The sequence below is a fragment of the Mustela nivalis genome (genome assembly GCF_964662115.1).
Source record: "Mustela nivalis genome assembly, chromosome: 1".
Classification (NCBI taxonomy): domain Eukaryota; kingdom Metazoa; phylum Chordata; class Mammalia; order Carnivora; family Mustelidae; genus Mustela; species Mustela nivalis.
This window is the reverse complement of record NC_139020.1, coordinates 69,868,228-69,940,316: the sequence shown is the minus strand read 5'-3', so window position 1 is coordinate 69,940,316 and position 72,089 is coordinate 69,868,228.

The following is a 72,089-nucleotide window of genomic DNA, read 5'->3' as shown; positions in this document are numbered from 1 at the left end:
TTATCTATAGCTGCTGTAGTCCTTGTTTCTGTAACTGGTCACAAGGCCACCCTTTTTATTTATCACTTTCATCTTTTATTTCATGTTCTATGCTTTCTTCTCCCTCAACCAGCATTTCAGCTGATCAAGGTTTTTTTATTGTTGTTGTTTTTGTTTTGCTTTTAAGATTATTTCTTTATCTGAGAAAAGGAGAGAGAGAAAGAACAAGCAGGGGAGCTGCAGAGGAGGGGAAGGGGTAGAGGAATAGAGGGTAGGGGCAGAGGGCGAGGGAGAAGCATCCCCGCCAGAGCAGGGAGCCAGGGAGCTGGATAGAGCGCTCCATCTTCGGACCCCCGTGGTATCATGACCTAAGCAGAAGGCAGCTGCTCAACAAACTGAGCCACCCAGGGGCCCCCAGCTGGGCAAGATTCTTAATGAAATGAATCAAACTTTCCCTGCCTAAAGAGCTAAATCATTAGCAGAATGGGTTCTTGATCTGATTTTCCTTTCTCTGTTGTATATAAATTGGGATGAAACTAGCCAAGCCAATATCCTCTTTGTCTGAGTGCTTATTAAATGGCAAGTGGAATCTCTACTTTTAGTCCTAAGGAACCATATACATGTCCTCTAGGGAGAGTAAAACTTTGTTGGAATTAATACCTTGGAGACTCAACTTTTTGAGGAAGCAATAGCAAAATATTTGCAACTGGGTTGTGATGTGTAAAAGTGAAAGTAGCCATTTCTGTATTCAGGCTTTAATGACCAGAACTGATTGAGAATTCAGTCCCCCAGGAAGAAGTGGCATTTGGTAGGGACATTCTTCCAAATATACACAGAAGCCCAGGGATTTGGAAAGAGAAGGACTGGTAAGGCAACTGTCTGACATATTCCCACAAGTGTTACTTCTTTCTATAGTTCCTTCTCAGAATAGGGCTTCTTACTACTGAGGTTTTATTTATGAGAACTCCTAAGTTGCTACTAATTGTCCCAAGGCAACAAAGGTGGAAGAATCAAGGAAATATTTCAGTTTCTTTCCGATTTTATTATCTCACTCCTGCAACGGCCCTGCCCTGATCCCAGCAAAAGCAAATCCCTACCCCACTTCACGATGCTTCATACCTACTCATTTAGAACAACTTTAGCATCCCAGTGGATTCTTGGGGTTTTTCCCACTCTTGATGTTTTTCCTCATGTGTCCCTCTAGGGTTTATTTTGCTATAGCAGTCTGTGCCAGTAAAACATCTTGCTAGTAATTGGACATGACAACATGTAGGAATGTGTGATCAGTCTGTAGTGACCACTAAACCACTGGCTCATGATTTCTCCTCCTGCTAATATGATGAATGAGGTATTTAAATGAGGTATTTAAATTGCATTATTAAACATCCTTTAAGAAAATATTCCAGAAGGAAAGGCCTTGGGAATCTGCAGACACACATATCTTATGTTACCAAAACATTTAAAATGCCTTGTTGGAAACTGACAAGAGAGAGAGTTTTAATATCACAAATGAAATCAGTTCGTTTTCTAATTGTATCTTATTTTTAAAAGAATTATTACCCTAGGTTGAGTGCTGCTCCATTCACTTGACATGGGATTTTAATTATTTAATAGTATTTCTAAAAAACAAATTTTGCCTCAAAATATGAACACCTACAGTCACTGATGATAGACCATAAGAAGGAAAAAACAAAACATACTACCCAATAAATGCCAGCAATCAATAAAACCAGAAAATTTGTAAAAAAAAAAAAAAAAGAAAAAGAAAAAAAAGAAAGAAAGAAAAGAAAAGAAAATCAATAAAAGTATGATTCAAGGAAATTTACACTAAGATTGGAATTTCCAGTAAAGGTTTCCAAACATTTTATTACATAGTACATAGGATTTAGTACATAGGACTCTAAAGTCACTTTGAAATACTTTTCAGTGCTATTGTTTGTGACTTTAGGATTTTTAAATTATTTTATTTTGAAGTGACTATAGGTCCATGAGCAATTATAAGAAATAATACAGACTGGCTCTATATAATCTTTACTCCATTCACTGTAGTAGTAATAACTTTCAAAACAATAGTACAATGTAATAACCAGGATATTAATATTGGTACAGTCAAGATGCAGAACATTTCCATTACAACAAGGATCCATCATGTTGAGGGGTAGAGCCACACCCACTTCCCTCCTTCCATAACCCAAGATGGCAAGTAAACAGAATCATGCAGTATATAATCTTTTGTGACTGGGTATTGTTTTTTCCCAATTTTGACAGTTCCTGTTAGTTGAGGACAGTTCTTTGGGGAAAACTGATGTGAATGTTAGCAGCCCTCATTCCCAGCAGCTAGAAGAGAGATGTACTTGCTTTGTAAATAGGCACAACAGCATCTCCCCCTGTCACAACTAGAACAACTCAGGAAATGGAAGACATCAGGTTTAAGTCGCTTATCAAATTCCTACTACTGGTAAGTGGAGGACCTCCTCTTTGAAGGTAGCCTAACAGACTCTCATCTAGATCCAGAGTCCCGGGCCTTGATATCATAACCACCATGATACCTGACTCATTACCACTATACTGACATTGAGGTCCATCATCAACAGCAACAAAATAAGACCAATGATTTCCAAAGAAAGTAAAACACATTTTTATAAGCTCAGAATATTAGGTTTTTATCATTGCTTTAACAAATCACCAAAACCTTAATGTCTTGACAATATAAATTTATGGTCATGTAGTTCTGCAGGTCAGAAGGTTAATGTGGATCTCACTGCGCTGAGATTAAGGTGTCAACAAAGTTACATTCCTTGCCAGGGGAGGAAGTTACATAAATACAGCCTGATTTGATAAAAAGCACAATTTTGGTTAAAGAGTTGGATTTGGGCCTCACTCTTATGACTGTGAGATTGAATTGTTAATATTTCTAGTGCTATCTTCAAATAGAGGTCAGTAAGCAATCTCCACCAGGCTCACAAAAAACAAAACCAAACCACGCCTCACTGTTTGATAGAACATTATGTTTTATAAATGTAAACACTTGACACAGAAGTATGCTCTGTGATTAACCAGGGATATCAAAAGACTCTGTAAAGCAGAATCTAGGGGCTCTTCAGGCAGTAATTTAAGTTACAATTCTTCACATCTCATTTTGTCAGTATGATGTCAAGAGATTTTGACAGTTGTTTATACATAAGTATGGCATCCCTCTCTCTTCTGTTAGTCCAGAAAGTGTCAATAAAATAACATATAGATCCATGAAAGACCCATCAGCACATGAAATCCAACATTCAGTATATGATTTACTCAATTTTTCATTACAAACAACATAAATTAGAGAATTGAGAATATGAAATATTTCCACTGAAGTCATTTGCATCTAAAAGCCTCACAGATAAAGTCTGAATAATGATCCTATGTCTGTTTTCTCCTGTGAGCCATTATGAACACGGTGGAAGTGACACTAAGAGACATTTCATTGAATCTTTGCCTATTGAGAAAAAGCCTTAATGGTACTAGGATGTTTCTACCTTTTAACAACTGAGTATATTATTAAGTTACTGAAATGCACCCTATTAGCATCTCCTTCTCTAAATTTTGCACTATTTCCCTCTTCACAGTAAACTATTACTATTCATTCTTGGTATTCTTTTATACATGAGGCAGGGATTCATAGAGCTGTCACTTAAAAAACATAGTGAAAGACTATTCAATGAAACAAGTTTGAAGGACAAAGTGCAAAACAGCTTGCTTCCTACAAAATGTCATGGACAAATAAAAATAATGACATAACATAAATTATATAATTATGCCAAAATAGACATACGTTACAAATAGTAAATGATCAAGTATAAATTTTGCTATAATGTAACTAAATGACTAGGCAGAAAGAGTCGCAAGAGATGTGGTCTGGTTCTGAAAAGAGAAAGCTAGCGTCCTGAATCAATCCCCTGCTAGAATATGAATTTGGAAGGATCTTTATCCAGTCTTCTCTTAAGACGTTTAAACAATACTTAAAGGGTATTTCAGAATTGAAAAGAAGAAAGGAAATGACAATAGACATGAAGAATTGTCAAAGAAAAAGTAAAAAACAATTTCAAGCAACAATAACAAGAAAAAACAGCATTTCCATGAATATGATAGAAAATAAAACAAAAAACTAGTACACATTGTGGCATTTGTCATAAAAATAACTAATTATATGTAAAATAGTTTTAACACAATATCTACTCTATTGTAAGAGGCTAAAATTTTAGTAATTATTTAATGAAACCAACTGATTGGGTTTCTTAAAATTTCAACCCTAGATCTGTAAAGCTAATGTGTCATTTTCCTTCCTTTTATTAAACAAAATAAATAAAAAACTAATAACACCAGTGGTTGCGTCCTCTTCCCTGCCTTGAAAAGGCGTAGCTATTTTATTCCCTAGCCTTAACCCTAATCCATAGCTCGAACCCTAGCTCTAACCATCTTTTTCCTGCATAATCAATCACTCATGTCCTACTGGATTCTTTGCATCATGAGAGACATGCTCTCCTAATCCCCCATCTAAAAATATATACTATAAAACTCATACCTCTACAGAGCAACAGTTTGGAATGACTTGTCCAATTACTTTATTACCACTCGATCTTATAGTATATCAAAACCTGCTACTAGCATGGTTCTCAATCAATTAGGTATGTTCTTCATGCACAAGCCTTTCAACAGACTTCAGCCTTCTTATTATAGAGTTTGATGTCCTACTGATTCTGAAGTACATTTTTTATCATTAATTCTGAAGTCTCCAGCCTACCTCTTCAGAACTCCCAATAATGCTCTTACAGGAGAAGTCTAAATTCAGGACAGGGATATAGGTCCCCAAATAGAATTTATAGCCCCTTTGGCTAGACTGGTAAAATCAGGAACAAAGGAAATCCTGAGGACTCTTGGGAGCCTAGTACAGTCTAGAAGACCGTCATTCTCTATGTGTAAATAGGTAATAACCAAGGGTTTATGGTGTAGTAAGGTACCTGCTAAATTCTGGAACTCTCACCTATGTAGTTTCCTCAGGTACGGGGGGTGGAAACCAGTACATCACAAGGAAAACACATAAAGTTTTGTATTTTTAAAGTTAGTGACTCTGCTCGAACATGAGAAAATTAATCTTTGTTTTTATGAATCTCTCTTTAGAAAAGAAGCTGCTACCTTGGAGATTTATGATTTCTGCAAGATAATTGAGTGGGGAAAAAATGAAGCTCAGAGGACAAGAGCTTAGAAATTACTTTTTTTTACTTGGAATAATCACCCTGTAAGTATAAAAGGTAAAAATGCTAAAGTGAAATTTTCAGTGGTAAAAATATTAAAAGGAATATTTCATTTTGAAACTTCTTTTTAAAAAATTTATTAAAGTATAATTTACATAATATAAAATGCAACTATTGTAAATGCACACAGTACATTGATTTTCAGGAGATTCATAGCATGTGCAATGAGCACCATTGTTCAGCTTCATTTTCATCACACCCAAACACTTCCAATGCCTGAGGTTAGTGGTCAGGCAATGAATGGGCAAAGATTATGCTCAGTCACTTTAGCCCATAATGCTTGCCTCTGGAGACTGAGTTGTGTGTGTGTGTGTGTGTGTGTGTGTGTGTGTGTGTGTGTGTTGGGAAGCTCATTCAAAGTTTGGGAAATTTTAGTATCTGCCTCAGATTTTACTGTCCGGTTTCTCTGGCCCCTCACCCCACATTTACATAGTTCCCCAGCTAGCCTTGGACCTACAGAGGGTTTATCTAGTCCTGATAAGGATCGGTCAGCTCCAGGATCTCCTTATTAAATTTATGTCTGGTCCTCTAGTTGCTTCAAATGGTACAGCAATCTCAAATTAGTTGAGCTGTAGTTCTCCATTGTTTCCTACTGAATTCAGTACTTTAAATGAAATTTTCACTAGACACAGATGTTCCTTCATTCCAAACCATGTCAGCTCCCACAAAAAGCAAATCTACTAGTACTCAAGGTCAACCCTGCCTTGATGAGATTGCCTTATTCGCAGAGATGTGAAGTTGACCAGGCAAGAGGATGGCCGCTCCCATTGGTCTTACCTGGAATTTATGAATAAGCACTTCTCAGTTTGTTCTTAGCGTTTGGTCAACTTGCAAAACCCTGAAATGGTTGTTTGTAACAATCTGTCCAGCTTTTGCACTTGTTTTTGGAGAGAGGATTGTTTGCCAACTTCTTTTCTTTTAATTAATTAATTTATTTATTTGACAGACAGAGATCACAAGTAGGCAGAGGGATGGGGGGAAGCAGGCTCCCCACTGAGCAGAGAGCCCAAAGTGGGGCTCGATCCCAGGACCCTGAGACCATGACCTGATCCAGAGGCAGAGGCCTAACCCACTGAGCCACCCAGGCAGCCCTGTTTGCCAACTTCTTGAGTCCTTCATAAATCCCCCCAAATTTCTTCTTTTAAGAAGCTGAGATTATACATGTAATCTTATATAAAGAATGAATGTATAACCTAAAATATAAAAAGGCATAAATAATGAGTAACTCCAGGATAAATAATGGTGCTCAAGCATTCTATATTACTATAGCCATGTGAGTTTAAAAATATATTTATCAGTTTCTATACAGCAGATATGACTTTAAGGAAGAGACAGGACTGAAGACCACTGAAATAAAAGGAAAAATTCACCTTATTTTTCCAAATTTGAAAATTATCTGAAATAATGTATTTTCCTTATAGTGTTACTTTAGGAAATGGATGGCAGGACCTTACTGAATAGTGAGACTGAGCCCATGTCCCACAAGTCAGTTCTTAAATAACTGTAACCAATCTTCTATTCCCTAGGCAAAAGTCTGGAGAATTACTCTTCTCTAGAGCAATTGAGCAGTCTCAAATAAATGTCATACAAACTCTGACATTTTAGCCTCTCCGTAAAGTGGTCAGATCACCTATAGAATACAGTTATGTTGGGGAGTCGGGGGGGGTTCTCATCAGCATCTCAATACTTAGTTGAAAATATTCAGTTTCAAAGGCTATATTAAATTAACAAATGGAGAAAAAGAGTAACAGGTACTTAAAGTCTCTAAGCAAACAACTGAAAAAAAACAAAATAAGAAACTAATGGAAAAAGAAAAGCACAAACCAACCAGCCAAAAAAAATAAATAAATAACTGAAAATATGTGAGTATAATATTAGGAACAGAAGAGAATTATAAATTCAATAATCATAATTAATAACCATGCAGAACTAGAAGAATTCATTACACACATGCCAGTAGAACAGAAAGTTCCGATTATTCTATAAGAGCCTACACAGGCCCCTTGAAGAGGGAGCATTACCCAACGAAACTTATTCCTGCTAATCAGACTACTGTTAAAACAAGGTGTGCTGTTAGTCTTGATAGTGGCTGACTCATCATGTCCCCTCCATCTCCCTCAGTTCCAGCTATTAGGAGGCCCTTTTGATTTTTTCCTCATCATATACTTTATTCCATTTTCCCTCTTTTTTTTTCTCTCTTCCTGTTTTTTGTAGTTATTTTAGCCAAGAGGAAAATGCAAATTGATATTAATTGAATCAAAGGGACAGTCTTCTTTGCACTAATCTACTTCTCACTGAACTACATACCATCTGAGGTTTAGAGATCTTTTGGTCATTTTGTTGCAATCTTTACCACTCAGTACAAATCAAAATAGGTCAATATGATGTGCTGGTCTATTTGCTTGAGATGTCAGCATTAATTTTTTGAGGTATATTTTGCCTTAATAGAGTTGCCTATGCTTATTCGTACTATATCTTAGAAGTTTCACTATGGTAGTATAGAACATATTTCTTGAGTTCTCTGTACACCAAAACACACTGTCGCAGCTACAACATTGCCAATCACAGAATAGCTAATAAAATAGGAACGAGCAAGCATATTTCAGAGTTTATATCAACTAAAAGTAAAAGTAATTAAAAGTAAAAGTAATTTAATTCATAAATTAAAACAGAATGTAGTAACCAAAAAGATACTACTTTTAAGTTTAAAATTTATTTTCATACATATTAAGTGACAACACTAGTTAATGTCATCTCAGCAAATAAAAGACCCAATTACAAAGTTATTATTCTCATCTGAAAAATTAACAAAGTAGATACAAAAAGTTTGAGTGAAGCACAAGTGTGCAGAGAGGTGAAAATAGCAGATATGGGACAAGCAGGTTTTCTGAAGTCAATCCCATATTCTTTCTACCACATGTCACTACTTTCCCCATTTGGATACGAACTATAAAATTATAACGATGCATATTCATATAAACACACAGTGATGCATAAACAAAACACCAGCTATATTGAGGAACTAATTTTCATGTGTTCAGCGGTTTCATATATTCATTAGAGATTAATGTTAACTCTAAGCAATGGCAGAAAAGACTTTTCCTGGTCTCTTATCTGGAAAAGTTCATTAATACTGAGATTTTTAACACCTCACACTTCATTTACCAATGCAGTGATTTATCTGCTTTCTATACCCGATACATAAAGCATTCTGAACGCTACTGGGTTTAAAATTTACATAAGATTACATACATCAAAATGTTTTAAAATGTAATTTAATTGTTGCTACAATATAATTAATTAGTTCACTAATTAGTTTATACTTTCCTTCCTTTCTACAATTTCTTATTAAGTCCTTCCCTGAATTGACAATTTTAGCTTTCCTTCTAATTAACTTTGACATCCTTTCCTTACTCAAAACAATGCATTCCTCAAATATTTATACAGATATCTGTGTAGCAGGGAATAAGTAGGAAGGTAAAAAGATCTGAGCTTTTCAGTCTATCTCTGACAGTGGCATCCTTGAGATCATGCTAACTTCAGCCCAACTGTGCCCCTTAGGTTCCTCCACTTCTAAGTAACAGGAACAGCAAGGTCATGTGGTACCTACAATACTCTAGTCCCACCCACCACTGAACTCCCCATTCACAGGGAGCCCCACTGGTCTCAGCATGTACAACAAGGGGAACCTTTCTGATCCTTTTGTCATTTTTAATTTACGTATTTTTTTCTCTGTTGGGGTAAAGCTTCAGACCCATTTGAATATTACTCATTTTCACTTCTAAATGTCATATTGTGATCAAGGATTGGCATTTCTTAGCTGCTCCATCTTTGCCTTCTTTGGCTGACTTTCAAGAGCAGACCACATACAGTCTCGGGATAAATTTCTTCTGCTACTCCAAATAAACTGCCAGCAAATGGCTACTTTGGTCCTTAACTTTACCAATAACATCTTAGCAGAAAATTGCTTGCTGAAAGGAAAACACACTTGGACATTGCTTTTCAGTTGCATTAACATCATTTAAACTCTTAAAATTTTTTCTTGCCAGCATCTTCTTGCCAACAAACAACTATAACTCTAAATGCCTTTTTCCTCCAGTTTATCTCTTTTTTTTTTTCTTTTATGGCAGTCCCATACCTTTTTATGGGTTTTTCTTTCTTTTTCAAGACTTTTCCAAATTCTTCAGAAGACTATAGTTCAAATTGTCTGTTAGCATTGTTTTAGAAATCAAGATAAAAGAATCAGAAGGACCAAGACTCCAAACCCTTGTTAAGCAATCTTTTTCATTTACTTAAATTAGAAATCTCTTTGAACATTCATACAAATGTATTATTTATGTATAGAAAATACACTAGGGAGCATAGAAAATATGCAGTAATAAAACTGCCCATCACTTTAGAATCAAATAAATAACACAGAATTTCTGAAACTCAAATAATACTTTGATTTCTAGCTTCAACATATCTGTCACAAACAAAATCTGTTGAGAGTCAGAATACGAAATTCTAGATCTATATTTTAATGATAGATCTATATTGTATGACATACTATATTTGACTAGACAAGACTAATGCCTTCAGAATCAAACTCTTAAAAGAGAGCAAAGGGACTATAAATTCAGAATAAAAGCAAAGGTGGGTGACAATAAGTCAGATATTATAATGATCTATTATTGAATGAAAACATTTCACGGCTTCTTTCTAAATTCCTAAAAGTTTTAGACCTGAGAGAAATTTCAGGAAAAGGAATATTACTGTTTAGTTAAATCAGGAAGAGGCTTATATTTTCTTCTCTTTGCATATGAAGTTATTTTTCAACATATCTTTTTCTTTATTCAAAACATAAAGTTCATAAAAAGTGGCTATGAATCCATCCTCTTTTCTTGAGTTCAGAATCTTTTGTACCTAAAAACAACAAAGTTGGAGTACTGTTTTAACAAGGTTTTCTCCTGGCTTGGTACCTGTCTTTTGAGAGGAAGGGGGCAGGTACCTTCTGGAGTCAAAGCAAGGCCATGTTGCCACACAGTCCCTTGATTAAAGATGAAGAGTGAGTAAATAAGTCAAACTGGATACAAGCACTGGATAATTGGATTTGGGGTCAAATACCCAGCTTCAAATCCTAACATCCTTAGTTATTGGTACTGGAAATGTTATTTACTCTTCTGAACTGATTCAGATTAAAGAGAGATAGTATGGACAGAATGTTATGACAAATAAAATAATGATATAAAATATTTTTAACCTATATTTTTATTTTTTAATTTTGGATTTTTTAATTCAAGTGTAGCTTGTGAAGACCAGAAATCAGGTAGCAAATTCACCTACCATATTTCTTCTGGTATGTTAGTTTCTTTCGCTATACTGAATATGGAAAAGCAGATGATCAGAAGAAGACTTAAGGCAGTAGGCACTCTGTTGTGGCTAACGCCACTGTAATCTCCCATCTCAGCTTTACCACACACTGTCTAACTTTAGACTGATGATATATTATCAAAGCTTTAGTTTCCCCATTTGTAAGATAAGCATGATAATAGCCCCTGCATCCTGTTGGTTAACAGACGAAGGATGACCATTTTTTATCCAACACGCACTTGAGATTGCAAAGGCAGAGCATCCTGTTGGGCTCCAAAAGAAGATGATGATGCCTGGCATCAAGGAGCTTATATTTCCACATGGAAACAGCAGATCTACCCATAAATCAAGGTTTGTAAGAGGCAGTGGAGACGGCTAAGTGGAGGACGGGAAATGGAAGGTGCTAAATGGGTGCCCAAAGGGGGTTTCTAATAATAGAAGAACACAGAAATGGGTCACCTTGAGGAAAGAAGAGACTACTGGAATCATACTACTCCCCTTTCTTGTGTCTTTAACCTGAAGGTCTCAATCTGGAAGCTCTTGGGCCAATTCTAACTCCTAGATTTGGGTGCCCCCCCAATACTATTTTATAGTCATTTCACGTAAACATTCTGATTTGTGACTTCTATTGAAAAATAGGAAGATTTGGCATCTCAAGGCACCTGGGTGGCTCCGTCAGTCAGTGCCTGACTCTGGATTTCAGCTTAGTTCATGATCTCAGAGTCCTGAGATGGACTCTTGCAGTTGGGCTGCATGTTCAGCAGGGAGCCTGCTTCTCTCCTTTTCCCTCCACACCCCCCCCCCCCCCGCTTGGGATCTCTCTCTCTCTCTCTCTCTTTCTGTCACAGAAATAAATCTTAAAAAATAAAAAAATAAAAATAAATAAAAGATTTGGCATCTCTGTCTTTCGACATGGGGACATCATCTGATGTGGTATGATTATGACATTTTTAGACGTTCTTTTTGCACAGTGCTGTTTTACACACAGAAACTTTATTAAATGCTGCTCAGACCCCACTGAAGATCTTCATTATAAAACGTGTCCACACAACTGCAAGACATTAGGATGATACTCTGATAACAAAACATGTGAGAAATACCTGACCAAGGAAAAACATATATGAGACTGCTCCAGAATCAGCATTTTTTTTAAGAACTCCCTAGAGGAAACCTACTACATTTCCTTTCAATAAAGCCAGACAGTGACAGTGCTCTCCGTGCCACCACATTGTGGGACTCTCTGGGGTCAACGGGGATGGAATGCAGGTCAGGTTGGAAGGACTGGAAAGGCACTGCCCTCCACCTTTTGGGGCAAAGAAGAGGAATGAAGGGAGAGGCTGGTGGAGTGTTCCTTCACCTGTGCTGCGTCGCCCCATCCCTCTGGGGAGTGCCAGATGAAGGGGCCATATATGTGAGGAATAATTTGAAGAATTTTGTTAAATTTCTCAGCTTTATTTATATGTTGTGCTTTATGAGGCCTAGAGATTTCAGTGTTTACTCAAATTTCAGAGTATGGTAATTTCTCTAATGAAGAAAGGCTTAGCGCAGGTAATTTCTCCATCATATTTCTGGGAGAGAGAAAGGGAAGGGTAAGAACTACACCTTAGTTTTATTTTGGGAAATATTCTTTTTCTTAGGATGTAGGTAAGGCTTGTAGCAATGTGAAAAGCACATTATAAAAGGGGAAGATATACAGAGTGGACTACTGTATCCGTGCGTAACACAACCAAAAAAAAAAAAAAGAATTCAAATCATAATTCTTGTCACTTCCATAATTATCTCACTCCTATCAGAGATGATAAAGTTCATTCATTTCTGTGAAACTTCAGAAGCGATACAATAAAGCAATGATTAGACAAAGGTTACAATATACTGTGGTCTGCTTTTATAGCAGAAAGCTAAGTTCAGTCCATATATATATTTTTTTCATTTATAGCCCCAAAAATGGTCTTTTAAATATATTATACTATAGAGAGGTTCGTTTCATAATTTTTACATATTTCAAAAAAGCATACAAAGGGGCCTCTCCAACGTATATGGTAGGTTTTTTCTCATTTGTCACTTGTATTGGTAAGAATACTGCACATGTTCTGCTTTTCCAGAGATTTCTTTAGCTTTAGTTCCTCTGCTTTTATTAGAACTTGTTTATGTTCTGCTTTCAGTAGCAATGCAAAGCCACTGATAACACTTCCTATCATTTCAAGGAGTTTCACACCATAGAAATGTCCTGTATCATATATAAACCTGAGGAAAATAATGTTGGTTTTCCGATGAATGTTCTTTTTTTTTTTGTTTTTAAGATTTTATGTATTTATTTGCTAGAGATCACAAGTAGGCAGAGAGGCAGAGAGAGAGAGAGGGGGAAGCAGGCTCCCTGCTGAGGAAGAAGCCCGATGCAACGGGGCTGAATCCCAGGACCCCAGGATCATGACCTGAGCCAAAGGCAGAGGCTTTAACCCACTGATCTTAATCCAAGAAGTTTCCCATATATCTGATGCAGAACATCTTTTTGTGCTGTTTTCGACCACCATCCCCCACCTGCCCACCCTAACGCACAGAAGGAACCTGATGGAAGCTGGCGTCGCTGAGGAACAGGAAGGGAGTTGAATGGAGCAGGTGGAAGCTTGTGCTGCTCGCCTAATCTCAAGGATCACAATGTGTTGCTCCAGATACATCCAGGATCCTGCAGAAAAACTCTGAAAGCTCATTCAAAACCATCTAGGAAGGAAGGAGTAAATTTTACAAGGTTCACAATTTTCTAAGAGCTCGGGGTGGAGGGGCAACGCTTTTGTTTTAACGTAAGCTCATTTATGAGGACTTCATTAATTTTCACTCTGTAAAATTATCTGGAAAAAAGTATTTTCAGACTCTTGCAGGAGCTCGAGTAATTATCATAAAAGACAATCTGGCATCTCCGTTTTAATGCGTTTGCCAACTGCCATGCTCTAGATCTTCATTCTCACCTACTACCAAAACAGCCTCTTGCCTCTTTCCATGTTCTCCTCGCTCAATCTGTCCCATACACCAGTGCCAGAGCTCCATCTTCAAACAGATCAAAGAGAGACAGAAGCCAGGTGGGCCATTTCATTCCTCTGTATTTTGCCTGGTTTGGGAGACAGCAGGAGAGAGTTTAATGTGGACTTGCATAGATCTTTGTTTCTGAATCCTTTAAATCAAGATTTTATATGTAATTTCAGAATAGGAGTTTCAAAATAAAAGTTCAAATGTCACATTTTATATATTGTATTGTTTTTGTTGCCAATTTCCTTTCAATTCAGAGCAACAGGGTTTAAACCTGTCTGCATGATCATATCACTGGGGGAGCTCTACAAAAACACAGTGTGTGGGTCCTATCCTAGACAGATTAGGTCTTTTAGGGATTGAGGTCCTAAAATTATTATTTTCCTAAAATGATACCATGGCTATTCTAATGTGAAGAGAAGCTGAAAACCACTGGTTTAGTGTTCTATTATTATATTTGGGAGAAAATATTTTATTTACTTTAAAATGCGTTGTCACAACAAGATAGAGTCGGGGATATGCCTTAGAGGAGAAAGGGAGAGAGAGGCTTGGGATGGCCAATCAGCTCTGAAAGTTATAAAGTAACCATTGCTTTCTGTCTTCCCAAAACAATCTTTTTTCCTACTCTTGGCTACTTATCTCCTACTCTTAGCTACTTCCTAATTTTGACAGCAGGAAGAAGGATGACTTAGCTCATTGTGAAATTTAGAAATGGTTTGCTGTATCCATGTGGCCTCAGCTCTTTGGGGCTCTTTCTTTCAGAGATACTTGCCCTGAAACTGAGAGGCTTCTCTTCTCACTACGGAGTCAATACAGTAAGAATACCTGACTTGAGGTATCCAAGACAGGATTTGAGATTACCAAACAAGTCCCAGGGCCTCACAACGGTGATCAAGATAGGGCATGAAGTCTTCCTAAAAACTTCCCTGAAGCCAGGTGGAGACTATGCATAGTTAGCTCTCCCCTCTGCATCAGAGAATGTGACATGGGGGTGGAGGACACAATTAGAAAAGCCTTAGGTTATTCTCTATTTCAGTGCTAATGATTTTTAACTCTATCTGAGTCCTGTGTATGATGCATTATTAATAAATAAAGGGTTCTAATGCCTTTTGAAATCCCAATAGAAATATTCTCTCAGGGAAAAGAATTGGAAGGAGGAAAGGAAAGAAGGAAGAAAGGGAAGAAGGAAAGGAGAGAGAAAGAGAGGGAGTGAGGAAAGGAAGAAGGAAAGGAGCAAAATAAGCTCTTGGGCGTGGGGTCCCTGTCTTTATCATTCCACTCCTCCATATGATGCAATAATCTTTACAGAACTTTACACAACTGAGTTGTGAGTAAATCTGAAACATATGGTGCTTAAATTATCATCAAAACCTTCAACCATGGGGCGCCTGGGTGGCTTAGTGGGTTAAAGCCTCTGCCGTCGGCTCAGGTCATGATCCCAGGGTCGTGGGATCGAGCCCCTGGGATCGAGCCCCACATTGGGCTCTCTGCTCAGCAGGGAGCCTGCTTCCCCCTCTCTCTCTGTCTGCCTCTCTGCCTACTTGTGATCTCTGCCTGTCAAATAAATAAATAAAATCTTTAAAAAAAAACAAAAAACCTTCAACCACTTTAAAAATTAAGTTTTGAAGGATCTATTATAATGCCTTTATTAGTCTTTCCATAAAGTTTAAACATAATGCATTTTTTAAAAATCAGATGAGTTCCCTATCAATAAATGATTCTCTTTTCCAAAAGAAGTTCCTATGTAAAAACAAACAACATTACAAACTTTTATCAAAAAGTCTCCAAAGCTTTTAACCAGGACCTAGGTTAAAATTTGGAAAAATCAACTTTTCTTCTAAATCTATAGTCCAAGTGAAGTTGGTGCCGTGATAGCTTTTTTTCTTGATTTGTTAAGCAGTTATTCCTCAAAAATGTATATAATTAAAAATAAACCCTTGTAATAGTGAATATGGAGAATTTGTGTGTGTGCACACTTACACACATACACACCACGCGCACATGCGTGCGCACATCACTGTGGAGCTGAAATAGACAATACTTTAAATACTTTGCTAGGAACGTGTTTGGATCTGAAAATTAATAAAGGGAAATTGCACTAAAATGGAATAGGGAGGCTAGAAGGGGGGGCACAGTACTCCTCAACATGAATTATAGGAAGAACTGTCCATTACAGACCCCAATGGAAGAATCATCAGCAGGAAAGGATCAATTTCAGCCCCCAAAGGGGAAAGATAGACATTGCATTTCCTACAAGAGACTACTCCTGCAACTCACCCAGTGAGTAATCCTCATGGACATGTGCTTTTCTCCACCGGACTTTTATTCAAAGCAACTGCTCCCAACTTCCTCCTTCTTTCCCAGAAACTAACATTCCTCTTCTTCGTTTATTGGGCTGGACTATGGCTTTACCATAACTTGCTTGTCCCAAAATGCAATCTTCTGTTATTCCTACATAAATCCATTTTTGCTTGAAAAAGGACTTTCATTTTTAATGTTCACAAATTTAATGTTAGGAAATAAGTTTAATAGGAAATTAACTCAAATTAGAAAATTTAACTTAAAATAGGAAATTAACTTAAAAAATTAGGAAATAAATAGTTTAATAAGTATAAGCCACCATTCACTCTTCTCTGTAATTCTGCCTGCCACTGACTTCATAGATGACCCTGGAAGAAGCATTTAACTTCCTTTCATCTCAGTTTTCTTTATATTTAAAAATAAGACTTACAAACATTTCTGGCATCATAGAGGCATTTCTATTGCATTTAAGAGTAGTTTACTATCAATGAAAATGGCCTCTACGCTGAAATTTCATTTGTGGTAAAATAAAAACGTAGAGAGGACTTACTGTAATTCCCTATCAAAATTAATTTTAGGATAATAATCAGTGAAAAACGTTGAAAACACTCAGTATTACACAATTATACAATACCTTTATATGTATGCTTTACTTTTGATGGAGAATCAAGCCTTTTTTTTTCTTTGTGAAATATGTTTCTCTAGATCCTCCACATTACATTGGGGTATACTATACATTATGCTTGCTTGAAATTTTTACCAGTCAGCATTCTATTTTGACATAATGGACTAAAGCACAGATGAAATTTATTGTGCTCTTTGAAGCTGTCTGGTTGTGTACTGGTTCCTTAAAATCAGTCATATCCTTCAAAATTTCAAGTACAAACATTAATACAGAACCTGATTTATGATAATCATAATACGGTAAAGCCTATGGTCTCACAGGCTTACATTTAGAGATTAAAATTACAAGAGAATTATCCCTCAGTCAAGGTATTTGGACCTATTACTTGGTGAATTACTTATTGTTTCCTCAATTACACATGGCCATGTTATACATACACAATTGAAGCTAGTGGTTCTTAAATAGTACTGTGTAATAAAAAAAAAAATTAGAAAGCTCTAAAACTGCAGAGTTGTGAATACCAACTCTGCAATTTTACTTAACATGCATGGACTGGGCCCTAGTAATATGCGTTTTGGCAATCATCCTTAGGTTTTTATTTTTTTTATTATTTTTTGCTTTTTTTAAGATTTTATTTATTTATTTGACAGAGAGAGGGGGAACACAAGCAGGGGGAATGGGAGAGGGAGAAGCGGTCTCCCTGCAGAAGAGAGAGCCCGATGTGGGGCTTGATCCCAAGACCCCGGGATCATGACCTGAGTCAAAAGTAGACACTTAACGAATGAGCCACCCAGGTGCCCCCATCTTTAGATTTATTTTATTTTATTTTATTTTCAGTGTTCTGAGATTCATTGTTTATCCACCACACCCAGTGCTCCATGCAATACCTGCCTCCTCAATACCCACCACCAGGCTCACCCAACCCCCTACCCCCACCCCTCCAAAACCCTCAGTTTATTTCTTAGAGTCCATAGTCTCTAGTGCTTCGTCTCCTCCCCCCTCCAATTTCCCCCAACTCACTTCTCCTCTCCTTCTCCCAATGTCCTCCATGTTATTCCTTAGATTTTTAAAGCAGTTATATCATGTATCACAACCTGAGAAATATTGCTCTAAACTACACTCAAAATTACTAGTGAAAATTATTGGCCTGAGAAAAACATTTCTATTAAAATAACTTAAATGCCAATGATTAATTAGAAAATCAGTTATATTATCAAATAGTGATGTGCTTATGTAAAGTCCACTACCTTTCTCATACATCTTTAATTGTGACCATCTGATCTTTCAGTTCATCACGTATTCATACCTGAAACTGACCTCCATCTCCTAGTTGTATTTAGAATGTTCTTCTATAAATGACCTTTCATTAAGGTAAAATAAGTCTGGGGCTTCATACCGACTTATAAAATCCCTCAAACTTCTCAATGCTGCCACCTTCATTTACTCAGGTAAAGGATTCTATCCTGTGATTTTCTTATTGCTGGTTCCTGGAATAATTCTCATAGGTGTTCCTTTCATTTAAAATCAATAGGGTCTATGAGAAACAAAGTGAGGGTTTTGGAGGGGAGAGGCTGGGGGGTTGAAAGGGCCTGGTGGTGGGAATTAAGGAGGGCACGTATTGCATGGAGCACTAGGTGTGGGTGCATAAATGATGAATCTTGGAACACTGAAAAATTAAAATTAAATTAAAAAAAAAAAAGGATAATCTCCCAATTGACCTAATTAAAAAAAAAAAAAAAAAAAGTCAATAGGGTCATCAGTCTAGCATGAGCAGATTGGGATTCCCAAAATTTGCTATGATTCCTCCAGGTGTAAGGTTGTCTTCATTCAGCTAAATTCAGGGATTTTGTTAATAGTACTTTCTTTTTCATCTCAAAATGCTGGGAACATGGAAACTCTTTTTCTAGAAATCCAGCTCCCAGCTATTAAGTATCTACCTGGTCAGTCTGCTAAACCTTTTACCCTTTTGTTGCTTTTTCTGCAAATGAAGGCCTATATTTTTCTACTCTGATCATAAAGAAGTGATATGCATTCCCAAATCTTACTCACAGCATAGTTTCCCCCCTCAAAAGGAAGTTAGAGATTAATACTGCAGTAAACCTTAAAAGATCCAAACATGTTTTATAAATATTCCATTAAGCATATTTTTAGAATTTTTATAAAACTAGATTATGGCTGAATATACTTTTCTTCTGTGAAACACTCATTTTTAGATATTTAAAATTGTCTTATAGCATTAAGAATAATGGAGAACTTTGTCATTGAGACCTCTGAATGTTCTACACTATGCGGCTCTGGCTCTGGAAATACGAATGAAAAGAATAACTTAACTTCTTTACAATAAGGGAGATACACAGCACCTTTGTATGATTATAACTCTAATCTGGTTCAATTGTGAAAGTGAGGTCACAGCTTGCCCCTGGCTTCAATGGAAAATAAGACTGATGATTTCAAATCTAGGCTTCATTTTCAACAAGAAGTATGAATTTGTTCAAGATTTTTAAGTCTAGACTCACGGTCAGATTATTCATTATTAATCAAGGTTATAATAGCCTCTTTCTATTCACAACTCTTTTACATTATGGCTTGGACAGCTGTTCCAAAACATAAGTTAAATAAAATTGTGACTTTTCATAAAATATTCTTCAGATTAAATCTCTGACTTGCTTGATGCTACTTATCATCTACATTAATTCTGGAGCAATGTGTTCATTTACAGAAAAGGAAAGAAACAGATTAAAAACTGCTAAGTTACAAAAAGATGTCATAAACAACAAAGCATAAATATATTGGAAGACAATTAGACTAGCAAAACAGTTCTCACAATAGAAAATGGTATTTTGGGTGGCTCAGTGGGTTAAAGCCTCTGCCTTCCACACAGGTCATGATCCCGGGGTCCTGGAATCAAGCCCCACATCGGGCTCTTTGTTGAGCAAGGAGTGGGCTTCCTCTTCTCTGTGTGCCTCTCTGCCTACTTGTGATCTCTCTCTGTCAAATAAATAAATAAAATCTTTAAAAAATGATATTTTGTACAAAAAGAAGGGTAACTATGGCTTTGCAAAATTCCCTTTTATAAGAAAAGTGGTAAAATCAGAAACCTCTATCCGACAGTTGCTTTCATTTATTGAATGAAAGAAGTATTAAAAGTGTTTCAAATCATATACAGAAAAAGTATCCTGAGAAGCTTAAAAACCTATGTGTAATGGGAAAAAATTGAGTTACCTTAACTGAATCCAGCCAAATGAAACCAAATTCTTAACTCCTATTGGAAAAATGTTGTTGTATAAACCCTTTTTTTTCCTGTTTTATGAATCTTGAAAATCATCCTCAAAATCAATACTAAAATGTATGATGATGATCACTGTTTCATATTTACTTTTTACACATGAAGTGGTTCAGTCCTACTGAACCTAAAGATGACTGGATAATTTTAAATATGAAATTTGATATTTTTTAAAAGCACCAATTGGGGCACCTGGGTGGCTCAGTGGATAAAAGCCTCTGCCTTCAGCTCAGGTCATGATCCCAGAGTCCTGGGATTCAGCCCTGCATGGGGCTCTCTGCTCGGCAGGGAGCCTGCTTCCCTTCTTCTCTCTCTGCCTGCTTGTGATCTCTGTCAAATAAGTAAATAAATTCTTTATGAAAAAAAAAAAAGCACCAGTCAACTTCATAATTGTGAAATACAAGACATTTGTAATTATATGATGAATAAAAGCACAAAAAACTAGCTTCAATAGGAAAAGATGGAATACATTAAAAATAATTTGGAAAAAAAATAGCTAAATAACATTCAAAGTGACTTTAAACATGCATATTCTCCCTCTGCATAACCATAGCCTAATTCTCTTGCTGAGAGGGATCTGCTCCTGAGATCTGGAACCCGAACCGCTCTGAGGACATGGATGGTACCACCCCCACCACCATCAGTATCTTCTCAGTACCATGATAGAAAGTCACGTCATTGAGAACTGAGTCTGTGCCTGCCACAGGAGGGATCATTCTTTACGCTGTGGTCAAAAAATGGAAGATACCCACTATTACAGATATTGTCTCTGTTTTACAACTTCAGAAACTAAGGACATAAGAGGTGAAGTATGTTGTCTGAGGTCAGAAGCTGGCTGGGCGAACAACCAAATCTTGAACCAGACTGAGAGACCAAACCACGGCACCATTCCATTAAAGCAATGTATTATTAACACTGCCTTTTCTTATTACTATTCTTTTCCATTTACAAAATGCTCTCACGTACAAGTCTGTGAGTTAGCCATTATTTCACTGAAACAATGAGCTTCAGAACTGTAGGCAGCTTGCCAAGGGTTTTCTGACTGGCAAGTACAGCCACCTGACTGCGGTCCCGTGCTCCTTCACTAGAGATTCACTGCTCAGACGCACACGACCTCCCATTCCAGACTGTCCTTCACATTCTGTCACAGCTAGCAAGTGCTCAGCCTGAGATGTCACCCAGTGTAATCTCCCTAAACCCCTAGCTTACTACTCAATGTGTTGCTTTCATAACAGTAAAGAACACCACACTGTGTAATAGAATAATAAAAGGTACAGACACAGATTTTCCATGCGTATTACCTATTTTTGCTAAAGAAGGATACCACTACTTACCCAGAGAAGATAAAATCTTGAAGAGACATTTTTTTCTTTTCAGAATGTTTATTTATTACGTCGTGTCTTTCTATACTAAAATGAAATATTCTCCTTCAGACAGCAGTCCTTCCACAATAAGCACAATTATCCCTCTTTTTTGTTGTTGACTTTGAAGTACAGAGAGTCTATTTATATGAACACTCGCTGTATGATGCAAAATTTAAAACTGCATGCAAACACTAAATGAATACATATCAAACTCTATGTATTTGTTTAACAAAATTCCTTCTGTTAAAAAAGTTTGTATGTCAACTACATTTATTTGCTTTTTAAACTTTTTCTCTTATTTATTTACTTAGCAAATGTCTCTTTTCTCCCTCTTGAAGAAATTTTTCTGTTTTTACTTGAATTTGCTCTCAAGTGACTTCATATATGAGCAACATGAGAACTCAATCTAGAGTGGCTCCAGCATTTTAATGGTGACTCATCAATTTTTAAACTTTCTTTTTAAATTATCTATTCATTGTCCTTTCTTTTGATTTTATTGCTAAGTGTGTGTCACTGAAAAAGTCAAGACCCTAAGTCTATTTGCTTCTAAATTATTAGCTTCCTATTTTTAAAAAAAATTAATTTTCTGACACACATTGCCCCACTAAGTCCACCCAACCAGTCCTCTCTACAGTTTTGCTGTCTCAAGAAGACATGACAAATATGTGACTGAATCAGCTAAACATATCAATAGCCTCAAAGGTTGTTGAATTACAGTACATTTCTGCATCCTACAAACAGATTTTTTTAACATATTTTTATATTACTCTCTCTTCCATCTGGTTCTCTGTACTTGTAATATAACATAGGCACACCATCCAAAAACAAAATGCTCTGAAAAAACTGTTTTTGTGAAGTATGCCTCAAAATCATTTGATAGCAAAACCTAATTTGTTGAGATGCCAATTATCCCACCTAATATATATATTAGGTAGGATATATATAAAATATATATATATATATATATATATATATATATATTAGGTTGGATATATATAATATATATATATTTTTCTATAGAAATTATGTATTTGATGACAAGGTTCTACATTAGGCACTTCTGCAGGTGATACATAATATATAGTAAATGCAAAAATCACCTTTCTGAAGTATAAAGTAGTGTGAATTATCAAATTCAGGAGCTTTACATAAAAACTTCTAGACCCTGTATAAGATTTTTAAGAAGTCTAGCAAAGATCTGAAATGTGCAAGTAGATTTTCTTAGATTGATGAATATTTAAAATCTCTACACACTTTGCATTCTCAAAGTTACCTTCTGTTTAAAATCAGATCAGGGGCTCCTGGGTGGCTCAGATGGTTAATGTCTGCCTTCAGCTCAAATCATGATTTCCGGGTCCTAGAATAGAGCCCCCTCTTGGGCTCCTGGCTCAGCAAGGAATCTGCTTCTCCCTCTTCCTCATCCTCTCCGCTTGCCTGTACTTTCTCTCTCTCCCTTTCTCTCTCTCTCTATCTCAGATGAATAAATAAAATCTTAAAAAAAAATAAAATCAGTTCAGCAAACAATACAAATAGCTAAAGGTTATGATGGATATTGAACATACAAACATGATTTCCACTTGATTATTGCCTTTGATTGAACTAATGTTAACATTTTTGAGTTGCCTTGATTCTCTGAAAATATGTTATTTGTAAATTAGGGGAATTTATTTCAAGGCTTCAATTATAAAATAAAATAAAGCATTTTGTACATACTTGACATTAAGTAGATTATCAAAAAATGATAACTATCACTGTATGATCTCCTAAACTTCAAATATGTATTTCTTTAGGGGAAAGAAAATCCAGTTCATGGAGTGGTTTTCCCCTCCTTTTCAGCAAATGAGTGTACATTTGCCAACTTTCCTCTATACCCACAAAATAGAAGACACTGAATTTTGGGGGAGGAAGACCTCCCCCAAAATATGAGGACATTATCACTCTGCTTATTAGACTTCTATGCACTCTTTTTTTATGTTCAAGGCTAAAATAAAAACTAAGCTGTGGATCAAAGTAATTTTCAAACTTGAAAACTGAAAACACAATACTGTACTTTTAAACTATCCAGATAAAATATTCTTCTCCAGAAAAAAAAAAAAACCTGAACTCTGGAAATTGAACTAGTGTTTGCCTACAGCTATGTACTTTTCCGTTATAATTATTTTTCTACCTGTGCAATATCCCATTTTTTTTCCCTTTGTAAGTCCAAATGCCTCATTTAGAATCTATTCTCTTTATAGCTCCACCTTCTATAAAAATTGCTTCTATTCTGATTAAAGCTGCTGGCAAACCTTAGATATCATTTCAGAAGCATAACGTCAATTAGAATGTCAGAATCATATATGAGAGATGGTAAAGAATCTTAGAAGTTCTGTATCCCAACACTTTAATCTTACAAAGGACACATCAATTGTGCAGAGAACCTTCAGAGAAGGTTCCAAATCTTTTAACCTCTTTCACCTATTTACTGGAAAAGCCCAGAATAGATTCCCATCTCCTAACTCAAAGCCTAATGTTCTCAATATTCCAAACTATCATCCCATTACTCTCAACCCAGTATAAAATTCCCACAGACCCTTATATGTTATTTGTATAATAATACTCCAGTGATAATTACTTTCAGTAGTACCTTAAGTCAGATTTTAGTCAAATGTCTTCACTTTGCTCTCTACATTCAAAATAAATTTCTGAGACACTGTAATTCCAAATCTGTAAGAAATTAATTTTCTATTTTGACAAATTTAACTTATAAAACATTATGACAGTTGAAGTTTTCCCAAAGTGATGCTACATAATAATGAGTACATGGAAAAGGATCCATTACATTGGCAACAGAAAGAGATAAAGGAAGTCCTACGGTGACTCAAAAGTACATGTAAACAGTCACAAAGTCTTCTAGTTAAAAAGGTAAAATGAGCCCATGCTTTGATTCACCACTTTTCCTGCAAAGACACATGAGGAGATAAGACTGAAAAATAGAAAAGCAAAATAAAATTACCACACATAAAAATAAAACAAACATCCCCAATACTCCAGACATGGAATATAAATGTTGAGCTCTGATCAGTACTATGACTTTGGAGACAACAGATTCAGAGGTCATTATGATATCTGATTCTGGACAAAGACCCTGAGTAGAAACAAACGGAGGCAACTCATAAGAGATGGGGAAACAAAGCAATGAGTCAGAGAGAAAATAAATGAATAAATTAATAAACAAATCAATTGCAATGAGCTAGCCAACACAAGTTATAAATCACATGGAGCAAAGTAAGGCTAAGAAGGATATCCAAATTATATGTAACATATTTATCCCAGATGCAATTAGTTATATGGAATAATGACAAGTATGTTACACAAATAATTGTAAAATGCTGAGGAATACTGAAAACTTAAAGCACAAAATGTGGTAACAAAATCAGCCAAAATAGAAAAAGAACAGGTGGTGTGGGAAATCTTAGAAATGAAAAATGTTATTTAATAAAATGTCATGAGAATAGCCACAGTTTCTTGGAAAATTGCTGAACTGGAAAATACTCATCAATTTACTATACACTTAGAGTTTAAAGAGTTTCATCAAATATCTTCAAATGGGCGTTTCAGAAGTCAACTAAGCAAGTGGCAGGTATATTCCTAGCAGAGAGCAGAATAAAGATAAGCTCATATCTTGACACAGCATAGTAAACTGCATCAATTCAGGAATAAAAAGAAATATAAACCAACAAAAATAAAAATAGTCTACCAAAAAGTAATTATGAAGAGTGCATAAGTCCATCAGCAAAACTGCTACATGGAGCATGCACAAGATAATAATGAAATGCTTTCCCACTGCTTTGGAAAAGTAACTGTCAACCCCAATATTATCACCTGCCAAACTATCATTCAATTGTGAAGACTTATGAAATGAGAAACCAGAAAGAATGTTGAGGACAAAACAGAACAAAAATTAATACAAATATGTTGATAAAAATGCTTAATACAAGACAACTAATATTTATGTTTAAAAATCTCAAACTACATTTCAAAGCAATGATGACAATAATGCTATTACCTACTGACAGATATGCAATGGATGGTTAGAGGACAATAGGAGCCTTATTGGATTTAGGCAAACATATGACATAGTTACACAGCAGAATAAATTGAGATGTATTGAAAAATCAGCATTACTTATATGGAGTAGAATATACACATGCTCTATAACTTCATAGCAGACCAAAAAGGAAAGAGAATAAGGGAAGAAGAAAGGAAAGAAAGAATGAAAATAAAAATAAGAGAAGTAACAGGAAACCTGAACAATCTCACAGAAGTTAGAAAGGGGGCTAAAAAATAATGGTAATCAGTGAACAACAAAAATACATGATTTAGAAACAAGCTTAAATATTTCAGCAATACAGACGCTACCCCTAAGAAATTGCAACTATTTAGATTATATATTTTTAAGTCAAGCTATATACTGCTTTAACAAAACACATCTAGGGGCACCTGGGTGGCTCAGTCAGTTAAGGCAACTCCCTTCAACTCAGGTCATGACCCCAATGTCCTGTGATCTAGCCCCATATCAGGCTCCCTGCCTGGGGGGGTGGGGGGGTGGGGGGTTGGACGAAGCTGCTTCTCCTTCTCCCTCTTCTGCTCCTGCCTGCCTGTGCACTCCTGTTCTCTGTCAAATAAATAAGTGAAATCTTAAAAAACAACAACAACAAAAACACACATCTAAAGTGAAAATATACATTAAGTTCCAAAATAAAGCCGTACAAACAGCTATAGCACAGATATGACAAAATTATCAAACAAAATATAATTAAGGGAAAAAAGCAATAAAAATAAAGTAGGACACAGGTATAATATTTGATATAACTATAATATTATGATGTAAATAAGTACTTATGATACAAATATTTAAAATACAAAATACATAACTATAATTTATATAAATTTAGAAAATACGTTATAAAGTTATGAAAAATAATACAATAATCCACCAAGAACACAAAATCATAATGTATTATATATGATAAAAATAAACTCTAAAGATTTAAAATGATAACACAAATAACTGGATTCAAAGAAATCAGCAAATCTTGATCATTAGGATTTTAATATACATACTTCTACAACATAATAATTCAAGCAGGCCAAAATTTTTACTGAGAATAAGAAAATGTTACATAAATATTTACACATATGTTTTACACACACCTACACATACTGTACCAATCATAGCAAGAATATATTTTTCAAATACATATGTTATATTTACAAAAAAAAAAGCTTAACCATGTCAGACTCAGTCTCATCAAATTTCAAATAATTGCTATCCTACCAACAAAAAGTATCAACCAAAGTAAAATTCAATAATGTATCAACAATTATAGCTAAAACTCACAGCATATTTACAAATACACTGTAGAAACCAGATGTTTAGAAATTTGAAATGCAATCCTAAATTATTTATGGTTTAAAGAAGAAATTACATAGTAAATTAGATAAATTTAGAGAATTCAAATAGTAAATAGTAAATTAGAGAAATTACATAGTAAACAGTAATGAGAGATTCATAAAAAAAACTTAAAGAATGCAGTGAAAAGAATAACTAGAGGTAAATTTACAACTTTGAGAGAAAAATTTAAAAGCAAGAAAGACTGAAAACAAGTAAAAAGAAGCTGTCAAAACAAAATGGGAAGGAAGAGGGATTGAGAGGAGGGAAGGATTAGTTAAACATTGCTAAAATATGAAGAGGCAACCAAAACCTCTCCTTCAGAAGTTCACCAGTTCTGGTCAGATTGATGAGGGTTTTACCAAATGAAGGACTGCATTTTAATACTTACTATAAATTATCTCAGGAAATAGAAGAGTAGATGAAGTTAACTAATGCTCTGTAACACTAATAATAATTTTACATAAAAAAATCAATGTATACAACTATTCTAAGTTTTTAAAAAAGAAAAAGAAACTAGTACATCAATTTCAGCAATAATCTTTTTTTTTTAAATTAAAAAGCTAAATACAGTTTTTCAAAGCAAGTCAAAGATATTTCAATATTAGAAGATTTTATTGACATAACACAGTGATAGATTAAAGGTGAAACTATTTGATCATTGCAATAGACTCAGAAAAAAATCAATCATTACAAAATAAATAGCACTAAGCAAATTTTCTGAACCTGACAACCAATTATAAGATCACTTTAATAGGGAAACTTTAGACATGTGCCCTCAAATGTAATAATCAGATAATGACTTTCCAATCTCCACGGTAAATGTTATCATAGTGAAGGCAGTATGACAAATAAAACCTACCAAAAATTGAAGAAAAATGATAAAAAATTATCTCTAATTGTAGACAGTATGAATATCTCTGAAGAAAACCTAGAAGAGTAAACAACTGTGGGGCACCCAGGCAGCTCAGTCAGTTAAGTACTTCAGCTCAGGTGGTTAGGCTCTCTGCTCAGCAGGGAGGCTGCTTTTCTTGCTCCCTCTGCCTGCTGTTCCCCCTGCTTGTGCTCTCTCTCTATCTCTCTGTCTTTGTCAAATAAATAAATAAAACCTTAAAAAAAATATATTAAACAAATATATAGGGCCTATAAAGATTTAAGTAAAAATCTTGGTTTTAAAATGCACATTTAAACTTGATGTAACTTCTATAAATGCATAGTAATTAAAGAGAAATTGTTATCAAATTCAGAGAAACAAAGTAGAACAATATGTAAATTCTGATTAGCCCAATAAGATATATGGTAATTTTTTAAGAGATTTATTTATTTGAGAGAGAGAGAGCAAAGGAAGGGAGAGAGAGAGAAACTCTCCGCTAAGCACAGAGCCTGACACAGGGCTCAATCCCAAGACCCTGAGATCATGAACTGAGCTGAAATCAAGAGTATAGGAAGCTTTAAATTTTAGAAGAAAATGTATTTATGTCAGAGTAGAAAAGATTTCTTTTCCTGGGATGCATGGGGTGCATATATGTATACACACATACATACATTATGTATTATATCTTATATGTAATTTTTATATTTATCTATCAATGAGCAAAATACAATGCAGAATAATACATATGAAATCATATTGATAATATAATTTAAATATATAAAAAGCTACCTATGGTTTATAAATACTATGGTAATATTGAAAATATTTACACAGAAATGATCATATAATTTAAGTTTTATTAGTTAAAGAGAATGGAAGATGGAATTTAAAAAGTATACATCAGGGGCTTCAATGGCATCTGTACTGTAAAATTTATCTTGAAAATCTGAAAAGAATACGCCAAAATGAGGTCTGTGGAGGCTGGATAATGAATGTGTGAACTTTGTTATATTATTCTTTCTATGCTATTTTGTATTTGAAATATTTCACAGAAAAAAAAAAAAACAATTGAACAGCAGCATCTGAAAGATCAGTCACTTGAGCGCAATGAAAATAATGCCTTCCCATTATTGGAGTAGAAAGGGCCTGATGAAATTGGACAGCTGGCACAATTCCAGTCACTGTAGACAAAGGGATTTTTCATTGAAAAGGAGTATTATTTCATTCAGTGTGCCCTGTGCACAGGTTAAATTGCACATTGTCTAAGACTGGCTATTTTCAGATTAAACAATATTCCTGGCTGAGAGTCATGTTTATGTTTGTCCAAAGCTTTAGACCTCTTTCATTATTTAATTTTTCATAGTACCAGAACGTTCACTGATAGAATGAATCTTGCCTCATTGAAATTTGTTTGGATTCTTTCCCTCCCACTAGACTGTTAGCTCCAAGAGTGAAAAGATGATATCTCTATTTTCACTGTGTTTCCTTCAGAGCTTACTAGAGTTTCTGGACCATAGCAGGGTGTTTTGAAAAATAAATAAGAAGCAGGACGGAAGGAAGGAAGGGAGGGAGAAAAGTTTGAGCAAGTTTATATTAGAGCAGTGAAAAACAGTTATTATCCTGATTTTATACACAATGAACACTGACAGGAAATATAGACATTAAGCCCAGGGTTTTAACAAAGGTCCAGCGACTTGAGGGATAAGTTCACTTTACTGCAACTTACCGAAGAGGCAAAAGTTTTATTCTCTTAGGAAAAATTTTACATGTCTTGTAAATTATTCTGGAAATTAGTATTAGAAAGAATTATTTCTTCTGCTTTTGTAAGCTCCCATATTAAACTTGGTTTTTACATGGCTTTTTTGTGAACTACTGCTAATCAAGTAGTTAATTATTTTCCCAGATTGCTCTAGAGGTGCAAAGGGCTGGTTGAATCATAGCAAATTATATGCAGTATGTGACTACTTTTGCACAGTGTAGAATAAAGGTATTATTCTACAATAAATCACTAATTTAAGACAGGATGTGCTTTGCACACTATGTGAATTGCTTCATTTAGGACACAAAATCTCGAGGAGGGGGCTACTATTTTGTCACTTTCTAAATAAAACTGAAACAAAAGCTGACAAATAATTTGTCTAGTTAGAAAATTGCACAGGTAAGAAAAAAAAAAAGAAAATTACATAGTTAGTATCAACACCCAAGTGATCTTATACTGGACCCCACATTCCTAGTATATGCTTTCAATAAAATATTTTAAAGTAAAAGAACAAAAAAATTTTTCAGATTGTTCGTTCTTGATGTATTATTTTTAATCACTTGGTAAAATTATAAATTTCACTAATTTATCATTGAGTTCTAGTCATTCATTCATTCATTCATTCATTCATTTATTCATGTGTTTAAAATATCCCTGAACTATTCCAGGAACTATCATAGACACTGATAAACCAACCAAATAAAGACACAGCCAACGAAGACAAGCAAAGATAAACATTCAAAAATAATTACAATAATGTTGACCATTGAAAATATAGTCATAGGTAAATTTATTTTCAAAAAGATAGTCTTCCTTTAAATATATATTGGAAATATAGTTATCAGCAAAATTTTTCTTCTCTATTTTAATGTTCTTGGCAGTTTTGGAAAGCCTGCTCCAGATGGGTAGGAGTACATGCTCATTTGCAAGTTCTACACCCTGAAACCAAGATTTGGTAGTTTTCATGAAGTCCACAGGAATTCGATGTTTTTGATAAGTAGACCATGAAATCTGATGCATGGGATTCTCAATCACACTTTGAGAATCCATTGTGTGAAGAATAAGATTTAAATTTCTTATCCAGATCTTTAATTTGTCCATAATTTGTCTATAGCATATTATTGCTGGAAATGTGTTTGAAAATCAAGCACCTGGATGACCCAATTACTTCTCTCTGTACATATTTGTCTTTGTTCAGGATGCCATCATCCCCCACTGGCATATATCCATTCAAGATCTGAATGAAAAAGCCAACTCTTTGTCCTCTTGATGCCTAAAGGTGGATTTGGTTTCTCTTTCTAAATCCCTATGGTGCTCATAAGACCCTTCTCAGATACTGCCTTGTTTCTAGCCATTTGTGTTCAAGTTCTGTCTCCCTTATTTAGTAATAAAGTTTTAGAGGTCAAGAACCGTATTTTCTTCATTGTTTTATTACAGAAAATGAAAGGCAGAGTGATTTGCAGAGAGAAGGTTTTCACTAAACACTTGCAATGAAGCCCCCTTTCCATGCCTTGTGCTACTTGCTGATCTCATTCTGTATCATGTCTTTGTAATTTAAAAATGACTATAATCGCTCGGTTCTTCATTTTTGGAATCTATTGTGACTTTGGTAAGAGACTGGTTATTCAGCAACATAATGAAAAAGACTGAGCTATATTCAGCTACAGTCTTGGGTACTGTGCTGCTAACAGTGGTACAAAATGGAAGTATTATAGTGTCTGTCCAGGGCAATGGCACCAAAAACAATAGTGTTTTTACTCCTTCCCTGGATAAATATAAGCACAAACCCCCTGAAAATTCTAGAATAAGAAGGAAGAAAAATTCTCTCTTCACCCCCAGAGGAGCCCATTGCCAATGCTGAAGAGAAAGGAGTTTGATCTACCTCCTGGTTTCTCTATCACAGTATCCTGGTATCTCTATCTGTCCTTCACTGAGGACAGAATGGCAATTTTAGAGTACTGTGGGCTCATGAAAAGAAAGCAGGTTTCATGTATCAAAGTGTACTCAAAAACCAAAAAAAAAAAAAAAATGTAAAATGACTTTATGATGAGAATATCAGGCTTCTGTTACAAGAAAAAGCAGAAAAGCTAAAAGTCAGAGATAGAGCACAGTTCCCCAAAACCTCTGGTAGCTACTCTAGCTCATGATGGGATAGTCTTACACATAGTTTTCCAGTCAGTCACATGCGGTTCAGTTGAAGAAAAGTATTCAGAACCCCAGTATCTAACAATGCAGAAACTTCTTGAGTACAAATAGCAGAAACACAGTGTAAGGCAATAGAGTAATTCCTTGTTGTAATAAATATCATTTTTTAAAAAATCAAACTTCACTTAATGAAAATACTTGCTTCCTAGCTTAAATACCAGAGTTCATAGCAAGTTTATTATAGTCAAAAATTGTACCCAACACTTGAAGAATTGTTTAGTCCTTGAAGAATCACAGATCATTCAAGTATTTTACCTAAAAGGACTCAAGGATTTGAAATCCAGAATTTATTTAACTGATATAAAAGGAAAGGCTTTTTGTGCCAATATTTTCTTTTTCCTGATGAAACCTAGAAAAAAAAATGGTTTGATATGTAATTATTTCTCTTTACCTGAATTCACCCGTTGTTTATATTTTGCCATGTTTGCTTCTTTCTACCCATACTTCCTTTATTTTCTCTGAATCATCTGAAAGTAAGTTTCAGGCATAATGACTCTTTTTCAGCATATGTCTACTAAAAATAAGGACATTCTCGTTATACAAATTCAATCCTAAAAACATACCTAAGAAAATTATAATAATCCTATATGTTCCCTAACAGACTGTCCATATTCAGATTTCTAAAAATGCCCCAATATCTCTTTTACCTGTTTATTTTTTCTATGCAATCCAGATATGTACATTATATTCAATTATTATGATTGTCTCTCTTTTTTTTTTTTTTTAATAAGCCAGGCCACATCTTTAACAGAATTTCAAAATTCTAGATTTATCTAATTTTTGTGGCATTAAGTTTTTGTTCTTGTTTTTGTTTTTGTTTTCCAAATCCTGTAAATAGAGAGGAAGTTCTGAAAACTTTACTAGATTCAGGTTACACATAATTGTAAATAATATTTCAAGACTGATTTTCTTTTCATATTTTTTATACTGTATCACATCAAAAGGCATTTAATAATCATGTTGCCCCAGCATAAGTGATGATACGTTTAGTACTATAGTTAAAGTGGTTACAGTGATGACTGCCAATTTTCTCCATTATATTTCCCCTGTTGTAATTAGTAAATATACTTAGCTAAGCAATCCATGGGGTTATATCTGGCACTATATGAATATCCTGTTCTGCAATAAACTTTCATGCAATGATTTTTATCATTCACTGATGATTCATGCCTGATTATATTACATTGTGGGTTGGAAAATAGTTGTTTTTGTATTTCTATCTTATCTTTAGATATATTAGCTAGCATTCTTCCATAAAGAAAAGCTTTTTTTTTTTTTTTTCCTTCAACCTAGGCAGGCTTGTTCTTCCTCACAGAAACTTTAAATTTTGGATGCCTTCTCCAATTAAATATTGTGATTAAATACGTGGTCCAGTGCAGAGGCAGGTGAATAGCTAAATGACCCTGACTATCACCCTATGATTTTAGATCTAACGTGAGTCTGAAAAATCTGCCCTTCAGTAAAATCTTAAGTTTAATTGAATTGATGTTTAAACATTAAGTCAGCTATTAGTGATGAGTGATGCCATGCTTTTGTGTCATGGCCTATCAAAGAATATTACTTGAGTTCTAAAAATCTTGTAACTCAAATTTATAATCACATTTTGAGGAATCTAGAAAACCTGGACATTTCTGGCTTTTTCTTCAGGCAGATTATGTCATTTCTTTATTTGGGGCATCAATATAAACAAATTCATTTTAAGAGGATATGGAGCCCTGATTCTACTTTGAGACCCAAATAAAATATTTAAATGTATTGTTAAATTGTGCTATAATTATCAGTATACCTTTTATTGTTAATTAAGATTGCATAATGCTTTCAAGTACATATGAACCACATAACAAAATGAAGGATTATCATAATATTTGGAAGACAATATGGGACTTCCCATTTCTTTCACAGAAGTTCTAACTTCTCAGTCTATAACCAAAATAGTTCAGCAGGAGTAGAAAGTTGAAATAATAATAATGTATTATAATAATTTTATTCCTCAAGGGCAACTAATCAAAATGTTATCTTTGTTATAGTTTTAGCAAATGCATCTCTTAAATTACTTATTTTTAATAACTAAAATAAGAAATTAAACTTTTTGAGGTTTGGAAATAAGTCCCAATAGACTTCCTATTACACTGAAGGGGCTCTGATTTTGCTCAAGGCTTCATAAAGGACCTCTTAAAAATACACAAAGGATTTACTGAGAAGAACATTGCATTATTTATGTCCTTACTAGTAAAAATAATAGGTGGGTTTTGGTAATTTAGAAGGAAAATTCATAATAGAGTTATTCCTTTATTCATTTATCAAAAAATATTTGTCTGAATGTGAAAGCTCTGTCTTCTGTGCCATTAGATTGGCTATCTTTCTACCTGGCTGTTCAATGATCAATCCAGTTTCTCTACAAGGCAAAATCTCCACTCTCCAAATTACATCTTTCTGTTCTATTGTACATTTCTTAGTAAATGTACTAACATCCTTTTTTTTCTTTTTGATAAATAAATGTGTTTATAATTATAACCACTCTATTTCTCTTAAAACATTTTTTTCAGTTGCTACTTTTTCTTTTTTGGATTTATATCTCTACATTTCTTACTTTCAAGCAATTTCCTTATGATTTACTCTGTCCTTCATTCACATTCAAGCCTCAAGCAAACCAAATCAGTAAAACAGTATTTATGGAGTATATGTTAATAAACAGTCTGCTCAAACTATATGCCACCCATTTCTTCTACTCTGGGCTGCTTTGTCCTCAAATTCACAAATAAGTTTCATACCACTGTCGTATTTAAAACTTAAGTCACTGATCCCCTAATTTTGCTCAGGAAAGCACTCTGCTGTTATGAGAGAGTGAAGAAATCCAAAGGCCTTTATTATATAATAAAAGGCAGAGGGAAAAATATATTTCTATTTTCCTTTCACTTTGTAGTTTTTAACCTATGTACCAGAGTTCCTATCCTTATACTCCAAGCGCAAAATCAATCAATCAATCATGGAAGTTGGAGTCACACAAAATTAGTTTGGAATTTCTGTTTTGCCAAGTAAAGGAATGCTGTGGGTTGAATTATCCACCCCTCCAATATGTTAAAATCCTATTGTGCAGAATATGATTTTATTTGGAAACAGGATCATTGCAAATTCAATTAATCAATATGAGGTCATACTCAAGAATGGTCAGCCCCTACTGGTGTCCTTGTAAGAGGATGGCCATATGAAGGCAAGGAGCCATGGTGAGGATGGCCATGTGAAAATGGAGGTAGACACTGAAATGAAGTATCTGCAAGTCAAAAAGGCCAACGATTGGTAGCTGTCACCAGACATTGGAAGAAAATAATGGAATAGATTTTCCCTTAGAGCTTTAGAAGGAACCAACTCTGCCAATACCTTAGTTTTGGACTTGGCCTCCAGAGCCATGAGAGAACATATTTCTGTTGTTTTATGCCACTTAGTTTGTGGTACTTTGCTTTGGCAGCTCTGGGAAGTTAATACATGGAACAAGTTACTAATTTTATCAGTTACTAAAATCCTCCATCTGTAAACTCAAGATAAGAGAACCAATCTGCTTGTATTAAAATATTGCAGTTACTAACAGTACCCAGTGCATGCTATCTGTATACATAGCACATGCATAAACACACACACACACACAGTACTTAACAATTAGTAATAATCCAAAAAGTTGCTAAATATTTGATCTTAAGATATAGATGGCCAGAGCTATAAACTTGTTATAATAGGACAAAAAGGGTATTTCTTAACTGCCATTTAATGTTCAAAGAAATGGTTATCCAAAGACACCCTTTGATTTTCTTGGGCAAAGGGGTCATATCACCTGCCCTAAGAGAAACCAGTTCCTGAACAGGAAAGAGCTGTGGGAAAAGATCAGGCTTGGGCAATCAACTTCTCTATTGTTGGATTTCCATCCTAACAAGCCCATCTGTATAATGGGCTATATTTTATTATTGGCCAGCACCGTAGTTTAGCAGCTTTAACAATGGCTAAAGTAAATAGATTACGGTCTGTGAGTAACAAGAATCAACAGCAAAGAATGAAATAGAAACTAGGGTTATAAGGATACAGAATAATCAACTCCTACATTCTTGGGACCTCAAGCAAATAGAGAATCTTGTCTAAAACCAATCATTAATTGGGAAACAGAATAATCAGATGGCTTTAAAGTGAACACCACTGGCACCGCTTTGTAAATATTTGTAGGATATTTGTAAAGTGTAAATATTTGCAAAGTATCTGTAAAGTGGAGTACCCCCCATCCCATCTTAATACATGAAGAAGAGTTTGGAGTGTTATTTTCAATGTGACGTATTTGTGTTCACTAATAGGTGAAGGGTTGGGCCCATTAATAAGAAAGTGATCAAAAGAAATAGGACAGTACTTTGATGTCTACATCTAAACAAGCATTTTCTTTGAGTCATTACTGAAGCTGCTATATTCCTGTTATTTTAAATCTTTAAGTTGTTCTTGTCTTTTGTAAGAAAAAAAAAACTTTCAGAAATGAATTCGATAAATAATGTGAAAAAGAAATAAATGGGTCAGAAGATCATGAACCAATGAACTAAGATCTGTCCTTTGGATTTTTTTTTAGCATTTCTTTGAACCCATCCTCTCCTGTTATGTGTAATTTGCTTTGGAGTATGACACCTGCCTGTGACTATGGGAGTGTAGGTCTCTCAGGGTGGCCCTTTACAGGTAAATACAGGAGTATGAAAATGCTATTTTCTTCTCTCACCTTGGAATATTCTTGAATGTGCATTTCATAATCTGGGGTTAACTTGCAAGATCAAGCTGAGGCTGGGACTGGTTGTATTCACATCCATGCTTAGATCCTAGTACGCCCGTTTCCCTATTCTACTTCTACTCTCTGAGGAGCTTTCCCTGCATAAAACTTAGTCAGTTTTATGGGTTGCATTAAAAAGATCACCCTTGTTCTTTAGATCCTAAGTTGGCCCTCAACACGGTTCCCTGATAGGAGTTCTAGCAGTGTCTGAGCAGAATAATAGTGTCTGGCTTCCTGTATAACAGTAGAGCAGTCATTTCAATAGGAAAGAGCCAAAAGTGGTTGGGGGTTAGGCTCTGAAGTTGGATAGCTGAATTCAATTTCAGTTTGTCAACTAACTAATGTTAAGACTTTGAATAAGTATCGTATTCCCTTGAGGCTTTAGTTTCTTCATGTGTAACAGAGAGATAATAAGAATATTCACTTTCAGAGTTCACCTAAGGAGTAATAAGATTATCACAGCAAGAGTTTACCACGGGGTTCAGCACATGGTGAATGTTCAACAAATGTATCCAGTATTAACACTGTAAGTTTAGGATCATAAAAGGAGAACCAGCAAAATATTTTATAATCATGTTGCAAACACACATTTGAATCTGAGATCAAACAAATTTTACAGGCTGAGATTTTACAAGTTGTGTATTTCCAACAGTAATCTATCTTCTCTACATTGTCTTTAATTCTGAAGTTGAAAACTTCCAACTTAGGAATGTTATCTCATGCTCATTAACACTATATAATTTGCAAAATACAATCATGTATTTCTTCATCCTATTATTTCCATGAAACTTCAATTCTGTTTTATATATTAAATTGATCCACACAAAGTCAAACTGTTACATAAGGAAATTTTCATGTAGAAATTTTATGTTAATTTCAATGAACTACTTTAAATTTCTCAAACCTAAAAAGCCTTTGCAGTATCTGGTGACTCCCAGCTGTGCCATGTTAACAGTTCTTTACAATTCAGAATATTTCCAAATGTACAAAATATACCAAAATGTATTTTGCCAAGATTATTTTCCTTTGATTTTTAAAACAATGTGCATATGTTTGCAGAAGGAATTCTATCCATAGTAATGGACATTCAAGATACACAACGTTTATGTGAATATCATTTCATGTAAGTAACATTTAGTAGTGAAAACCTTATACAGTTGTAAGATAAAACTAATGTAATAAACTCATTATCCCAGGTAGCCCACACCAATAGATAATTTAACTGGGATACTCTTTTATCTGGATTTTTAAAAATAAAATGCATGGTAACATATTAAAAAATATGATATGACAATACATCACACAGAAACCAAAATTCTGAGTACTTTAATAAAGCCTCAAATCCTAAAATGAACGATCACATACATATGATAAAATGCAATCTTAAGTATTCCTTACAGAAGTATAGTGACCACAAGAAATCTTTTTTTTTTTTTTTAAGATTTTATTTATTTATTTGACAGAGAGAGATCACAAGTAGGCAGAGAGGCAGGCAGAGAGAGAGGAGGAAGCAGGCTCCCTGCTGAGCAGAGAGCCCGATGCGGGACTTGATCCCAGGACCCCGAGATCATGACCTGAGCCGAAGGCAGCGGCTTAACCCACTGAGCCACCCAGGCGCCCCGACAAGAAATCTTTTTAAACTCATTTCTACACAGAGCGATATATATAATTTTTCTCACTACTGAGGCTTTATTGTACCAGAAAAATGAATTTATTATATACAAACTGGCTTAGAATAGTTGCTTCAGATGACACTAGATTTAGATCATTGAAGCCTTCAGGGAGCTATTCGTTTTTCCCTTTGCCCATCTTCTTCCTCTGACTTCTGGGTTCATCAAGGACTTTGCTCAAGAGGAGGCAGTGTATGAGAAACAGCATACCCTGATGGACTCGGAAGGTAGATTCTCTGCATTAAAAACCTTTTCTCATATATGAATGGTAATAATAATAGTACCCAAATTATATGTTTGATAAGAGGATTGAATGTGTTAATATTTGTAAGGCTTTACAACACAGAAAGTACTAAAGTACTACGCAAATTTTTGTTACATTAAAATAAATGTTCTCCAGAAGCTAACCCAGTATCAGACACAAAGCAGATACCAAATAAATGGATGATAATGGAATAAAAAGAGAGACTCATAGCAAAATTGAGCATAACCATAGGATGATTACCATGACTATGCCACATTGAGAAGGTTTGAATGAGGATATTCAAACTAGGCAAGAAATTATCCACTGCATTCACAGCAGCAAATCTCTTCCACAGACAAGATGGAGTAAACTTGTTCCAGCTCCCTAGAGGTCAGAACTAGGACCAATGGACAGAAGATAATTGAGTAATTCTGGTAATCATGTCTACTAATAGTGCAGAATAAGCTGATGTTAAGCAGCAATTCTAGTCACTAGAGACGTCTACATAGAACAGAATAGAAATGGTCACTGAAATGCGAAGAATTTTAGAAAAAAAATGACTAGAAATATATATTAATTCCTAAATAGAATTTATCTACATATTCAGTGGCATAGACCAAAACATAGATGATTTTGAAAAATCCTGCTTCTCCTTTATCTCTACCTAGACTCCTAAAAGATGTGATTTTGTCATTCTTGTTTTTGTTATATAAAAGTTAATGAAAGGAGTTGCCTGGGTGGCTCATTTAGTTGAGTGCCCAACTCTTGACTTGGGCTCAGGTCATGATCTTGGAGTCCTGAGATGCAGGGGCATCAGGCTTTGTGCTCAGCAGGGAGTCTGCTTGAGATTCTTTCCCCCACTCCCTCTCCCTACTTGAACTCACTCTCTTTCTCTCTCTAAAAATAAATAAATCTTTAAAAGTGAATCAAGAAAATTACTGGATAAGGAAAATGACAAATAGACCAATGTAAGTGTCAGTACAATGCAATTATAGTTAAGGGATAAATGGGTTTTAAGAACAGTGGGAGAAGATCCTGGCAAACTGATTTATTCCAACCAAAAAATAAAATTAAAGAACAGGAAAGAAGTTTTGACAATATAATAATTATAGCATACATATTGTTATATGGCCAGGGTGCCAGGTATATCTGAACTCTATATTGGCAAACTATCCTCCAATAGAAGGAGTGAACTCTTGACCCTTGCAGGAAAACTAGTAATGGAATGCATGGAGGTCAGCCTGGAGTAGAAAGGGGGACAGAAGTGCTTCTCTACAATTTTTTACAAAGACTTTAATGAAATTCAATGAGTCATAGGGTATAGAGGCTATACAGTTTCCTTTGGGACCTAATTCTATTCTCCCACACTATTCTCAGATATAGGCATCTCCAATACTTGTTTAGTTATGCCATACACATTCACAATTCAGATACAGAAAAATAAAAAAACAAAAACAAAAAAACTACACCATTAAGGCAATGTAAAAAAAAAAAAAATTCCAAGACCCTTGTCCCATGACCACTCCCTACTGTCTGCAAATCTCTGCATAGGAGTCTTATTTTTAATTTGACTTCCAGAAAATGTCATTGAAAATATGCTATACACAAACCAATTCATCACTTTATCTTTCAACTTTGGGGAAAAAAAGGGAGAACTCAGAAAAATAGCTTTGAATTAAACTCTCAAGTAAAAGCACCAAAAGGATGATTTTCATTTGTTAACATGTGCTCATTTGCTCTCACTTTTGTGTACTTCCTTCAGGAGACTGCTAATCATTTATAAATTGCCTTTTATAAAATGTTTTTCTATATTTAAATCTTGATTTTTTCATAAATGTTCAGGTATTGAGCACATTGCAAAGCAGCACAAAACGATGCTGTATTGATCAACTAAAAAAATTTTAATGATTAGTACAATGTAACAAAATATCTCACTATTCCAAGTTGACATATTTGTTGGATATACTTAATTTCCTTTTATATGTTTTAGATACATCTACTCAGAAAATTATAAAAAGAATTTAAGCATTATTCAATTACTCCAGAAATATGATTTAGAAAACAAAACGAAAGCCAAAATATTTTTTTCACCATTTTTCTATTTTTCAAGTGAAATCCAGATATGTGTTTAACTGTCTATGTACAGCAATGGCTACTTTTCTTTAAAAGAGTTATTTTATTTAGCGTGGATTTTCTACTTAAAAGCACTTTAGAAAGATAAACTTCCTAAAGGATACATCTGTCAATGGGCCTGAGAAATGGCAATGATAATAAGAAGCAAAGTTATTAAGTAAATATTACCTACTAGGCAACTGGGGTTTGAAAATAACATGTCCAAAAACAACATGCCAGGGTACCTGGGTGGCTCACTAGGTTAAGCAACTACCTTCGGCTCAGGTCATGATCCTGGAGTCCCAGGATCGAGTCCCACATCGGGCTCCCTGCTCTTTAGGGAGTCTGCTTCTCCTGGACTTCTCTCCTCTCATGCTCTCTCTCTCTCTCTCTCTCTCAAATAAATAAAATCTTAAAAAAAAGAAAACATGCCTATGTGAGATTTATTCCTCAATTTCAAACACAAACATGATTCTTTCTAAAAATTTCATTATAAACAAGTCATCCAAAATAATTCTCAGAATTAGATTGAAAAGATCATTAAAAAAAAAAAAAGGGTTGCCAGGTATATTTCCAGGCACAATGCCATCAAGAAACACACAAAATTAATTGCATTTCTACTTACTAACAATGATTATGCAGAAACCAAAACTAAACAAAATACCATTCTCAAACAGTTTCAAAGAAAATAAGATACTTAGGTATGCAGTTAATAAATAACATACACAAAGAATCTGTATTCTGAAAATTACAAAATGCTGAAAGAAATAAAAAATGACCTAAATCAGCATAACAGGTTGATTTACTGAAAAAGCTCAACATAATTAAAATGTCAATTCTCCCATACTGATCTATAGTTTTAACATAAGTCCTATAAAAATTATGGCAAGATTTACTTTGAAGATATAAGCAAAATTATTCTAAAGTTTATATTGAAAGGCAAAGGAACAATTAACGCTTTCATTATTTAGTGTAGCTAAATAATTTGGGTGGAGGGGGAAGAATAAGGGTAGGAATCAGTTTACCTGATTTTAAGACTATTTACCTATAGAAATCAGGATTACGTGAAACAATAGAAAGATAGATCAATGAAATAGAACAGAGAACACAAGAATAGACTTACATGAATATGCTCTACTGATTTTTAACAAACATGCAAAAACAATTCAGTGGAAGCAGGACTGCCTTTTCAACAAATGGTGCTGGACCATTGGACATCCACAGGCAAAGAAAGCGAACTTTAGCCTAAGTCTCATATCTTATATGAAGTTTACTTGAAAATAGGTAATGACTTAAATGTGAAATGTGAAAGTATAAGAATACTGTGGTAGGGGAGCATAGGAAAATTGCTAGGATCCAGTAGGTAAAAATTCTTGGATACTACCAAAAACAAAACAAAAAACAAACAAACAAAATAAAACAAGTATGGTTCATAAAACAATAATTTGACTAATTAGATTTCATCAAAATTTAAAATGTCTGGTCTGTGAAAGACTCTGTTAAGAGGATATAAAGACAAGCTCCCTACCCGCCATATGTGATGCACTGAAGGTTATAACCCCTCAAAGTTGTGTGTTGAAGCCCTAACCCTCAATGTAGTATATTTGGAGATGCAGCCTGTAAAAAATACTTAAGGTTAAATGAGGTCATCAAGATAGAACCCTCATCCAATGGAGTTCTGTCCTTACAAAGAGAAATCTGAGAGAGCTGACTGACTCTCTGCCATGTGAAGACAGTGGGAAGATGGCAATCTGCAACCCCAAGGAAGAGTTCTCATCAGATATCAGCCCTACCAGCAGCACCTTGATATTGGACTTTCTTTGGATAACTGTGAGAAAATAAGTTTGTCTTGTTTAAGCCACCCAGTCTGCGGTATTTTGTTTTGGCAGCATGAATTGACTAATAGACCACATTTGGGACAAAGGACTAGTATCTAGAATATAGAGAGAACTCTCAAAGCTTGACATCCAGTTAGAAAATGAGCCAAAGGTATGGTTTATTTCATGGAATATAAAGATAGCAAATAAACACACGAGAAAATGTTCCACATCTTTAGCCACTAGAAAAAAAAAAGCGTAATAAAATCACAAGAAGATATCATTACATACCTATCAGGATAATTAAAACAAAAAACAGAGACAAAGCTCAATGCCAATGACCATGTAAATAAACTAGAACACTCAAACAGTGTTGGTGGGAATGTAAAATGATATAGTAACTCCAGAAAACATTTTGGCACCTTCTTATAAAGCTAAACACACAATTACTAAATGACCCAGAGAAACGAAAATTCATTCTACCAAAAACCTGAACATGAATATTTATATTAGCTTTATCTTCAATAGCCAAAAACTAGCCTCAGCTCAGCTTTCCTTCAACAGAGGAGTGGCTAAACAGACTGCACCATCCGTACCATGAGCTACTGCTCCTTAATGAAAAGGAGTGGGATGTTGTTGCATGCAATCAATGGGGTGAAATTCAGAGAATTTTGCTGAGGGGAAATAGCTAAACCTGAAAAGTTACATATTGTATGACTCCATTCATGTAACAGTTTCCAAAGAACAGAACTTTAGAAATAGAGACAGACTAGTGGTCTTCAAGTTTTAGGTGGGTGTGGCTATAAAAAGACAAAAGGAAGAACTGTTCTGTATATTGACTATGGTGCCAGTGAATGCACAAACCCACCTAATGTGATAAAATTCTCTGAAATGAAACACAAACACAAAAATGAATCTAAGTGGGTCACCTGGGTGGCCCAGTTAGTTAAGCATCCAACTCTTGATTACAGTTCCGGTCCATCACCTCACGGTCCTGGGAGTGAGCCCTGCTTTCCAGCTCTGCATTCAGTGGGGAGTCTGCTTGAGATTCTCTCTCTCCCTCTCCCTCCCCACCATGCTCTTTCTCTCTCTCTTTCTCCTGAAAATAAATAAATCTTTTTTTTAAAAAATGAATACTTAGTAAAACCAGATAAATCTGAATAAAATCAATGGATTATATCAATAGCAATACCCTGACTTCAATAGTAGTTTTATAAAATACTATCACTGAGGACACTGGATAAAATGTACATGAGATCACTCTGTATTATTCTGTAGAACCATATATTAATCTATAATTAGCTTCATAAAAACTTTATTATAAAATATCAAGGAAAAAGAAAACTCCAAACCAGCTGAATGTCCTCCAGCAATAGAAAAACGATGTATTATCTGACATCTATCTATACCACGGATCATTATGTTGCACTTAGTAAGTGAGTTAGAGGTTTTTCTCCAACTGATTTGGTGAAATTTCATGACACATTGCTAGGTATAAAAAGTATAAATTAATAGGTATAATAATTTTATATTCATAAAAAATATATATATATGCATATATATATATGCATATATATAACTGACTATAAGAGGATAAGAAACCTTCAGAATAATACATCAGGTGACAGATGTTAGTTTCTTAAAGGAGATGGACAGAAAAGCAAAAAACATATCCAATGCTCCACTCCAGGTACCATGTCTTCTTTCCAGAGAAAAATGCAAAAGCTAGGAAGTGTGTATAAACTGATTATGTTTCTTCCTACCTCCCACTGTAAAATATAACATATCTCCCAGAAACCCACCCAGAAGAGTATCTTATGACCTCACTTGTCAGAATGAGGTCATTTGGCTACCCTTACATTCTAGAACGATAGGTAATTTTAAATGGACACGTTGTTATCCCATCCAAAATTAGTCTTATACTAGTTTTTTTTTTAATGGAATACAAATTAGCTAAACACCTAGCAATACCTAGTGCTATAAGTAAACATATATACTGAATTAAATAACAAATATCACACGTTCATAAATGCATACAATATTTATAAAGTAACTGCCCAAACAGCACTTCAATGTCTTCATTTGTAAAGTAATTGGTATGGTTTTCCATGATCACTTATATTTTCAAGTTATTGACAAAGGTAATCATGTTGATTATTCATGTTAGTTCACTTTAATTTGTGGAAAACATATGTAACTAGTATCTATGCAAAAAGACTCACCAAATATATATATATATATATTTATAGTGTCTGAATAAAACAGAAATAACTTAATGGAATTTCAAAAATTAAAGATATATAACCCATATCTCTGCTTTCTAGATCATATATGTGTCTCTTAAAAATATCTGCATTAATATATATATTATTAAATTCTGAGATAAGTAAAATCACACTTATTGGGGAAGCAATAACTTTAAAATGCAAAATATTTTTGGTCTCCTAGAATTAACATTATAGTGTAGGGAGAGTGGGGGAAAATGCAGCATAAGCATAGACAAGCTGTTAAAAGCCAGAAGGAAGAGATAAAGCAGAGTCAGACTTTTGAGGGAGGGCGAATATCTCTGCTGCAGTTCTTGAGCAAAGGCCTAAAGCACCTGAGGAAATTGGAATGCAGGCATCTGGGGACTATGCTCTAGGGATGGAAAATCTGCCTGAGCCTGCAGTGGTTAAGTGCTCAGGTTGCAAGCAACAGCAGGAGGTCATGGAGGCTGGAATGCAATGGGGGGTTAGTGGGAGAAGGTGTTGTAGAGCCATTAGACCCTGATAAGGAACTTTGGTTTTGTTCTCAGTGCAGTAAGTAGTTACTGAAGGACTCTGAGTGAGCACAGGAAAAATCTGCCATGTTTTCAAAGGATGATTCTTGATGCTGTGTTGAAAATAGATTGCAACGGAGCAAAAGCAGACTCAGAGTCTGTTAGGAGGAGCCGTAGTCATCAGAGCAGGAAATACCAGCTTGCCCTAGAATGGCAGCCATAGATGTAGCAAGAAATCCTGAGAGTTTCTATATATTTCATGGTAACAGGAGATAGCGTTCATGGGTCTTTATGAGAGAAAAAATTCAAAGATAACCGTGTGACAACCGTTTATGCAACCCAATCTAGGGAGCACAAAAAAAGGAAGTATATTGGTCAAAGTGCTCTCAAGGAATATCAGTCTACTCTGAAAGTTTAACAGAAAGATTTAATGACAAGAATTCATCCCTTAAGGAACTGAGAAAGGCTAAAAAAGAACTAGAAACTAGCACGGGTACCAAGCCATTACGAGACCTGGGATCTCTGAGTCTGAGGAAGAGGAAGAAAGAGTGTTACCAAAGAAAGCTGCAGTGAGAGTAGCAGCCATGGAAAAGGGTCCCCATCCCCCCATCCCTCCTCCTATGGGAGCTGCCATCATAGTGGTGGTTCAAAACCATCATGGAAAACGTAGCTGAAGGAGAGGTTAAGGGAAGAAACACCACAGCTTACTTCCTTTCTGCCTTCTAATCTCCCTGTAGTTCCTGGTTGCCAAATCCAATAAGAAGTTAATTAGCCAGGGAACCTGGGTGAGCAGCAGCAGAAGAGGCTTGAGTGGGTCTGACTGAGGCGGGGGGGGGGGGGGAATAGTAGATAACCAGTAGAGAGGGTGCAATGAGTTTTATCTTGAGCCTTATCTTCACCAAGGTAGGAATATTGGTAATTTCTTCTTAATAAGTAAATATTTATAAGGTAATATCAGAAGGAAAGTAATAATATAGTCATGGTCAGCCCATCCCACCCACTTTGAAGAGAACAGCTAATTATCTTTTCCACTGACATCTGGCAACTTCCTTTTTCATCAGAGCCTGACCCCACCATGTGGCTGACTTAGCACATTTTATTCTTTTCTAAAAATATTAATTTTTAATATTGCACAGCATTCATTAATACATTCTCAGCTGAAAAGATTCAAACATTATGAAAATGCTACAGCCCCTGTTGAACCAGCCCCAGATTCAAATCCTCTGGAGGCAACTATTTTTATAGGCATGAGAATGTATACTCTTGGCCCTTGCGCTAATATATTTAAATAAATATATGCATAGTCAAAAGAAAATATATCTGCATTGACACATTTAATAAGCCAGCCAGCCCTGACTTCTCCCCTAAATCCAGACATCTGAATCTCACTAACTAGTAAGTATCTCCACTGGGGTAACTAATAGGACCCCAATCTTCTGACCATCCTTGATTCCTTCTTTTGTTGTTGTCCTTCCTTCATTTAAATCACTGGGAAAGGGCGCCTGGGTGGCTCAGTGGGTTAAGCCGCTGCCTTTGGCTCAGGTCATGATCTCAGGGTCCTGGGATCGAGTCCCGCATTGGGCTCTCTGCTCGGCAGGGAGCCTGCTTCCCTCTCTCTCTCTGCCTGCCTCTCCATCTACTTGTGATTTCTCTCTGTCAAATAAATAAATAAATAAATCTTTAAAAAAAAAAAAAAGAAATAAATCACTGGGAAAGTGAGCAAAAATTTCAGGTCTTTAAAAGTTTAGCACTTATCAGAAATGTTTTTCATTAAAGTCCTTTTATTTTCTGCTCAAGAGAGCATTGTAGGTATTACTCCCCTCCCCCACTGGTTTCTCAGCCCCCTGCTGGTGAAGCGTCCACAGCAATCTCCAGGGTCCAAGCAGAGACTTGAGAGATCTCTCCTCCAGCCTCCAGCATAAAACAGGTGAGAGAGAGGCCTGTCCAAAAAGAGCTCTAACACTACTAAACACGGAAAAATAAACAGTTGAAAAAAAAAAAAAAACCCTCCACCCTCTTCATCCCATATTCTTGTTTTATTTCCTTATCAAAACTCAAATAAAGGGGCGCCTGGGTGGCTCAGTGGGTTAAGCCACTGCCCTCGGCTCAGGTCATGATCTCAGAGTCCTGGGATCGAGTCCCGCATCGGGCTCTCTGCTCAGCAGAGAGCCTGCTTCCCTCTCTCTCTCTCTCTGCCTGCCTCTCCATCTACTTGTGATTTCTCTCTGTCAAATAAATAAATAAAATCTTTAAAAAAAAAAAAACTCAAATAAATAATCTTATAAGGATGAAGTAGCCTGACAAATGCAGAAGTGGACAGAGCCTGTAGGCACACCCCTGCCCATCAGCGCTGGAATGTTTCAGGCACACCCAGAGGTGTGCCTAATATTTACAGAAATAAAGTATTATCCCATAGAAAAAATATAGCTCTCTGTCTCCACAAATTGGCCCAAATGTCCCTGATATATTACTAGAGCCGAAAACACAGATCCGGGAACAAAAGTCTCACAGCTAACCCTACATTATGTAGGAGTTTTAGATAGTTTTAGATAGTTTTAGATAGTTTTAGAACACAAACTGTGTTCTGGGAAATCTAAGGTAGTGCATTGTATTTTGCATTATTTTAAACCATTTAATTCCCTTGTAAGATTGTTGACACATTTTAATGAGATAATACAAGTAAACCATTTATTATACTGAGTGGCATATGAATAGAGCCTACTTAGTCCCATCATTAATATGAAAATTAATTAATTTAGGTAATTACCTTACATCTCATACTTTTTGCCTAAAAATAGAATTCCAAGCATATAATTAATAATTATCTTTGTCCTTTTAAAAAATTAGATGTCGTCTTCAGCATAATAATGAACAAGCTTTGCCTTTTTTCAAAACTAATTAAGAGTCACATTACAAGTATTCAGATTATGCTTGAATTTTATTTGAGGTGACATTGCATGTCCTCAAAGTGCATTTTTAAAGATGCAATAATAAAATGCCAACAAATTAAGCGTAATGGCTAATTGCTATTGACTGGCCTAGGAAATGTTCCCATTAAGAATATTTCCAATTCTACACTGAAGATACAAAAATACAAAGAACTAAGCGTTGCTTTAGTTATCTCAGAATACAAACAGTTTTTATAGATAGAAAGAACACAAATTGTATTTTTAAACTGAAGTCAAGGGATAAGTGTTAAGATTTTTAAAAGAAACTGTGCAACAAGCCAAGCCATAAAAATGTGAGGTTGGCAGCCTGCTGTAAATTTTTCTGGCAGTTATGCCTGTAATCCTAAATCCAAGTTACTGAATCCCTGTAATACAATAATAATAAAAGCAATGCAGCATGAGCACAAGGCCTGTCAGATTTATGATGAGATGGTGTCTTCTATGAAAGGAACACACCAAATCAAATTAGTGGAGGGGAGATTAATAGAATTTCATCAGTTTCTAGCATGGAGACTATAAGCTGCCTCATAAATTTCCTGTGTTCTGAAAGGCAATGGCTTGAGCCCTTTGAAGCTGAGAACATAAAAGACCACCACAAGTGGCCTTAGCTGTTGTGAGGTAAAGTTATTCTGTGAGGCCTCAGTTGAGCAAGGGTAGAGGGGCAAGCTTCTAGGACAGCATTACTACCCTGCCTCAGAGGGTAGTAATGGTGGATCATGGTGGATACAAAGTTGAACTCCAGAGCCATAATGCTGGGGTTGGAACTCTGGTTCCATCACCTGAAGTGTGGTTATTGAACTGTGGCTTTAGGAAGCTCTCGCTCAAGGACCTGGGGCAAGTTTCTTGGCACCTCTGGGCATAGAAATAGAGCAGGTAGAGTGACAGTATAATCGTAGTGTCATAAGGACTAATATAGTAAATAAATTAGAAAAGGCCATAGAAGTTAGTTAAGGCTACCAACGTTATTCTCCCACACCCTCTAATCCCTATCTGAATCAATGTGCTGATGAATTAAAGACAAAAGGAAAAATAAAAAACATAGTGGAGTTCTACAGTCCAGACTCCACTAAAGAAGGTGGGACAAAGGAAGGAAGACTTAGGTGTCTCCTATAAGAAAGGATTTTCTATCACTGACAAGGGAAGTGTGACTTGAGCTAAGTTTCCTATAATTAGCATTCAAGCAAAAGTTAGTTGACTCCGTAGGAAGATGAAATGAGTCTTAGAGGTTGGCCCAGAGACTTTGTTTGTCTTCTTCAAAGCCAAGAGTTATAATAATAAAGACTTATTTTAAAAAGGGAGAGGATTACAGGCTACTTAAGAGTTAATCCCTCCAATAGAAAAATCCCAACTCTTTTGGGCTTTTAACTGCCTGTTTATTTTATTTAGTAAACAATACCCTGCCTTCAAAGGCATGGGATCTGCTTGCTTGGATTTTGTTTGTTTTATTCAGAATTGCTCAAATTCATTTTGCATGAGAATTTTATAACTGACTTTGTATTTGAAAACCCAAGGGACTTTCAAAGACATCATAGCACCATATATTTATATCTTTGGCCTAAAATTACCTATTGCTAAATTGGTGTGATTTTTCTGATATTTCTGCATTTAGGGGAGGAAAAAATGATGCTGAGTATACCTTTTCTCATGCAAAGGGGCAGAAAGAAGAGATGTAAAAATGAATCATGACAGAAGATAAAACAACCACACATATTAGCAGACTGTGAAGATCTACCACAGATGCTATTCCTTGAGAGCCATGCTATCTTGACCTACTCTTATTTTTCAGATAAGATTAAGACTCCTCCAGGGCACGGATGAACGCCCAGACTTCCTTACTCAGTAAGCTAGCTAGCAGCGCACTGCACCTCTCTTCTCTGACCACACTCATTCCCTACATGACCACAGCTAGTCTAGTCTTTAAAATGCCTTCTATTTGACTCAGACCCTTCTATCTTCATTCCTGACCTCTCTCCTAACTTGAATCTTATAAATATCCAACTGCCTACTTATTTGATGTCATGATCTAATATGCTTCAGGGCAGGCTCCAGTGAACTCTTGACTTTAAGCCCTGTAGCAGACAGAACAGTCCACTGTACTTAGTGCTCTATCCAGTGCCCCTGAAATTCCTCTTCCTGTTTTCCCTGCCTATCCTGCAGCTTCCACATGCTTTGAGTCTAATGAACTGTACCTGTAACTTTATGTCTTCGTCTACTAAGGCTGCTATATCAAAATACTAGCAATTAGGTGGTTTAAAGAACATAAATTTATTTTCTCACTTCCAGTGGTTGGAAAGTTTAAGATCAAGATTTCCTCTCATTTGGTTCCTAGTGAAGACCCTCTTTTTGGTTTATAGATAGCTGCCTTTTCTCTGTGTCCTCTGAGAGCCAAGAGAGTAATCTCTTACTCGTGTAAAGCCACTAATCCCAAGATGATGGCTCTATTCTAAAGAACTCATCTAACACTATTTATCTCCCCAAGGCCTCATCTTTAAATGCCATCACATTAGGGGTTAGGGTTACAACATAGAATTTTCAGTTGGGAAAGCAAAATCCAGTTCATAGCATGCTTGGGTCCTGACCTCAAGGTCCTGGGATCAAGCCCCGCATTGGGCTTTCTGTTTAGCAGGGAGCCTGCTTCTCCCTCTCGCTTTGCCTGCTGCTCTGCCTACTTATGATCTCTCTCTGTCAAATAAATAAGTAAAATCTTAAATAAATAAATAAATAAATAAATAAATAAATAAATAAAAGTGGGGGGGCGGATAACCCTTGGGCTACTGGAGTGGCCTAGAAGACATAAGGAATCTGTAGTGCCTGGGAGTTTCTGTTCCTCTCCCCTGACTCCAGCAGTTCATACCCAAACGGTCTTAAGACAGGAAAAGTCCTGAGATGTAATGTGTGCTCCAGAGCTCCTACCAGATCAGACATAGTTTGGGACATAAACCGCCATGTCATCCTTACTTGGTTTTCTCCCTGTCCCTTTCCGACTTCTCCCACTCTCTCATTAGCCTCTCTTGGAAGTACTTCCTTAGCAAATCACTGGCACACAAACCCTAATTGCAGGAATGGCTTCAAACCTAAGATACATACAAACCCCCTTTACTTCTCCCAATGGCTCCTTCCCCAACCCTTCTCCCTCAATAGGACCACCATTAAATCTGGTTCCTCAACCCTCCAACCTTGCCATCATGCGTGATTTCTTTTTCTCTCCACCTTACGCATAATCCACCAGTCTTCTTGGCTCTACCTTCAGAATATACTCAGACACTAGAATATACTCAGACACTGGCCACTTCACAGGACCATCACTGGTACTCTCTTTGTTAGGTGATCATATAATTTAATATCTTTGCCAGTGAAAGGAAATGCTACTGAAAATGATGTGTTAACAACAGGTACAAACTCAGACTCTCCCCAGCAAGCTGGGACTTGTGCTTCTCCTAACCTTGGTCCTATCTACCATCTCTCTCATTTGGATGACTCCAAAAACATTTTTCTTTAGTCTTGACTTGTATCTATTCTCTAAATAGTAGCAAAAGTGATATTTTTAAAATGCAAATTGAGTCATGCCTCTCCCCTCCTCATAAAACCTCCAATCTCTTCCCATCACACTAGAATAAAACCCAAACTCTTTACCAGTATGTTAAATGCCCTGTATGGTTTGGCATCTAACTACTTTATCGAATTCCAGCCAAACTGAATTGATACTTTTTTTTTTAAATTGAACTAGAGTTGATACACAAGGTTACATTAGTTTCAGGTGTACAATGTAGTGATTCCACAAGTCTGTGTGTTATGTTATGCTCAGAACTGCAGCTACCATCTGTCACTATACAAATCTTCTACAGTACCTCTATGTTCTCTGTGATACACCTTTTATTCCCCCCAATTATTCATGCTTATAACTGGAAGCCTGTAACTCCTACTTCCCTTTACCCATTGGCTGATTCTCCCACCTCCTGCCTCTCTGGGGAAGATGTGGGAAAAAAGGACCCCTCGTGCACTGCTGGTGGGAATGTAAACTGGTACAGCCACCATGGAAAATAGTATGGAGGTTCCTTAAAAAATTAAGAATAAAAATTCCTAAGATCCAGTAATTCTATTACTGGGTATTTGCCCAAAGAAACAAAAACAATAACTCAAAAAGATGTACACACTCCTATGTTTAATGCAGGGTTATTTACAATAGCCAAGATATGGAAGCAACCCAAGTGTCCATCACTAGACAAACGGATAAAGAAGATGTGAGATAAACACACACACACACACACACACACACACACACACACACACACACAATGGAATAGTACTCAGTCTTTGATGTTATTTAATACTCCACGATCATTCCAAAACCCAAATAGTCCCATCTCTGGATTACCTATTCCATTCCAATCTCTGATCATCATCCACTTCACACACTGATCCTCTTCTTGGCTCTTTTTATAAAACAGGACAGAGTACCTTTCTTTGTTTATTCTTACGAATGTCATTCCCCCTCACTAGGATGAGAGTCCAGTTCAAAGACCAACCTTTGGTCCCAAGAGCTGAAACAGAGCTGGCATTCAGAAATATTTGTTAATTTATAGTTAAGTCCCCATCAAGTTCCAAATTCCCCTTTTAAGATTCTTTTGTGTGCAGTGCTTTACTCAGATTCTTTGTAGTTTTCTAAAAAATATATAGATTCTAAAATGTACTTTCATCCTCTAATCTCCTTTCATTTTAGACTTAATTATGAAATTCACTTTCTTATGGGTTTGATGCTAATTTTAGGGACAAAATGAATTATTCACATTGAAATGAATAATAAGAATAACTAAGAGTGAGAATTTAAATATACATTATTTAATAACAATACATTATCTATAATTTCTCAGAAACACAATAGAAGCATCATCTCAACCTTTGAAAAATTCTATATCTTGCCATCATTTTTTATCCCAATTTGAATGCATGGTTCTTTCATTTGCAATGAGCATGCATATACCAGCTAATATCTTTTAAATACTATGTTCTGGAATATAATTTAGGCATGCATAATTCTGAGAAATGAGTTTTGGAAAGGAGTCCAAAGTGTTCCTGCCAAAATTCTGATAATTTACAGAAAATATTGAGAACAGCTTTTGTGCATTCCCTCCCCCATTTATTCAAGCCTTTTTACCTCTTCAGGACTTCTCTGCCACAACTGGAAAGTTTACTTTCCTTAAATTTTAGCTTTAAGCATATTGAGATGATATTATCATATTTAAAAAAATTTCTTGCTGCCCAACATACTGCTTTTAGCCACTAACCTATTTTTTCTATACATCTCTATAAATATTTCAAAGGATGGAAGAATACCTAGGGATTATTAGACACTGAGGTTAAGTACACCCATCCCATATTTTTTTTTTAAGATTTTATTTATTTATTTGACAGAGAGAGATCACAAGCAGGCAGAGAGGCAGGCAGAGAGAGAGGAGGAAGCAGGCTCCCTGCTGAGCAGAGAGCCCGATGCGGGGCTCGATCCCAGGACCCTGGGATCATGACCCGAGCCGAAGGCAGCGGCTTAACCCACTGAGCCACCCAGGCGCCCCCAATCCCATATTTTTGATACTATATTCTACTAAGAAGTACTAAGATGTAATCTACTTGTTAAATACCCATGCCCATCATGATTTTTCTTCTATTTTAAGTAATACATAAATATAAAAAACAAAAAATATAAAGAATATAAATAAATTCTTACTTTAGTGGAAACAACCTAGATACATATAGAGTAAAATATTAAAATCTTTATGTCTAAAACTCCAAATACTCTAAGGAGAAGTTTCTGTGAATAGTTTGGTGTATATCCTTGTTTCTCTCTCTCTCTTTTTTAGATTTATTTATTTATTTATTTGTTTGTTTGAGAGAGAGCGAGCACGCGAGAAAGAGGGAAAGGGAAAAGCAGACTCCCCGCTGAGCAGAAAGCCTGACATGGGGCTCCATCTCCAGGACCCCAAGATCATAACCTGAGCCAAAGGCAGACGCTTAACCAACTGAGCCATGGAGGTGCCCCTATCCTTGTCTCTTTCTTATGTATCTGTGTGTGTGTGTATACATGCATGTATTTGTTTTCTTAAACGACATCATACCAAATGTGTTTATCTACACCAGTAAAGAGTTCCTTTTTTATTATACTGGCTGTTTTATATATTCTATAGTGTGTGAGTGTATGTGTGTGTGTGTGTGTGTGTGTGTGTATACACTCATACATACATACATATACGTGTGTGTATGTATGTGCATATATATATATATAAAATAATTTTTCCTATCTCTCTTTGATTGGTTCTCTGTACTTTCCAGTTTATAATTACTGCAAAAAAATTTTTGCAACAAATAGTCATGTAGATAAGTACTTGTGTACACGGGTCTGCATGCTTGTAGGTAAGGTTCATAAAAGAATGAACTTTGAATTAACTGTTATATCCAACTCTTCTTCTGATACAGTCTGCCCCACTGCTCTCCAAGAACATTGCTCCAGTTTACACTTCCATTCAGAGTGCATGAGGAGAACACCTACCAGTCATTCATATTCACATTGTGAACTCGCTAGTCAACTTTTTTTGCCCCTTTAATTGGGCTGTTTGTCTTTTTCTTATTGATTTATGTTATTTATATATTTTGCAACTTTTTTCTTTCTTTCTTTCTTTCTTTTTTTTTAGGGGGTGCCTGGGTGGCTCAGTTGGTTAAGTATCTGATTCTTGATTTTGGTTCAGGTCATGATCTCAGGGTTGTGAGATGGAGCCCTGAATGGGACTCACACCTTCGGTGCGGAGCCTGCTTAAAATTCTCTCCCTCTCCCTCCGTCTCTACCTTTGTTCGCTCTCCTTTTTTTTTTTTTTTTTCAAATACACATAGGCAAATATTTTCTCCCAGTCTATTGCTTGCCTTTTCCCTATCTTAATGGTGACTTTTGGAGAGTAGAAGTCTTAACTTTAACAAACCCAGTCCATCTGGAGCACCTGGGAAGCTCAGTCCCGTAAGCATCTAACCCTTGATTTCAGGTCAGGTCATATCTCAGGATCCTGGAATGAGCCTGGAGCTGGGCTCTATGCTCAGCAGGGAGTCTACTTGAGGATTCTCTCACCCTTTTCCTCTGCCCCTCTGCTTGCTCACACTCTAAAATAATTAATTTTTAAAAATTAAATAATTTAAAAAGGATCTCTAATGTAAAAGAAAAAGTTCAATCAATAAAGCTACAACTGGGGTGCCTGGGTGGCTCAGTGGGTTAAGCCTCTGCCTTCGGCTCAGGTCATGGTCTCAGGGTCCTGGGATCGAGCCCCGCATCAGGCTCTCTGCTCAGCAGGGAGCCTGCTTCCCCCTTTCTCTCTGCCTGCCTTTCTGCCTACTTGTGATCTCTCTGTCAAGTAAATAAATAAAATCTTTAAAAAAAATAAATAAAGCTACCACTAATTGTTATTTTAAGCTAGCCTACTAATTACTGGATAAAGTATGTAGTCAAAACCTCAATTACATGCTATTTATAAAATGCTAACAATGAGATATATGGCAAAACTGTACTCAGAGTAATACTCATTATTATAAATTTGTATATTATTTGAAAAAAATACAAATTAAAAAACCATTTCATATTTTTTCTCTACCATTTTTTTCTTTCAAGCATAGTACTTACCATGCCCTCATGAAGAAAACTTGCATACCCAAAGTCACAAGTATATTTTATATTTTCTTCTAGAACCTTTATTGTTTTAGTCTGTAATCCCGTTAATTTTTTATGTGTAATGTGAGTTAGAAAGTTCAAAAGGCAAAGTTCGTTTTTATCCATATGGATATCCAGTTATTCCAGTATCACTGGGATTCACTTTTAACTTATTAAGAGTTGACATAGTGTTTAAGAGTATATGTTTGGGCCTCAAGTAACTTATTTAAATCCAGTTTCCACCACTATCTACCTTTATGACTCTGATCACTTTATGGAACTTTTGTCACTGTTAGCTCAACCTTAAAGGATGGATCATAATAGTACATATTTCTGAGTTTTTTCTTCTTTTAATTCAATTTTTGAGGTAATATGTATAAAGTTCCTCACATAAAACTTGGTTTATAGTAACTTTCTGGAAGTATTAGTTTACCAAAAAAATAATTATTTGAGAAATAATATGAAAGTGTTATATTTGATATAGGATTCTGATTTCTTAAATAAAAATCAATTTTCCTTAAATATTTTTAATATTAATATGGACTAGTCTAGGGGTGCCTGGGTGGCTCAGTGGGTTGGACCTCTGCCTTCTGTTCGGGTAGTGATCTCGGGGTCCTGGGATCCAGCCCCACATCGGGCTGTCTGCTCAGTGGGGAGCCTGCTTCCCCCCCTCCTCTGCCTGCCTCTCTGCCTACTTGAGATCTCTGACTGTCAAATAAATAAAATCTTAAAAAAAAAAATGACTAGTCTAAAAGTCATTTCAAAATAACAATAACAAAATTTTGAATATACTGATAAAGTCTTCTTACAGTCTTGCTGATGAGAACTAAAGCTAGTCTAACTAGAATTCTTCCATAAATTGACTTTTTAATCCTATCTAAAAATTTTGAGAATTTTTGCTGTATATCTTGTGATCTGAAATTTTATTGGAGAGTTATCTGGTGTTCTTTTGTTGAGTATCTGTGGGATCACATCATCCTAATGTGCAATAACCACAGAACCTACCTACCAGGATAGCTAGGCATATCGATTGTTTATTTAAACAGATCCACACCATAAGGTAAAAAATTTTTTAAAGAAAAAATAAATTTTTGATAAGATTTTAGTAGACTTTAATAAGAAATCAATGTGGAAATGGTTTTAATTACCTGAACTTTTACAGTTTATATCATTATAAAACCTGAAATAAAGCACTGCTCAACTGCTAGATGTGGAAACTTGTTTGTGAGCTCTTAAATAGGGATGCATTTAATATGTAAAGCCTTAAATAGATGAGAAAATTCTGTTAACTCTATTAGTGATAAGATTATTATTTTATATCCTTGCATAATTTATCTTATTTATTTATTTATTTATCTCATTCAATCTGTACAACAGTCCTAAAAGGTTGTATCTTATCAAGGGTTCCCCTGGGCAGTCGATTCCCAGGGCTGTTGGAGCAAAAGCCATTTTGCAATAAAACTTGCTGTCTTTGGTCACCAGCTGTTCTGGAAATTAACTGAAGCTCATACACATTAATAAAAAAAAAAAACGATAGTGGCAACTTGATTACAGTACAGCAGATTTAGTTAGGAGCCCATGTTATGTTTGAAATGCAAGAGAGAATTGGCTTTCAGCAGTATATTTTAGAAGATTCGATTAGCTACTTGGTTTGGCAAGTATAGCCGCAGGACTCCTGACCAGTCACCTAGAACTTCCGACAAGATCTAACTGATATCCTAAAACCAAAGGTCTTTTATTCAACTCTCTGGACCAGCCTGGTGTCCTGGGATATGACCCTCTCTTGTTTGAGAGTCCCTATTCCACTTCTCCTTGGTCTGCCCAAGAAAGTATGCAGTTCACTTAGGGGCCAAATGGCTCCTCCCAATTTCTGCCATTGGAGTGTATGAGATCCTGCTTAGATCTGCAAGAACTAACTACTTCTGGCTGTGGCTCAAGATCCTCCTATTTCTTCCCAACCTATCTGCAGAGGGCAGGAGGCAGCAATAACATTTACTGATATTTCACCTTTACCTTGTGAGTTTCTGCTCTCTGTGTAAAGGCTGCCATATTGGAAGGAAAAAACTTCCTCTGGCTCTCGCAGCCCATAAAACTAGAGTCCTTTATCAGTCCTTTGTCAGCCTAATTCAAGAAGAATATATAGCTAGTTTTTCAAAGTAAAGTTTAATATAAAACCAGCTTTTTCTTCTCTTACACACACACACACACAAACACACACACACTCACTCACACACACACAATGTGCCCATCTTTGCTAGGTAAAATTATGCTAGTATCTCAACAAAGGGTATTTTAAAATGGATTTCATAATACAGGTCAAGTAACACATAATGATCTAGACATACTTTCCCCTTTGCTCTATGGGAAATGTTTCTCTCCCATCATCACAAGATCATCATTTAAGAAGTATATTTGTTCCAAATGATCTTTTCTGTAAATTCAGTATACAATTCCAAATACATCTGGAGTCAGAAATGCTTCATTGTGGACCTTTTCCTTGAAAACAACCATTTAACAGAGTTCATGTGAAGTTCATCTTTTTGGCCATCATCAAGATCTTGCTGATTTATGAAAACTTTAAGAATACATTACAATTGAATAAATGGACATTTTGCCCATACAGTTATAATTTAGTATTCAATAATAATGGTTCTCTGTGTTTGACTATTCCACTAAATGAGTTTCCACACCAATGAATTTCTAAGTATGCCCTTTCTTCACATCTTAAAAATGCAATACTATTTTTCTTTAACTTCAAATATGTATATTTAACTGCAATTCTAAGTTTAACAGTACATATATTTTGCTCTTTAAAATATTATTTTCCCAAAAGATCAAAACTAAGTTGCATATATGTGGAAATAACAGCAACTAGCATTGATTGAATGCATACTGTATGCAGACAATGTTTTACTCTGGTATTCCAAATCTGCATCTTTGAAGTAGGGTCTATATCATCTATTTTTCTAATAGGGAAGACTTAAGTAATATAAGTAACTTGAGTGTCTTACCCAATGTGACACAACTGTTGAGAATATGCACATATATTTGCATAATTAGGCTTTAATATAGGAAATAATACATTTTAATAAACTCGTATCTTATCTCAAACCACAGCCTTGAAAATAACCTAACTCTACCCTTAAAAATAACCTACAAAATATAGTCTTGGTTTAACCCATTTTCAGAAATTACATAAAATGTGGTGACAAAAGCAACATAATAATCAGGGGACTTTCCTCACATTTTGACTTTCTTCAGAGACATAAACACTTAATTATTATGTATTTCTCTTAAACTGAAAACTATAGGCTATAAATTCAGGTGGGATTCTAACTTAAATTCAACATAAATCAATTGAGAAAAAGATGCATATTAATGGTGTTTTAAACAAATCTAAGTCTGGTGTCACCAGGGATCCCAAATGATATCTAAAAAGCCAAATCTGTTGGATTTGCTTCAACTGCTCCCCTAAATTTTTATTTGGGGTAAAATCAAATTCGCTCTGGCTCTCAGTGACATGGAACATCAAAACAAGACTTTCATTATATCCATGGAGTGCTATCCATGGAATCAGCAGCAGACTTGGGGGTTTCTTGAAGTGATATCTAAAAAGTCCAAAGTGACTTGTGCAGGGACCAGGCTGACGTTTGACTCTAAGTGGAGACTCAGCTCCAAAGAAAGCTGCCCTTCCTTCCGGAGGGAGTACGGCTGACAGCCTAATGTACCAGTGGTCTCTGCTGAGAACTCAAGTTGTTGGAAAGTGAGTGGCATGGCGGTGTCTGGAGAGTTACACAGCGGCTGTCTCCACTGCTCCTGGAACAAGCTGAGCTCTCATCAGTGCAAAATTGCACTAGAATTCCTGTGGGGAATTATACCTAATAACCACTCCATAAAACAGAAGGAGTTTAATTTGATCAATGTGATGACAATTAAAAGACAGACAAACCATGGCCAACCTCATTTCTGTACTACCTCCAAACTTAAAACAAGACATTCGATCCTGATTGTTTTTTCTTTAGTTTGATTTACTGCTTCTTTGGATTATTTTCTAGAAAAGCTAAAAAGTATATTACAGAAACTGAGATGGCATTCATGCAGTGATGCTATAAACATAATTTTGAAGCTGAATAAGAATAAGATAATTTAATATGTCACAGCTTTAAGCAAGGAATTTAGAAAATGGGTATGTGAAGCAAATTAATTGCATGTAAGGAAATCTATGCACAGATGTATGTCTTGGGGCCAAGGGCGTGGGGGTGGTTTTTAGGATGAGGCTTATATGGATCTTAATTCTCCATCGATGAGGAAAAAACTAAGCTAGACACTGATCTTTGGTGAAAGAGAGCTACTCCCTTTGGAACTATTAACTTAATACCGATCTCACATTTTTATATCACACCCAAAAATAGCCAAGTCTAGATACAAGTTATTGTATCTCTTCCCCCTTGCACACAGGGAAGTGGACAGGTCTGTAACAAGAGGCACTCTGGGGAACAAAAGGCACTGATTGAGCCACATTCCTCCAGAAGCTTGGGGTTGACATTAAGTCTCTAGTGTAGTTTTAAAAGAGCCAAGGTCCTTTATGGTCCATTATTGGTCATTACATTTGCAAAAGTCAGGGCCTTGGTCCTCCTCTTCTTTTACAACCATACAACGAAACACAGACTATGGGTCACAAGGGCATTTCTATCTTAACTACCTATACCCATTTGATGTATTAACTCATAATTATGTGTATGAATGCATTTCATACATTGATTTTTAAGTCGATTACAAAATCAGATGTGATTTTTTTCCTTATGCTTCTGCTAACTGGGATAATTAGGTTTTTTTTGAATCACAAAATCTACATAAATTTGCCACTGTTTTGTAAGACATATTTTTCTCTACTTCCCCAACATTTTAAAGTAGAAATGAGTTTGGTTCTTCTCATCTTTCATTTCTGCATCTTGCCACCTTTAATTATTGTTACATGGTGGAACAGTCCAAAGTGGAAATAAAATTAATAAATAAATCCTGAGTTTGGGTCTGATCTGTGTTTCTATTACTTGCATGAGTTTTAGTAAATCCAGTACGCTCTTTGGGTCTCAGCATGCCAATGTGTAAAATGAGGAAGCTGGACTAAACCTCAAAGGTTCTTTTCAGCACAAATTCTATGAAACTTCTAAGTACTTCCATTTTATGGTGTTTTGTGAAATGCCCTTGTTTAATGAACAATTCAGGCCTACATCCTTCTGAATCATTTTTCAATAGCCCTGGTGCTCCCAAGAGGGGAAAAACAATAACAAATGAACAGATTATTTGCTCCTCATAATACATCTTTTGAAAATGTCAAAGGCTCTGACAACATGCTTAAATACTGAGCTCCTATTTTAGTCTGTGGCTTTACATTGACACATTCTTCCTTTTCTTTATCCTTTCAATTGTTTTCTGATGATAAAATCAATACATTGTCATTATAAGTAATAGCTTACAAAACACACATTGAAGAGCATAAGAAAGAAAAAAGTAATTACCTTTAATCTCACTATCCCAGAGATCCATTATCAAAATTATTCCTCTGGGCCCACCTGCATGTGTGCATAATAGAATTTTATATTATTAGATGAATTGTGATTTCGATACTGTTTTGTAGCCTACCTTCATTATATATAAATATTATGAACATTTCCATGTTAATGAAGATAAAATCTATGTCATTATTTTAATTGCTACAAGCTATTCAGTGTTTGAACATGCCACAATTTATTTAACCAAGTAATATATTGTTGGACAATTTAGCTGCTTCTAATGTTTGCTATTATAAGAAACTTTGAAATAAACATCCTTTCTCTTTAAATACTTGTCTGGTTATTTCCTTGTATTCTATATACTTAATATTTGTAGATTTTATTTTTGTTGTTGTTGTAGAGAGTAGATTTACTGAAGTATTTTGATCTGTACCTGGTCCTATATAATACTTTTCTGACCCTATGATTCAGCTCTTAATTCCTGCTCCCAAGTTACCTTAGACCTATAGCCTCCACTACCTACCGCAGGCACACCCCTGCCTCAAGGGCTCCGGCATGGGTTCAACTACCTCGAAGTAGCCCCAGTAGCATGGTCATCTGCCTCGGCTTCTAATCTCTCTCTTTTTCCTTTATATTTATTCACGTCATGCTAGCAAAATCTTCTACCCCTTTGGCTATATATTTTCCTTTCTTATTCCTGACAAAATATTTAGGACAAAGCTTATGTATCATCATATGAGCTATATAAGTTTTATTTCTTCCATATTCTTGGGTGTCATATACATCCGGTTTATGCTGTTAATACTTGAATGTTGTACTTTTTATTTATAGTTTTATACTAAAAATGTAATATAAAACTATTGTAAGTCAATGCTTTAATCCCTTTATTTCAGAGTTAGTCTATGTGCACTCAAAGGATTAATTTCACAATGCAGGGACACAAATACGATCAAGAAAATCCTTTCATATGATGTTGACTACTAGGTTTAGGCAAAGAGGCATGCACTTTTGTAGTTTTTGAGATGTCTGAGTAAGGAATGTATAAATAAGCATTCCTGCTACTCAGTGGATTCTGTGATCTCTCAAGTGCATTTTAGCTTCATTTAATTTTTAATCAATTCTATATAAAAAGAATTACCTTTATCTTTCCTGCTGATAAAATCTTGTAGTTGTGAAAAGACAGAAGCAATAATCTTCTTATCTAATACAGGCAGTAGAGAATTTTTATGCTAGGGTAGGATTCAATATTCAGGACCTATGTCCTGCCTATGCCCAAATAATGAACACAGAGTTTGAGTTAGCAACATAGACCTTACTTAGCCAGAGCTTGAAAGCATAAAAAAGTAGACCGCCAATAGAGATATTACATTCTGAACCATATTCCTGGAAACAAAATAATCAACCAGTCCAGAAATTCCAGAGAAACTAAAGAGAAAAAAAATGCAAATACCCAAGGATCAAGTAGAGCCATCTAGAAAACCCTGGGGAGGACAGAGAGTAACAGTGAGAGTCTCCAGCAAATGTAAATAAGGGTATTTACGGGACGAGGAAAAGACTGAGTTTACCAATTCCTAGAAGGTGTGATTAGAGGTAAAGAATAAAGAGAGAAATTGGAAAGATTGAAAAATTAATAATAATGGGCACCTGAGTGGCTCTCTCAGTTAAGCATCTGACTCTTGATTTCAGTTCAGGTCATGATCTCAAAGTTCTGAGATCGAGCCCTGCCTCCAGGTCTGTGCTGAGCTTGGAGTCTGTCTGCATGAGATTCTTTCTCTCCCTCTCCCTCTGTCTCTCTCCCTGCTCACTCTCTCTCTGTCTCTAAAATAAATAAGTCTATAAAATAATAATGATAATAAACATCGTTAAGAAAAGGCAAGCCATCAGATAGATTTGAGCCATGAATTTTACCTTAAATCTTACAACTAGTAAGTAATAAATTAGATACAGTCCCGTTACAAATCCCCAGGGCAATGGTTAATCTGTGCATAAAAGGTTCAACCTGTTGAGCTGAGGTGTTTAGGTTCTGCTGGTGTAGTCATTCTGGCTTGGAAGTGCACATATTTCTACACACACACAGCACCCAACATCATTCCTTTGTAAAGTATGTTTACACTTTTCTTTTTCAACTTCATGAAAAATGAAAATAGCTGCTAAAAACAGAAGGCAGAGAAGAATAGTAATGGGGCTGAGGACATGCTGCCTATTCCTGTGAATCAGAAAGGTTAATTCTAGGAACTAAAATATATTTATAAAAGAGTAGGAGACTCTAGAAGAGTGCTATAATCTGAGGAAACAGTCTCCATCAGGTCTTTGTGACACACTGCAAACCATGGGACAAAACAGGACATTCTCCTTCCACTGTGCTAATCCTAACCTCGCCCTTTGACTTGGAGAAGCCTACGTTGGCAGGATTTAACAACCCATGGCCACAGCAAGATGCTTTCAGGGGTCACCTTGAGCAGATAATACAGTAGGTTTCCCTGTAATGGTTTTGCGGTAACTAAGCTCACCTAGAAGGAGCAGCCCTTTGAGGAAAGATAGACTTGGCAGATATTTCTGTGTGATAACTACATCTGACTCAATGGCAAGTGGCATATATATTTTGGGGGGAATTTCCTTATATATTTGGGATTTATCCTGAAAGGTAAAATGTGTTGCCCAAAGAGCTCTGGCCATTGCAACCTAAAAGCATTGTAACGTGAGTGTACATGGATTAACTGAAGTCCTATTTGTAGCCACATACACAGGTTAGTTAGATGACCTTAGGGTTACATGTAGAAATATACCAAAAGGAAGCCAGAGGTGCCTCGACTATTAAGTGAATTGTTTTATGACTATGAAGAGTTTCCATTTGGGAAGTTTTATGGTGATCTAGATCAATCTGAAGTTGATTTGGAAGTCTTAAATAACATAAGGGAGATATGAGAGTCCAAGCCAGCCAGAAGAGCCTGGTTCAGGACACCAAACTGAGGTTGTATAATGAGCCCATACTTTCTTTCATAAATTCCTGGGATAGTCTCAGAAAGGGAGCAAAGTCAACAACAGTTAACCCAAATTTTCCCATTATATAAATCCAGACTTTGGAGTCCAACCTGCACCCGCCAGAATGAACAATTTTTGCTTCCAATCAGCATTCAAAACATAACTGTGATGTCTCCACATTAAAGTTGGAACAAAGGAAGGAAAATTGCTATTTTATTTAAGTTATCAATTTGTCTGTGCCTCAGGAGAAATCAAGCCTGTTGAGCAGAGCACAGAAGCTAGAAATGAGACAAAAAAGAGGAAAAAACAACTTTGCACAATAATGTAAAGGGCCATCTTCCTAACTGCAATATAATTTCCAAAAGGTTCTACTCCCCGAAATGAAGATAATAATTTATCTAAAACTGATCTGTACTATTTTATCTTTGAGATACACAGCTTTTCCTAGGGAGTGCGTCTATCTGAATGTTTGAATGTGTTTTGTCCAAAAGCTCTCCCAACAATAGGAGAGAATCTCAAAATATCAAATCTGGATGGGGGCAGGGAGAAGAGCTGTAAAATCCATTCTAAATTGAGGATTTCCATGAAACATTTTGTCCCATTCCTTCTCTTTCGCTCAAGCTCCTACAAAACCCCACAGATTGTTATTCCAGATTGCATAACTGATTTTGGAAACAAACTTCCAGGGAGAATGATCCTGGTAGAAAAGGGAATGGCTGAGTGTCCTGTAGAAGGGGATAGTCACCAAGTAGGATTTTTCTAATGAGATACACTTTTGCACCCATAAAAGAGCAGACTTACCCTCTCTCTCTTAGCGTAACCACAAAGAGAGGAAACAGTCATACATTAAAGTGCTCTCCAGAGGGAAACTCTATGAAGCTTATGCTTCTAAGAAGCTTATGCTTCTTTTATCTTCAGCCCTTATTCTACAGAAAAGTCATCTGATCATCTAATTTCCAGATCGATCCCCCCCATATTATCTAGTTATCCCCCAGATTTCCTTTAATTACATTACATAATAAAACCCATTGTTAAGGGGTGCCTGGGTGGCTCAGTTGCTTAAGTATCTGCCTTCAAGCTCAGGTTATGATCTCAGGGTTCTGTGATGGTGTTCCACATTGGGCTCCCTGCTCAGGGGAGAGTCTATTTCTCTCTCTCTGTCAAATAAATAAATTTTTAAATAAATAAATAAAAATAAAACCACTGTTAGAAGTTAGTGCAGTAGCAAAAATACTTTTGAAGGAGCAAAGCTGATTCTGTAGTTATAGGTAGAATCTACAAGCAAAGAGAACAAGGTGGGCAGGAGAGTGCTCTTACGGAACCTGGTGTTAGAAGGGCAGATGACAGCACATCCCACTCTATATCAGGAGGAAGATAGACTCTCTATTGTCCAAATGTTCTATCTGAAGGCTGTCCTTGTCTTAGGAAGGGGTAGGTGTGGAGTGGGTAGGGAAATCTAGATCCCATCATTTGGTGGCAGAGAGGCTAATTAACATAAAAATGAGCTGTGTAAATGAAAATTTTTAATTAAAAAGTTTATAAGAAGTATACACATATTTCAACAAATAGTCAGTGCAACTCAATATTAATTTGGAAAGCAAGGTACTTGAAATATCCTCCTAAAATTTTTACTCCAGAGAACATATTTTGGCACAGTTACATTAAAGGTGAAATTTTATCATATAGTTAAAGGTGAAAATTTATCATATAGTTTCATATTATCCTGTAGTAGTTTCAAGTGGTTTCTTCGCCTACCCCTTCCCAGCCCAAATTGTAAGTCCATTAGCTCACACTACTGCAAAATTATACCACTGGACTTTGCTGCTGTCCCACATTTAAATGACTTCCCATAGTCAGACATTGAAAAGGACTTACTCTTCAGGTAACAATGGTATAAATGAGTCACCCTAATTCTTACTTGGGGGGATGGCAATATTTCCTCTATATTTCACATCAGTGGTAGCTTTTTTGTTTGCTTGTTTGTTTTTCAAGATATTATTTATTTATTTGATAGGGAAAGAGAGCATAAACAGACAGAGCAGCAGGCAGAGGGAGAGAGAGAAGCAGACTTCCTGCTGAGCAGGGAGTTCCAGGCAGAGCAGATCCCAGGATGCTGGATCAGGACCTGAGCTGAAGGCAGACACTTAACCGACTGAGCCACTAGGCACCCCACTCAGTGGTAGTTGTGTCGTAGCACCATGAATAGCTCATAACATGGAATTGATTCAGCCATCCCAAAATACCTTCAGTTCATACAACCTTTCATAAAATAGCTTCTATGTGAATTCCCTTTTATGTGATGTCAGAAGTTCAAAATCAGGGGTGCCTGGGTGGCTCAGTGGGTTAAAGCCTCTGCCTTCAGCTTGGGTCATGATCCCAGGGTCCTGGGATTGAGCCTGAATTGGGCTCTCTGTTCAACAGGGAGCCTACCTCTCCCTCTCCCTCTCTGCCTGCCTCTCTGCCTACTTGTGATCTGTCTGTCAAATAAATAAATAAAATCTTAAAAAAAAAAAAGTTTAAAATCAGTGGTCACCTATAAAGCTAGATGCACTAAAGCACATGGCCCTCAACACAACCTTCCCTTTTCCTCATCTGGTAGCCTTAAAATTGTTATCACTTATTATCTCTTTACCTAAATCAGTGGAGAAACTGGATTTTATAAGGAAAAAAAGTAAATGAGCATTTGTGTCTTTGAGGCTAGAAATGTCAGATTTTGAGATCTTTGGGGCTTCAGACTCACACAGATGGCTCCCAACTCATGATGGTTTGACTTACAATTTTTTAGCTCCCTGATGGTACAAAGGTGATTTGCATTCAATAGAAGCCATACTTCAAGTTTTGAATTTTGATCTTTTCCCAGCAGCAAGCTGCAGTTCCCAGTCAGCCACACAAACATGAGGGTAAACAACAACTGATATGCTTACAAAAATTCTGCACCCATACAACCATTCTGGGTTTTGTTTGTTTTCAATACAGTACTCAGCAAATTACATGAGATATTCAATACTTAATTATAAGATAGGCTTTGTGTTAGAAGATTTTTTTCCAACTGTAGGCTAATGTAAGTGTTCTGAACATGCTCCCTTTGATAAAAAATTAAATGAAAAATTAAATGCCTTGGAATAAAGGCAAAAATTATAATCTTTAAGTTTCAAGATCTTAAGGGTATAAAGCATAGTATAGTAAGAATTTTACTGAGGGGTGCCTGGGTGGCTCAGTGGATTAAGCCTCTGCCTTCAGCTCAGGTCATGATCTCAGGGTCCTGTGATCGAGCCCCATATCAGGCTCTCTGCTCAGTGGGGAGCCTGCTTCCTCCTCCCTCTCTCTGCCTGCCTCTCTGCCTACCTCTGCCTTCCTCTCTGTCAAATAAATAAATAAAATCTTTAAAAAAAACGAATTTTACTGAAATAAGCACATTTTACCTTCATCTGTCAATTGCATATGAATAAAATAACAACACCACTGCTATTGGCTCACAATGGGAAATCTGCTGTAAATTGAAAATTAATTAGTAAATTAATTTAAAGTCTCCTGAACTAAACTCCTTCATTTCTCTTTTGAATTTTGCCTGGGGATAGCCACAAAATCAGGCATATTTTGGCACCAGGCTTTTGTTATGCCTTTCATTTTTGAAACTCTAAATAAAATATAATAGATCTCATATTCTGTGTGAAAAGAGGATTGTTTTTTCTCCTCCGCTGTCCCCCACCTGCCATAGTAACCAAGCACTGCAGTCATGGATTGGGTAATTCTACCCATTAAAAACACGGTTTATGAAAGAGAAGGCAGGCTTGTCTCCCTGGCAACATCAGCAGCAAGTTCTCCCATGATTTACACATTGAAGAGACAGCTGAGAGGCAGGTTTCAGATTTGAAGGTAGTCATCTGATGGAGAAGGCAACTTGCTCAAACCTCCTCTGACACCACGACTAACTCTGAAGTCTATGCAGACAAAGTCCAAATGATGTTTGGGTTGGTGGAGGATACAGGGAACATTTGATGCAAATGTTCTGCATCTTGTTTAGACACAGCAGGTACTAGACCTCACAGACTTCAATAATTGTTTCTAGCTGTTTGAATTTAAAATTCAAATGTTCTCTTTTTCTCTGTGTGGCTTACTCCCTTTTCAGGCCAAAGGCTGCTTCTTGAAGGCCTACTCCGATAGACCTCTTCACTCTCTCATCTCCCAGCTGACATTTTTATGTAATTACAATTTTTCTCTCCCCTTGGAGCACATAGCAGTTTATAAATACACATTTGCCTGCCATTTACTGTCACCATCCTCAGATTACAATTTTAGGCTCTCAGAAATATACGTTGAATAATTACAGACTACAATTATTCATTTAAGTATAATAATAAGATAGTAAAAGACATACTCATTTGTTAATCTTCAACCCTTTTGTTAACAATGACATCAACATTCATATAATCCAACTTCTATTTTAACATAATCACAGGAAAAACCTGGAAAGCACTAATAAATACACAAAAGTATGCTCCATACATTGACATCATAGTAAAATGTCTCTACACTTCCTACACATGTTCTAATGAAGTGTAAATAAGCACTTGCCTTATTGTTTGGGAATATTCAAATCTTCTATACAACATAAAACAAACAGAATGAACTTATATATAACTTATAATATAATAATATAACTTATAATATATATATGTAATATGTATAATATAATATAATAATATAACTTAGAATATAACTTATGCATGTGTTAAAGAAAAAGCAACTCATAAGACATCGTAGATACAGATAAAGGAGATCAGAGTGCTAGCTAGAGGTGTTAAAAGATTGAAGGCCCAAGTGAGTACTAAATATGCAAACAGCATACGGGTCTCTTGATCTTCATGAGGTCTTAAATCAGCCACTCACTGGTAAAACTCATCTCACATGTCCAAGACAGACACACAAAACCTCTGGCTTATTAGCAACTTTCATCTACAGATCAAATGTACTTGGCCCTGCATCACTCTGATTAAGCAGTAAATTGTGGTGGTCTCAGTCTTACCTGACCACATTTATCCATCTGCTTTTTCGATATGGCAATTTTCAATGTTCTCTTAAATTCTAAATGCCCATTTTCCCATCTGTCATCATACCCTAGGCAGGAGATACTGGAAAACAAATGTACAAGGTTTAAAAAAAAATGCACATCGCTATGATGGCCAGCTCATAATTACTCAAGCCCACAGAAGACAAATAAGCATCAAAGGAAAAAATGGAAGAAAATTGTGTTTTCCAATTCCCTGCATGATAGGCCAGAGAGATCGGTCAATAAGGAGAGACTACTGAGTTCCTTCTTAAAGGCCAGACTCACAAGTGCTTCTTGAATCTGTCCATCTTCACTTTCCCACTTTCCTTTACTCTCTAAGTTGCATTCTTTGGAGAAAAGGAGTAACAAAGTATAAATTATTTACAACCTTGGGATCTTGGTTCAAGCTCAAAGCCACTGTCCATAGAGAAACGTCAAGTACTCTTTCATATATATATAATAGGGTGGAGAAGTTTAGGGAGGGCAAATACAGTGTTGGTGACTGTCCTGTTGAATTTCTTGCCATACACATTCAAATTAGGGGATAATGGAGATCTTAAGAGATAACTTCTGGGGGCTATCTGGGATGCCTGGTGTGGGCTGCATGCAGTGGTCACAGGAGTCAGTGTGTACCACAGGCAGGAGCTACACCAGTAACAGAGCAAAGGTTATTCTTCCTAACAAACACAAGAATCCATTGTTTCATTTCATCTAACTCCCTTCCCTGGTGGATGTGCATTCCTAAATGATATAAAAGAACTTCCTTCAACAGGATTTAGATAGTTCCCCTTTCTCACCTCCAACTCAAATCTTACATATCATAACATCATACTGTGAAGATATTAATGATCAATTATTTTGTATAAACCCCACTTTCTCTACATATCAAATTGTTCCATCATCTGTTTGCCATATCTTAAGATAGCTGCTTTCTAGACTATTTTCTTGAATCAGCAATTCATATTTCCATTTGTGGTAAGAAAGAAGAAAAGTACTATGAAACAACCATGTTGCCACAAATGCATATACAAGCATGTCATAATTACTTACAGAATTTTGGAACATCTTAGCTGTTTGGAACATCTTAGAAAAGCCATGCCTTGGGCCATGAGAGAAACCAAGCCTAATTATATGCTAGCTGACTATTTAAAAGCTTTAAATGCCCCAAACTTCAAATATTTGCATGGATCTTGGAAGACTCCAGAAAAAAGCCAATGTACTTTCTATGTAAATAGCCAAAAACCAGCAAGAGCCTCAAACAATACTGTGTGCATGGCTTCTCAGGAATGTGGTAACAAAAGAACAGAATCCTAGCCCTGAACTTTCCAGTAAGCTATTCCAAAGCTGTTTAGTAATAATTTCACCAAAAATAGACAAAAATATCATAGCGTTTCATAGCATTTTGGAATTGAAAGAAAACTTTCTGATAATCTCTCCACTTTATTCTGCCATTGAGTGCATTTAGAAAGAGAAAGGATAGCTGACGCTCACAGCTCCGATACATATTTAAACCACAGAGCCATAACTTTTGGATTCCTTGCCTAAGACTAACATTGACACACACATACACACACAAACACAAGTCCCTAACTAACTCCAATGGCTAATGGAAGCTACTGAATGGACAGGCAAGAGAGTCCAAGAGAGATTTGGTGTACTGATTTGCTTAGCACTGTTCTCAGTTCTAGCGCCCAAAGTCTGGGTTCCAGGAAACCCCTCAGTCCCCGGCAAACCAAGATGGTTCGTCACTTTAATTTTGAGTTAATAACCCCAACAAATATGGGAGTTCAGGATTTTGCCTGTAGCTCCTTGATCCTCTATTGCATCAATGAAAGGTATAAAATAAAGCTATCAGCTTTCTGGTGGAGCTTAAGAACAGAAGGCTTTGAGAAGAGGATTCCTTAACTCAATGAACATGGTAGTAAACCAATATCAGATGAATGAAAGATTGTTAAATAAGTCCAACAGTCATGTGAAAAATTACCTTGACACAATGGTAGCTTATAGGTCCAATATCAGGAAAGTCATAAGCAGAAAAATAACCTCTCAAAACGTTGATGTCCTAACCCATATCCGTATGTTTATACACACACACACACACACACACACACACACACACACAAACACATACACACGGCAAGTTGAAATTAAGGTTGTACATAAAATTAAGGTTGCTAATCACCCAACTTTAAGATAAAGTGGTTATACATGATTATCCAGGTGGGTCCAATATAATCACAATGGTCCTTAAATGAGAAAGGAGGAGGCAGAGGGAGGGTCAGAACTGGATACATGGCATTGCGAGAAATTCATTGGCCATGAATATGGTTTGGGAGATGGAAGGGGGACATGAGCTAAGGAACAAAAGTTAGCTGTAGAAGCTAGAAAAGGCAACAAGGGTTTTCTTCCAGAGCCTCCAGAAAGGACCACAAGCTTGATTTTAGCCCAGTGAGACCCATTTTGTACTTACGACCTTTAGATCTGTAAGATAATAAATTGGTGTTATTCTAAGCCACTCAGTTTGTGGTAATTTGTATACCCAGGATTCAAGTAGTATGCTATACCCTATCTTAACTGTATTAACTCATTTCACCTCTTCTTCCTGTCTTCCTACTGTGTTTTAAATACCCTTAATAAACCATGTGATTGGGCGCCTGGGTGGCTCAGTGGGTTAAGCCGCTGCCTTCAGCTCAGGTCATGATCTCAGGGTCCTGGGATCGAGGCCCGCATCGGGCTCTCTGCTTAGCAGGGAGCCTGCTTCCTCCTCTCTCTCTGCCTGCCTCTCCGTCTACTTGTGATTTCTGCCTGTCAAATAAATAAATAAAATCTTTTAAAAAAAAAAAAAAAAAAACCATGTGATTTGAGCATTTTAATTTGGTCTATGAGCTATTCTATTCTTTTACACCTGGAATAGTATATTAGTTTCCTACCAATACTATAACAATGTTCATATATCTTGTCCTTCTTCCTGCCACATCAGTGTCCAAGCCACTCCAATGGCATATTAAGAGATTTAAAGCTGAAATATGAACAC